Source organism: Arachis hypogaea, chromosome 19 (genome assembly GCF_003086295.3).
Source record: "Arachis hypogaea cultivar Tifrunner chromosome 19, arahy.Tifrunner.gnm2.J5K5, whole genome shotgun sequence".
Taxonomy (NCBI): Eukaryota; Viridiplantae; Streptophyta; class Magnoliopsida; order Fabales; family Fabaceae; genus Arachis; species Arachis hypogaea.
In genome coordinates, this window is record NC_092054.1 from 8803322 (window position 1) to 8873802 (window position 70481).

Here is a 70481-nt window from a genome sequence, read left to right on the forward strand (position 1 = left end):
CCTGTCATACAGTTGATTGGCCTGAGCCTGGCCTGCAGCCTGTTATAGGCTCTTTATAAAGTACTAGGCCTGGCCTGTTATTCAGTCGGGCCTGGCCTGAAGCCTGTTAAAAGGCCTGCTAATTTTTTTTCACAAAAATAAAAATATTATTTAAAAAAATTATTTTTTAATAAAAATAGTTATATGTAATATGTCATATATTTAATATTTGTAAAAAATTTTAAACTTTTAACATATTTAAAATATATAAAAATATTTATAATAAAATATAATAAATTTAAAATATCTCATAATTTTATTAATAATAAATAATTATTTATATATTTAATTATATTTTAACAGGCTCAGGCAGGCCTGACAGGCCTATAAGGCTAATTAGTGAGCCTGGGCCTGGCCTATTAATTTATTAAGACTTTTAAAAGAGCCTGTGCCTGTACCTATTTTATAACAGGCCAGGCCAGGCCAGGCCAAATACAGGCCAGGCTGCAGGCCCCTGCCAGGCCGCCTGGCCTTTTTCCACCCTTATATATAGGTTCTATTATACGCATTCTATTATTTATGGATGTCAAGTGATGAATCAATCCAAAAAAGAAAAGAAGAGTGTGATTCTTTTCAAACTTCAGATGAATTTAATTATGTGTATTTTGCAGGCTGACGTTGAAATTTCATTTGAGATAAATAAGACTGGCGATGCTGAAGTATTGAACTCTTGGGTAGACCCCCAAATTCTGTGTAGCCAGAAGGGTTCTTCTGTTAGAAGTGGATTGGGACCCTTTGGCCTAATAGTTTTGGCTTCAAAGGGATTGCAAGAGTACACTTCAGTGTTCTTCAGAATATTCAAATACCAAAACGAAAATTTGGTTCTCTTTTGCAGTGACCAAAGCAGGTTTGTAAATGATGTAACTAAATATGATCCACGGAGAAAATAATCTATTAAAGTTATACCATTAACATATTTTAGTGCATCAAACACCTAAGTTCAACCGTATCCATTATGTATTTCCCATATGAATCACTCTGATATTTATAATCATTGCTTTGATAGGTCTTCCTTGAACAAAGATAATGATCTCACCACTTACGGAACTTTTGTGGATGTGGATCCTCTTCATGAGAAGTTGTCATTGAGAAGCTTGGTAAGTTCCAATTTATGCACTCATAAGAACTTCAAAAGAAAATTAATCATACTTCTTCCATTCTCTTTTATTTGTGATAAATAAAAAGGAACTGAAGATATCATTATCCATACAAGTCATGGCTACAAAGAATTTCATCTTTATTTTATTTATTGTGAAGAAAAGGAGGTCACTCTTGCTCTTCCTATTAAAATGGTTAACACTTAACAACCATCAGTGTCATGATCATGATCTATCAGAAACCAATTGCAGCTACTTGACATGTATTATTCCTTAGATCTTTTACTTTTATGCTTCTAATATGAGTTTCTTTTTTCACTTTTTCAACAGATTGATCACTCTGTTGTGGAGAGTTTTGGAGGAGACGGAAAGGCTTGCATCACTGCCAGAGTTTATCCCACACTGGCAATAAATGATGAGGCACAACTATATGCCTTCAATAATGGAACTTCTAGTGTTAAAATCACAAGTTTGAGTGCTTGGAGCATGAAGAAAGCACAAATCAATGGAAACTAAACACAATTACTGGGGAATTGAATTCTGGATTCAGAAGATGAGCATTCATTATGACAATTCTTTTGTGTTCTAATACTTGTCTCCAATGTATCACTAATGTAACATTAATAAGCAAGTCATTCATCTTATGTAGTATTTGATGAAAATAAGACTCCTAAAATTGTTCACCGAGCAATAATAATATATTATTTGTATATCAGTCATTAGCAAACCTTATCATATGTCCTCTTCTAGAAAGCATATACATACCAACTTATTAGCACACCTGGGCTTCCAACACATCATTATATTTTATAAATCAATGACGCATCAGAAATTTGCCTAAGTTTATCATGTAAATACAAACAATTTTATGAAATACAGAATACGTATAGGGAAATACATGTAGATATGGCCATTATTTTTTTGTTCAAAAGATTATCACAGATAACCCAAAAAAAAACACAAAAAAACCCTCATGAAACACAGTTGGAAGCTATAACACATCTTGCAAAACATGGATATAAAGATAATACAGCGGTTGTTAGTTTGCATCCTGTGGACAGATAAAGGAGCTGTAGCCTATAATACATACTACTAATTTATTTTGAACCTTGGACAAGAAACAATACGGCTCCGTTTGTTTGCTGTCTTAACCAGCAATGGACAGAGACACAAAGACACAACAGCACATAGACATGAACATACACAAAATTTTTATCTTGTTTGGCAACATTATACATAACAGTACACTGGTATACACAAATTTATCAAAATGACAAATTTATCATCACCAATAACACCAATGTATCCACAACTACCACTATCCATAGCCACCATCACCATCTACTACCACCATCACTATCATTATCGGATTTATCATCTTCATCATCATCTAATTACCAAAAAATCACTGATAATTTTTTAATAATCACCATTTGTCTCAAAAAAATATAAAGAAAAAAAAAACAGAGAAGACAGAGGCAATAATCACAGTAACCATAACCAAAATTAAAAAAAATCGCAGGAGAATGAAAGAGATGAGGGAGACAGTGAGAGAAGGAGCAGAGGAAGGTGCTGCAATTTTCTGGGTCACGAGCGTTGGATGGCGACACTGACTTGCTGTGTCGAGAGGGTTGGACGATGCTGCGACTCGCTGTGGGTTGGACGGTGCTGTGACTCTGTGTCACGAGGAATGGACGGCGAGGACAACAGATCTGTACAAGTGGGGGCAGCGATGTAGAGGCAGCACAGATCCGAGAAAGGCAACGACAGAAGAGCGCGGAAGAGACACAAATTTAAGAAAGCAAGAAAGAAGAGTGCGGCGATGGAGAGAGAGGACCGTCGGAGGATGGAGGCATGGCGGCGGCGACAAGATCTATGGCAGAGGAGAAGAATCTGGAGAGAGGTAGAAGACTGACGGAGAAGGAAGAGGGAGTAGAGAAAGGGGTTAGGATAGGGTTGAGGTAGGGATAAGGTTGGAATTTTTGAAATTAACTAGGGATAAAAGTGAAAAAAGTTGTGTCTCATAAGTTGTGTCTCAGTGTCTCAGCTTTAAGGAGAGACACTAAAAACATGTATTCTGTGTGTATCTGTGTACCACCGTGCCCATTCAAAAATCGTGTCTCAGCAAACAAACAGTGGACGTGTACCACCGTGTCTATGTATTAGTGTCCATGTCTAAGCAAACAAACGCAGCCTACATGAAGTGTCAATAAATCCATTGCACATAAACATTACTCCTCCCATTCATATCTTCTCTAAATGTGATGCATTCTTCATGTGTTATAAATTGCTGGATTTCAACACTTTAATGGACACATGCATTTACTAACACCAAACAACTGTTTCATGAGATCTTGGGCGGGTACCAAAATTGCCAATATTTTACAAGGACCAAAAGCATAGTAAAGCTGGCATTAAAAAAAAAAAAAAACACATCCAACATTCATGTAGCTTGAAAAAGAATAGGAGGGGCGAAAAGTTCTATGCATCTTGATGTTGAAACTGTGCTTAACTGCTGAACATAACCAACCTTCTTTAATTATTCACAAAAACTAGCATACCTGATACCTCATTCTACTTTAACAATATGTTGCAGCAATCTACCTTTTCCTAGTCCAAAATATACTTAAATTATTCAAAAAACACATTCATCTATCATTGCTTTGAATAGCAAACCATGCATCTAATAAACCACAAAAGTCCCTTTCCTCATGGAAACTGGCACTCACTGATTCATTGACTAGGTTTGTGTCTTCTACCCATTTCTACTAGAAGCAAGGAAACCAAAACTCATAGCAACTACAAAAGAACGTACATCAATTTACCAACCAACAGGTGGTCAACTAAATTTACTTGTTTAACTACTATTGGCTTTACTATGGCCTTAGGATTTCATGAGCTTAACATCTAGAGCCATGATGCCTGTAATAATGGGTGCAATCCCTTATTCTTGGTGCAGTTCTAAAATCTATAAAGAATTAAAGTTGTACTCTCAGTAACAGCAATATTTTTCTCCTACGGAAAGCACTTGACCAAACAACTATTCAAATTAAACACAACACAAAGCACACATCTTGCGCATGTTCAAACCAAACCAAAACTGTGTAATACACCAAAAGAAAACTGATTATTCCAATACTCCTTCAAAAAGACATAACGAACATCATTCCGATGAATTCAGATTTGATAATTCTTGCCAAAAAAGCCCTCTAAATCTCTCTACGTTATTAATATTATTAGCAAAAACCAGCAAATGGATCCCTGAACTATATATTCGAACTATATATTCTACCGTGATCCTCATCCACTTAACAAAATCATCCAAAATCATTCCCAATCTCCAAGTAGCTTTATTCTTTCTATGATTGTTTTCTTTATAATTAAACAAAGTGACCTCACAAGATAACCCACAAAAATGAAACAATGCAGAGTTATCAACATTGCATCACAATACGCAATTGCAGCAGTACTTATGCATATAAAGGAGCGAATACCGGTTCATCGCAAGTCTAAAACAGTACAAATTACAAAATAACAATTCAACAAGTTTCCAATCTTTTCTCAAAGCCATTATTTTTTCACTTAACAAAAATCCCCCAATTCAAGGAAGATAAAAAAAAAAGGGAAAATTTTATATATTAGTTAGTGTCCCAGGGTTTGGGTTCCGGGACGGCGACGACCATACCTTGAAGGTCATGGTTAAGAGTGAGCTGGCAGGCGAGCCTGGAGTGCTTGTTGAGAACCCTAGCCCTCGAATTGCGCTTGAGAACGTACTCTTCTTCATAGGAACGTGGAGGGAGCTTGTCTAGCCATTCTTGGGCGATGTTAACCTCGCATTCGGCGGAGCAGGCGTCGATCTCTTCCAGACGGTGGGAGGCTGGGTCGATAAGGCCCGAGTTGGTTAGGGCTTTAAGGAGGGTGTGGCCTGAAAGGCCCAGAATTTCGTGCTTCTTGCCCTCGAAGTCGATTGCTGAGAGGCGCACGATGCGGTCGGAGACCTTCTTTGAGGAGGAAGTTGAGGAGGAGGTGGAGGTGGTGGCGGAGGATCGGGCGATTAGAGATTTGGCGAGGAAGGAGGAGAGAGATGGAAGACGGTGGGATTGGGAGGTAAGACGTTGGAGAGCGACTGCCATTGCTGAAAAGTGGAAGGAGTCTGTGAGATGACTGAGATCTAATTTGGGAGCAAAGGGAAACCAAGTAAAGTGACTCTTTTTAATTTAGGGATTTTCAATAAGGTGAATTACAGTGTATAGAGGGCGAAAGCTAGTGCACGATTTTTACACCAGAAAAGTATCGAGGAGAACTTGATGAAACTCCTCCATTATTCTATTATTGTCCATGTGATGTTTTTGAATACTTTTATTGTTTTATTTTTTTTACATATAATATAGAAATAAATGAATATAATATTATAAAAAAATAAATATAATATTTATTTAGTAGATTTAGTTATGTAAAATTTTTTGTTGTTATATTATTTGATGAATCAAAAAAAATATTATTTTAAAAAAACTAATAATATATTTTTAATAATATTATTAATACAAAATAATAAATTTTAAATATTTTTTAAATAATATATATCATTTAAAATAATATAAGTATTCAGTAACATATTTTAATAAAAAATTTGTTATTAAAAATTATATTAATATTTTTATATAAATTTTTTTATTAAACTTTTTTTTTTTGCAAGAACAATTATAATATTATAGAGATATGATAAAAGTAAATATAAATATTTGGCTTTATTTTCTATTTGATTGGAATTTGGTTAGTAATAAAATATGACATACATACACATATATACACATATATAGATTGTGGTCATAAAATATATATTATTTAATCCAACCTATCTTATCATACATTTGAGTATATGAATGATAAATACATAGAATATTTAAAATATAAATCTTGTGAAAAACGGTTTTGATAAACAAATGTGTTGTGTGAAAAAAAATCAATACTAATTATTCTATTTTTGTTATTAGCTTTTTTTTTTAAAAAATAAGTTAATTAGATATTTAACACATTTAATTGGCTTTATCTTTTTACTAGTGGTTTCTATTCTGTCGCTTTTTTATTGAATTTTAAAAATTAATTTTATATTTTTTATAAATTATAAAAAAATAAAATATTTTAAATTATTTAATATGTAAAATATATAAAATAAATAAATTTAAATTAAAAATAAGATTACAAAAATAAGTTGTTATTATGTGAACAAAATCAATATAAAAATTAACTAATATTATTTAAAGATTATTTATTTATAAATGTTATTAAATTTATTTATTTTCTCAATCTTATTTAATTAAAAATAATTTTAAAATTTTATATACAAAATTGATAAAAACACTATTTATATACGAAATACTTCTAAAATCTGTATAAAAATATTATTATTATTATTATTATTATTATTATTAATTGTGTATTTAAATTATTTTTTTATTAACAAAAAAGAAAAAGCGTATATTCACTAGCAAAATGTTAGTGTTAAAATAGTATTTATTTAATTTGCTTATCTGTGTTTCGAAAATAAACATTGAAATAAATCACTATTTCAATTTTTTTTAAGCCATTTTAATATATGTACTAACATAAAAATTAAATTATCAAACATACTATTAGAAATATTTAAAGTATCAATAGAAAAATATAGTTAAATTAAGTAAATAAATAATTAAACATATATTAAGTTCTAAGTATACTTCATAGCTGAATTAATAAAATATTATTTTTATTTTTATTATTATTATTGTTGTCAACAATATTAAACATTGTATACATATATGATGAATTATAAGATAAAGAGGTAAGTTTGTATAAATATATAGATATTCTCTTTTAGCTATTATTGTAATGTAAGATTTTGAAAATCAGTTTAAACCGATCGATCGAACCGTAAACAAGTGAAAACAATGAATCAATTAGATACTATAACCGAAAGATTCAGAAGCCACAGTCGACCGGTCAAACTGAACTAGTGGGACCCAGTCGGTTTTCTCCCAAAAGTCCAAAATCCTGCTGTTTGGTTTAGAGGAGAGAAATTCTAACCAAACTACCAAAGTCCAAAACCGTCAGCAGCACCCTCATGCCTCGTCTATCTCACAGTCTCATTCTCCATCTCCTTCTTTTCATTGATCTCCTCCCTCACTCCTTCACTTCCGTCCAGACATCACCTTGCTACGGTCGTCGTTGCAACTTCTGGAAGCTGCCTCCATCGCACAGCCATGGCCGCAGCTGCAACTGGTCTCGCCTCCTGCCTCCATCTGTTCCACCACGCTCCTCCCCTTCCGTCGCGTCATCCCCTCCGGTTGTGCCCTGTCCCCTTGTGTGCTCACTGCTCAGTCTGCTCTCTTCTAAGTACTTTTTAACTCTCATTGTTGTTAGCTAATACGTTAACTGTGATTTTTTATTACTGTGTGGTGTAAGATTGTGAATAATCTTAAATAGTTTATCATATGGCATTTTATGATTTTTTTTTTAATTTGACTTTTGAGTTTGTATTTGAAAGAGATCATAACATTGTGGTTTATGTAATATTTTTACTATGGATAATATTTTAAAATTTATATTAGACTATAATTATATTTTCCTGTGTGTATTTATATTTTATGTATTATTTTATTAAAAATGGGTTTTCGGTTAAACTACGATCGAATCGATTGAACCATAAATTAGTAGTTAGAGCGGCTAATTTGAACCAAGAATCGGCTTTGAAAGAATGGTTATGGCTAATTGGCTAATTTAGAGTAAATTGTGCAAATTTTTAGCAATAATTTTTATTATGGCTTTATACCTTTATGCGATGAAAATGGACATTATTGGATTTGTTTGAGAGGAAATTGAGTTGAAATTTTTTTTTTAAGTAAAAAATATTTACATGAATAAAACATAGGTTATCAAAAGGCATAAAAAAAATTACTTTAAAATATAAATTTTTTTAAACTAAAAATATATAAATTTGTTTATTAATCAATTTAAAGAAAATTTTAGATAATCAAAATACAGTATATAATATCTTCTTATAAAAAATTATAAATAAATTAGTCTATCTAATAAAAGCAAGTCACCCAGAAGTAGAAAAATAAAAATAAATTACTAAAAATATTTTTAAGAATCTAAGTGTCAACAAAAATAATTTTAAATGACAAAAATAATAAAAATATCACCAATAATTTTAAGATCATGATAAAAATAATCAAACGTGAATAAATATATCTCCAGTAAAAACATAATTGTAATGAAAAATAACAAAATACATATGTAATATATGAAGATAGTATATTATTTAAATTTAGGTAAAATTATATATTAATTTTTTAAAAGGGTTAAAGACATTTTTTAATATTCTTAAAAGTTAGTATTCTAGGATTAATATTAAACGGACTAAAATGCTCTTTTATGTTTAAGTATTTTAACTATATTACAAATTAAAATTTGAATTTAATTACAGAAAGACTAAAATACTCATCAAATTCATTTAAAAAATAATTAATTTTTAGCATTAATTTTAAAATTACTGAAATACGCTTTTAGAATAAAGTTTGTTTAATTATATTAGACATAGTAAATGTGAATTCTAAAAACTAAAATTCTTTCATAATAATTTTAGAAAGAATAAAGCAATTGTTCATACCTACACCCATTAAACATAGGTCTCGCCCACACTCTAAATAAAGAATGGATAAACCACAAATAAGCTACGTCTAAGTCGATTCAACAACGACAAGTCCAATCTACATGGCGTCACCTACACGAGTCGGAAATAACAACGAACAAATCAGAACCCTTAACCTTAAGTGTTTGGACCTCATGTTCAGGTTCAAAACTTGATTTCAGATAATAACTCGAAACAACAACCTCTTTCCATTAATTTTTTAAAAAATAAATCTAAAATGCCATTATAAAATTAATTCATCTTGTTTGATTATATTAGAAATTAAAAATTTAAATTTGATTTAAAAAAAACTTAATTACACTTTTAGTTCATTTGGAAAAGACCAAAATACCTTTTTATATAACTCAAACAAAGTTAAACTTTAAAGAAAATTAAAAATTTTTTTTTGTAGATTCTATTTTAAGAGACTAAAAGATCCTTATAGCATTAGTTTAAAAACAAAAAATTCCCTTGTAGTTCATATTTAAAGTATGATCAAATGATCAAATTAGTCCCTGAAAGATTATTCGATTTTTAAATTGGTCCTCGAAATTTTTTTTTAATCAAACTCGTCCTTTAAAGATTTTAAATTAGTCATGGTAGTCCTTTTATCACTTTCTTTGTTGATGGGTCAAAATTTGCTAATGTGACACCTTAAGTGACACCACAACACACACCTAAGGGTGCGTTTGTTTACAGGCACGAGATACTGAAACAGAAATACAGAGTCACAAAATCGTATTTGACAGATGAGACATGGACAAAGACATTGTGTCAAGAAATACTGAATTAATGTATTTTGTGTACATCTATCCAAGAAAGATACAGAGACACTAACAAAAGATACAACTTATTTTTTATTTTTTCTTTCATTATCCTTGTTAATTTTTTATAATTATAACTCTTATTATTATATTTATCTTCCTAAATTTTTTGAATAAAAAAATTGATAATAAATTAGACTTTTATAATTTGTTTTAGTTTATCACCAAACAAAATATAAGAACACTAATTTGTGTGCCTCTGTCCTCTCTGTCTAGTTTTCAATGTCTTGTCTTATTCTATTTTTAAAATAAAATGCAGCCTAAGAACCTTAATTGAATATTAACACTATAAATTTATGAAATTTGATCAAATTAAAGTCTAATTGAGAAGAGAACTTGAGGTATTGAAATTTCTCAAATTGGAATTCATTTGATGTAATTTCATTAACTAATAATATTAATAGTCAATTAGGACTATTAGGTGTGTGTTATGTTATTTAACGTACTACATCAACAAACTCTGATGCCGTTAACAAAGGAAGTGACAGAATGACCAATATGACTAATTTAAAATCTTTAAAAGACGAACTTGATTAAAAAAATCTTACGAAAACCAAATTAAAAAACGAATAATCTTTCAAAAATTAATTTGACCATTTACTCTTTAAAATACTAAAATATATTTTACGCATCAATTTTAAAATACTAAATTACACTTATAGGATTATTTAGAATTCTTTGATTGCATTAAAAATTAGAAATATTAATTTAATATTAAAATAGAATTAATCTAAAAAAAATTAAAATACCATTTTAGAATAAAGATTAAAATATTCTTTGAGAATAAATATTTTTAATTATATTAGAAATTATAAATTTAAACTTTAAATAAAAACTAAAATACCCTAATTAAATTTTATAAGAACACAACAACTTTTGAATGTTACCAAAAATACTAAAGTAATTTATAACAACCAATTTATATTATTTAATTGTATTAGGAATTAAAATTTTAAAATAATTTTAAAAACATTAAAATACTCTTATATTTAATTTTATGATATTAAAATAGCCTTTTAGGATTAATTTCGGAAATAATAAAACACCCCTTCAAAATTAAAGTTGTTTAATTATGTTTAAAATTTTATATTATAATTTTAAAATGTTAAAATATCCCTTTAGAAAAAAATATATTTAACTATTTTTTTTATTTCAGTCTTTATATTTATCTTAAATAAAAAAGATATTGAGACATAATTCAATCTTATACATAATACAGTACAGAGAATTATGTAATCTCTATCGTCTTTCAATTTTTATGTTGCAGTCTCTATCTCTCTCAGTATTAGTCTATCATCTAAATGTAACATAATAATTTCATTTATATTTGAGAAGCTACATTTAACTTTGGATAATTAACAAATGAGCTTATTATTATTATAATATGTTTGTTTACATTTTACATAACTATATATATATTTTTAATTAAATTTATATAATACAAAATTTTTTATCATTGTATTTATATTTAATTTTATAATTTTGTGTCATACAAGATAAAATTATTATATGTTTGTTTGATTTGACGTGAGTATATATATTTTTTTAATTAAATTTATATAATACAAAATCTTTTATCATTATGTTAATAAAATTATTATATATTTGTTTGCTTTTTACGTGAGCATACATATTTTTCTTAATTAAATTTATATAATACAAAATCTTTTATCATTGTGTTCATATTTAATATTATAATTTTGTTTCACACAAAATAAAATTATTATAAGTTTGTTTGCTTTTTATGTGAGTATATATATATAGTTTTGCATTCGAGACCCTGGCATTACTATGTGCACCAACTCCATACTCCTCTTACATCCCTGTTATCATATTTAGTACGGGGCCTCGCAGCTAAGACTATCCCTCACCTCGTGCCTTCAAAGTAAACCGGAACTCACTCTCTCACTACGAAGGATACGAACTCTTCAACCGTTTTCGTAGGGTTAGGACGCTGACTGATTGATTTCAGATAGCAACAATAATGAAATTGTTGTTGCTTTTACCGAATCGTTTTCGATGACCTGGTGGGGGTAGAGAAAAAGATTCACAAGTCAGAGACCGCGATCAGACGGCTTCAAGAGGCCTCAGCCTCGCAAGGCATGGGTTGTTGCTGGGCACTGTATTGCTACTCAGAGATGGAGTCCAAATTGGAATCCCTACAATTCTTACGGTAGTTGCCGTGTGATGGTTTGAAAGTAGTTTCAAATATTCTTCGGATCTTCTGTAACATGAAAACATTTCATTAACTAGCAGAAACGATCCACAATCCATTCGGGGCTTCGGGGAACCCAAAGAAGTCTTTCGACTTGATTCATAGATTGAATCAATGATAGATAGCTAATCCATCATCGTATATGAGACTGACTTTCTTGCTTCTTTATATATATATATATATATATATATATATATATATATATATATATATATATATATATATATATATTAATTAAATTTATATAATACAAAATTTTTTATTATTGTGTTCATATTTAATATTATAAGTTTGTTTCACACAAAATAAAACTTTTATATGTTTGTTTGCTTTTTACGTGAGTATGTATATATATTTTTTTTAATTAAATTTATATAACACAAAATTTTTTATCATTGTTTTATATTTAATATTATAATTTTATTTCACACAAAATAAAATTTATTTAAACTTTAATATTATATACATAATATATATTTAATATTTTTTTAAGATTCTAATATATCCTTTTTTTTCTGGATTTGGTGAATGAATTTTTAACTTATTTTTTATGTATTATTTATTTTAATTCTAAAGTTTAATTATTTTTTTATAGATATATTACTTTTAATATTCATATACTATTTTTTTTAGACTTCAACTCAATATCTAAAATTTATAAAAAAATAAAAAAAATTATAAAAAAATAGTTAACCTGATTAATAAATTATCTTTTTAAATCTAGACCATTCAAATAAAATATAATAAATGAAGAGTTCAGATTTAATGAATTAATAAGGTGTGTAGCACTCCATACTTAGTAAGGAGCATTTAAGTAAGGATGAGCCTGTACAGAGTAATAAAGGGTTTTTTTCAGAAATAAAAAAAAAATTAATATTTCCCCCAAAACCATTTTTAAACTTTAATTTCCCAAATACGATTTTTTTTTTTCGGTTTAGAGCAAGTTTGCCTAATCTCCTGCGAACTCCCTTTAATTTTTTTCAATCCCGCATTTTTAATCAATTATCATCATCTCCAAATAGTATATAGATCTACAAACAGTATATAAGAGTACACAAAAATACACAGATAACAAGCATGGCTTTTTCAAGGATTTTTTTAATTATAAATTAAAAAAATAAGCCATATTTAACAATGGCAACCATTATTATCGTTTCCAGAAATACACAGGTACACCGGAATAACCATATTTAACAAGGATTTTTTTAATTATAAATCGTATTCTATTTTAAAATAATTTATTTATATTTTTTAATTATCTATATACTATTTGTGCGGCGAACTTGCTCTAAAAAAATTCGTATTTGGGAAATTAAAGTTCAAAAATGGTTTTGGAGGAAACATGATCTTTTTTTTTATTTCTGAAAAAAATCCGAGTAATAAATCATACAGATTTAAATATATGCTTTTTTGTTCAATACACTGCATAACACACCAAAATTTTTAAGTGTATTGGTATATTGGTATTTTAATAATTTTTAATCATTGATCTTAATTAAAAAAATATATATATAATATATATAATTAAAAAAGTTTTCAAATGTATCTGAAACACCAATGTTCTAGTAATCTTAATGGTTGATTTTAATTAATATATATTATATATATTTTTTTATAATTAAAATTAATAACTAAAATTATTAGACTTCTAGTGGGTGATGGGGCTGCTATAATAAAATAGTTGATTGAATCATTAACTCCGTACCGAAGTTTACAGAAGATAAATAAGCTGCGGAATCATCTGTTCCTGAAGCAGGTGGGTAACACAGAGAGTTATTAAAATCCATCTTAGTTCCGTTGCTTGCCCCAACAATCAAACGGATGCGAGTTACTTGATGGCATTCCCCGGACTACCTTTACCGGGTGAACGAACAGAATTTCTATTTCATTCAGAGCCCGGCCCGTGTACTTAATACATTTAAAATTCTTTCTATATAATTAAAATTAATGATTAAAAATTATTGAAATACTGATACTTTGTAATTATTACACTGTAATTAAAGACTACTATTTTTATTACGAAATAGTAAAAACAGAACTTTTGATTTTTGAAAATTGAAGGATTACCGGTATGTGTTAAAGGGTACCCAATATGTGTTAAAGTTCTTTCTAGTATAGTATTAAAAGAAAATTATTACAAAAACATCGTTTATACTATATGTAGAATAAAATAATTTTACATATAAATTAAGAATAGTTTTTTAAAAATAACAGTCAAGACATTGCTTTTAATTTAAATTTGTTCGAACAACTTAAAAAGAATAATTGATAAAGATAATACTAATTTAATATTAACTGAATTTATTTTATTTTTAACAAGCAATTAACATGTAGAAATAATATTCTTAATTTTTTAGATAATTTTGCTTCAAACAAATTAGTACTTAATAAATAAATATTGAAATTTTATTTCATGACATTTTATTGAATAATTTAATTTTTAATAATATAAAAAAGACAAATTAATTTCTTCTATTTTCAATTTCTGTTAATTTGATTGTTTTATTAAATTATTTTTAGAAAAATAAATGAAACTTGTCATTTTATAAAACAGGGTTTAGCTATTTTGTTTTTTAAGAGTATATGTTAATATAATAAATTAATTTTTTATTAAAAATACAAAAATTTAAATTTTTAATATATTTATTTTATATTTATTAAATACAAATATTTAAAATATTTTACTAATAATAATTTTATTTTATGTCCAAAAGACACATATTATCTAATCTTATAAAAAATACTATAAACAGATTTATTCCATTTTTATTAGATGATAATATATTTAATATTCTAAAATATTAAAGATTAATTTGATAATTTTAAAAAATAGTTTGGAATATTACTTTCTTAGTCTCTTAGATAAATAAAATACACATTAAGATAAATTATATATAATAATAAATATTTGATTACACATTAAGATAAATTATATATAATAATAAATATTTGATTATTAACTATATATATATATATATATATATATATATATATATATTATTTGATTAAACTATCGAAATGGTTTAATCCGCTTCAAACCATAAGTAGAAGAAGTATATTTAATTATAATGAGTTTGACTTTGTCCATATTGGATATATCATTTTTGTGAATTATTAGATTTTATTAACTAAAAATCAAGTGATTTAATAAAATAAATGTACTGAATGATTTTAATAAATACAAACAAAAAATTATTGAAAACAAAATATCTTGTTATTAAAAAATAAAGAATATAAAAAATATTATACTGATTTTTCTTTGAGTAGGAAACCTCTCCTTTCTTAAATAAATTCATATTTACTCACTAAATTCAAAGACAAGTTGTTTTCAACCTTTATTCACTCTTTGAGTGGTCAACCTGTTTTTCTTTTTAATTAATTCACGTGCTTTCAAGTGCATTACTTTAACTTTTTCAGCTTTACCTTCTCAAGAGTAAATATCATAAGTCCAAAACAGTCCAAAAAGATTAAAATCATACACAAATTTAAAGGAGAAAAATATGTGAAAAAATGAATAGTCTTATTATAAACAAATTCAATAAAAGATAAACAATTTTCTCAATTTTTCAAATTCTTACTAACAATAGCACGTAATAAGGTCCCATTTGAAACCACTTGAGTTTGACCAGGATAGAGTATAATAATTTTGTACCCAACTTATCCCACAAGTCCACAGCACTTTTTAAAAATTATTCAAATATTTTATGACATCATCAAATATAATAGTTTGGTGAACATTACATAAGTACACAACCAAGTTAAACCCTAAAATGGTCCCTGAGATTCACAAAATGCACCAATTTAGCCCCTGACTTCCCAATTGCAATAATTAAGTCCTCCAGATTGAAAAAAAAAATACATCAACATGGTCCTCCTCATATTTTCCGGTGATATTCCTTGCCGGCGAGAGTGACGTAGCGAATGAGTGCCACGCTAGAGTGTGTAACATTTGGTTGATGTGGCAAATGAAAGTTTAAACCCCAATTTAGTACATGATCCCCTTTTTAAATCCTAACTCAAAAATAGCGCAGCACTTCTTCGTCCTCATAATCTTCTTCTTCTTCTTCCCTACTCATTCTCGTACCCATTGCTTCTTCTTCATCATCATGTGGTAAATAATAATTTCTTCACAGTTCTTTTTTTCCCTTTCGATTTCTTCGTTCCTTTTATTTTTTATTTTTCTCAGCTCAATTTTATGGTTTCGATTTTGGAAGCTTTCTTTTATTTAGCGTCAATTTTGTGTTTGTTATTTTGAGTGGTTGATAAATCTTGCATCTTTTTCTTTTTTTTTCTTTAATATATCATTCAAATGCTTATCGGTTTTCAGGTTTATTTTAATTTAGTCATTTTTAAAAAGAATTTATTAAATTTTAATGCTCGGCAGCTTGACAAAAGAGAAAAAAAAAGGCACAAAATTTGTGCATAAAATGCTTAATTTTTTAATTTGTGGTTATGAAAGTGAATTTTAGGAAGCATGAGTTTGCTGAGTCTGGATCTGTGTTTCTATGTTAAGAATTGAGATTTTGTGAATAGTTTTCATATAAGACCGTGTGTGGCAATAGAAATAAGCAATCAAGAAGCCTTTGATATTAATATAAGCTCATTCATGTATAAACCAAGTTTAATTTTCTGTTTGTAATATTTATTATGTTGTTATGAATTATGATAGAAAATATTGGTATTATTATCTGTAAATTTATTGTTCTTCCATGTGGGGATAATGATGATGGCTTCAATGTAGAAAACCAGCTAGAATCTATCTCCATTTTGTTCAACTCTGGATCTGTGCTGATATTTGGATCAAATTCCCTTCCAATTAATGATTGTTGGGAAACAAGAGATCGGTCCTCAAAATTGTCGTTGGCTTTGGAGTTCTTGGCAACTACTGCGAGAAAAGAAGCTTTCTTCCATCGCCGCCAGCTCTGTCGCCATCTGTGAAAATTGTCTGATCTCAGTCGTCAACCACGGTTCATGTCTAGTAAATTGGACAGCCCAATTCAAACCTAGATGGTTGTGGCAGTGACGAGGAGCCCTTTAAGCACGGAGTACCGTGGTGGGGGGGGGAGGGAATAAGAGCATTAAAGGAGAGAAGAAACCTGCTGGGAGGAGAAGGGTTTTTGTGCAAACCGATACCGGGTGTGTTCTGAGCATGGAATTGGATTGAGGTGACAATGCACATACTGTGAAGAGGAGGCTGCAGGTTGCCCTTAATGTGCCTACTGAACAGAGCTCACTAACATTTGGGGATTTAGTATTGAAGAACAACCTTAGTGCTGTACAGAAATATTTGTCCCTTCTTCTCACAAGGAATCTTATTCATAGGAGCTCATCCACACCGTGCTTGTCACCTACCGGACGCGATATGCAACAAAGGGACAAGAGTGGGATTATTGAGATATTAGGGCAGTCAAATCATCTTAATAGGATGAAAGATATGGTCAAAGACATTGTAAAGGCAATTAAGATGGGGCAGATCCAATTTCTATTCATAGTGGGTTTGGGGGTGCTTACTATTTCTTGAATAGCCGTGGTGAGAATGAAGCAATTGTGAAACAATCCGAAAGATTTTGTTGGTAAAGCTCTTGGACAACCAGGTCTGAAGTGCTCGGTTCGGGTGGGGGAAACAGGTTTAGGGAGGTTGCTGCTTATCTTCTTGACTATGAACATTTTGCAGATGTGCCTCCCACTGCCTTGGATGTGCAGATGAAGGAAAGTGAAGTTCTATGCAATCAACCACAAGGAGGCCAAGTCAGAGCAGAGGCACGTCCAACCATCATCCAACCAGCAAAGCAATGGGTACGAGAATGAGCAGAGAAAAAGATTATGAGGACGAAGAAGTGCTGCGCTACTTCTGAGTTAGGGTTTAAAAGGGGATCAGGGACCGAATTGGGGTTTAAACTTTCATTTGCCATATCAACCAACCGTTACATACTCCAGTGTGGCACTCATTCGCCATGTCACTCTCGTCGGTAAGAAATATGACCGGAAAATATGAGGGGGACCAAGTTGATGCATTTTTTCCAATCTGGAGGACTTAATTAGTGCAATTGAGAAGTCAGGGACTAAATCGGTGCATTTTGTGAATATCAGGGACCACTTTAGGGTTTAACTCGTACACAACCTCTTTAAAAACAGATAAAAAAGATTTGTTTCATCATCAGTTTTATGGTATGTAATGAAATGAGTCATTTTACTAAATTTGGACATGTGAGAAGAAGACCGATAGAACATCCAGTCAGGAGGGTGGATGAGATGGAAGATAGACAAGGGGCGAAAGGTAGAGGGAGACCTAAGAAGACCATCCATGAGGTGGTCAAACGAGATCTACAAGTAAACGGTCTCTCTGTAGACATGATACATGACAAAGCACAATGGCGTCGTTTGATTCATGTAGCCGACCCCATTTAGTGGGACAAGGCTTTGTTGTTGTTGTTGTTGTTGAATTATCGAAATATATAATTTGTAGCGTATTTACCAATTTACATCACATGGATTTATCTCGTTTACCATATACATTTATAATTATCTCGTTTACACTGAATAGGAAAGATGAACGGTTTTAAATAATAGAAAAGATTGACGGTTTTAAAATAATAGGGAGATATGTGGTTTTGACTAACTGATTAATGTCCGTATCATATAATTTGAAACTGTCCATTTAAAATCACCCATTATTTTTTTAGAAACCAATTTAAATTTAAACTCTTCAATGTTAACATTATTAACACGTTTACTTCTTTCTAAACCGTTAAAATAAGTGAAAACGCATGAGTGATATCAATCACTATTAACATGATTACTTTTTTCTAACTACTCACCATTAGCACTATTGTGTTTTCTAACTACCCGCTGTTAACACTGTTGTTTCTTCCACTCACTAACTTCTAACTTCCACCTATTGACGATTTTTTATTAGGATTTACACTAAATTAATTCAAAAAATACTTTAAATTTTTAATTGAGATGTAATTTAATTTATGAGAAAAATCCAAAATAACTCCTGACAATTACTTCAAAAGATAACGAGGCCCTTAACAAAAAAAAATTCAATCCGGCCCCCTGACAATTACCTCGAAAGGACAACGAGGCCCCTGTGCCAAAAAAATCAATGTTGTTTTTTTTTTTGACACAGGGGCTAATCAGTCCCAAAAAAAAAGTTCAGAGGCCGGATTGGGTGTTTTTTTTAGGGGACTCGTTGTCCTTTCGAGATAATTGTCAGGGGTCGGATGGGGTATTCACTCTTTATTTATTAAATTTTTAATTGAGATATAATTTTTAAATGACAATTTTTTTAAATTTTTTATGTACTCTCTTGAGCATTAATTTTTTAATTTAAGTTATATATATATATTTTAATTTCATTTGTTGCATGACCATTTATAATATTGAGAATGTCAAAAAAATAAAATATTTATAAGTTTGTATGAGTGATTAACCGTTTAAGAGAGATTAACCGTCTAATTTTACAAGGTTGGAAGATAGAAAAATTTAAAAATAGAATAAGAGAAGTAGCTATTAATAACTTTTCTCGTAAATTGCAATACTACCAATTTATCACTAATTTTTTAATTAAATTTATATTATATCCAAATTTTACTTGTAAATTTATCTAATTGAAATAAATTGTATCGTTTTTTTATTTTGTAAATCGATCTAAATCATGCTATAAATATTATTTTAATAGTTTTTTTAATAATACATATCTCGTTTACACTAAAAACAAAATATTTAAAGAAAATGAAAAATGGAAAATAACAAATATACTAAAAAAAAGTGCCTATATTTGTAAATAAAATATTTAAATTATTTATTTATAAAAAAATTCCAAACATGTTATCTCTATTTCTTAATTTTAGGCAAATCAAAAATAAAATTCATAGAAATATTAACCTAGAAATATACAGGAACAAATAAATTAAAAGAATATACAAATTATGTGGTAAAGACTTAAATTTAGTTTATTCACATATAAAATATTTTATCTTATAAATTTTGTACAATAAAAAATATTTAAAAAAAAAATTTGGGCTATATAATTTTATTAAGTTGTTTGAAATCTTGTATTAAATATTTAATTGCTAGATATATAAACTTAAAAAACTATTTGAAATAAAATTAAAACCATCTTTTATCATTGAAGACAATGTAATTTTAATGGAAAAAGAATACAGTTCATATACTTTGACTAAGTTATATATCATGTTAAAATAATTTCTGTTAATTAATAAAAATTAAACATAAATGTAATAATGTCTTAAGTTTGTTTAACATGTTTAATCATTCCCATGTAAAAATGAAAAGAAAGTAAAATAATAAAATATTAAAATGTTTATAACAAATTAACAATACACGTTATAATTAATTTTTTAATATATACTTATAAATGAATATTTAACAATTTTTTATATATCATACGAATACTATTTCTTTATAATTATCATTTAAATGGTTGTAAATAAAGACGTAAAGAAGAAAAAATAAAAAAAATGTGTTATTAATGTTTAAATGGTTATACATGTACTATTTTATCGTCATATAATTATAAATTATTTAATCTACTAGTATATTACATTAAGAAAAAAAAATAAAATAAACTTGAGTTAGGCTCAGTTTGGATAAATTAAATAAATTTTTAAAAAATAATTTAAATAATAAATAATTATATTATAAGCTCCTAAATAAGAATAACTTCTTAGAAAATCACAATTTGGTTTTGAAAATTGCACCAAACATTAATACTACTACTTTTTATAAGTCAAAAACTTAAAAAATTACTTTTAAAGCTTTCCAAACAAACCCTTAATACTATAAATAAAATATTTACAAATTTTCATAAAATTAAAATATATACTCAAAATAAATTTTTAATTGTCATCAATACTAAATATAAACTCAAGATTAAATTCTTGGGTAAAAAACTTAAATGAGCCAAGGCTAGCTCATATTTACCCAAATCCGCCAAATCAAATTTTGCTACAACAATTCAACAGATCAAATTTTTATGTAATTCGAATCGAAATGATTCGAAATAGCTTTGCAAGTAATTCGAATTGATTGAATTCGAATTACTCCCTATCACTATTACCACGTAATACGAATCAAGTTGTACCGAATTATGATGGAAAATTGTCACGTAATTCGAGTGGAGTTCATTTGATTATTAAGGAGAAGTTCGAATTATATTAATTCGAATTACATGGAGAGGGACACACGAGTATAGTTCGAATCATATTGATTCGAATTACTTGATTTTGGCTACACTTAGTAATTCGAGTCGACTTGTTTCGAATTACAATGGATTCGCCTATATAAGGAGTTCGAACCAAGTTCATTCGAATCACTATCTCATTCTCATACCTCACCAAATTCCAGAGAAAACGACCAACATTCGGGCCGAGTAAGATCGGAGCGGCATATTCAGGTGATGGGGGACGATCCGGGGAGGCTTTATCGTTTGGATGGAGTTGCTCATATCGCCGGGGTGATCAACGACGAGGTTAGTGGTCGCTGATGTTGCGCTGTTTATAGTGTTTTCTGTTAAGATAGCGGTTTTATGATAGTGGTTTTATGATAGTGGTTTTATGATATTGGTTTTATGATAGTGGTTTTATGATAGTGGTTTTTGTTAACGGTTTTTGATAGTGGTTTAGGATAGCGGTTTGAAAATAGTGGTTTAGGAAAGTGGTGTTGGCCAGTGGTTTTTGTTAATGGTTTTTGATAGTGGTTTATGTTATTGTTAGTGGTTTAGGATAGTGGTTTGAAAATAGTGGTTTAGGAAAGTGGTGTTGGCCAGTGGTTTTTGTTAATGGTTTTTGATAGTGGGTTATGTTAGTGTTAGCGGTTTAGGATAGTGGTATAGGCTAGTGGTTTTTGTCACCGGTTTTTGTTAGTTATTTTTGTTAATGATTTTTGATAGTGGTTTTAGTGTCTGTTAGCGGTTTGGGGAAGTGGTTTAGGGTAGAGGTATGGGCTAGCGGTTTTTGTTTACTTTTTTTAGGGTTTAATGTTTATTATTTTTTGCTAATGGTTTTTGCATCGAACGATTAATTTTTTATTTCTTTATGAAATGAATTGAATATGATAGTGGTTTGTGAAAATATTCTAATTATGCGGTTCATCTACTGTCCAGCCTCGGCGTTGCATATCCAGCGTTAGGCGGCAGCAGGGGATGCGTCTTGATGAGAGGTACGTTCCGTACCTGCAGATGGCCGTCTTGTACCATCTTGCGAGACTGAACGACAGATGGTTCCGACTAGACGAGCCGCTAGTCAGTGCATTCGTGGAGAGGTGGCGGCCTGAGACGCACACCTTTCACATGCCGTTCGGAGAGTGCACCATCACGCTTCAGGACGTCGCATACCAACTGGGGTTGCCGGTGGACGGTCATTACGTTAGTGGTTGCCTCACAGACTTCCACCTATACATTGAGGGTGGGAGGCTTGCTTGGACGTGGTTCCATGAGTTGCTTGGTGTCTTACCTCCTGAAAACCAAATTCAAAAATTCGCAGTCAACTGCACATGGTTCCAGGAGACATTTGGAGAGTGTCCCGTCGGGGCCGACGATGAGACAGTTAGGCGCTTTGCCCGTGCCTATATCATGATGTTGTTGGGGACGCAGCTGTTTGCCGACAAGTCCGGCAATCGTATACACATCAGATGGCTACCCTTTGTTGCTAGACTTGAGGAGATGGGTGGCTACAGTTGGGGGTCGGCGGCACTAGCATGGTTGTACCGATGCATGTGCCGAGTCGCCAACAGACATGTGGTGAAGTTAGCTGGGCCGTTACAGTTACTGCAGTCTTGGATCTTTTGGAGGTTTCCTTCTTTTAGGCCTCCTGGGTATGATGCGTTTAGCTGGCCCCTTGCCTCGAGGTACCTTTATTGTTTTGTATTATGTATCGTTATGGTATTCACTTTCAATTATGCAAGCAATTTGATGTCCGTTAGAATGACTCACGAATGCATTAACAAGTTTAACTTATTACGCAGGTGGTCTGGTTACAATCCTGGGATTAGCAACAAGGGACCTCGGGTGCAGATGGCTCGCCTGAAGATCGACTTGTTACAGCCTCGGAATGTAAGTACACTGAGTCCATATCTATATCTAGTCGTCTTTCAGTTTATGTTTTCTAAAAGAGACCTCTTATTGATTTTATATGGTTTTTTCAGTTCATATGGATGCCCTATAGCGCACTCGACGTCATCCAGGTTGTCCATCCGGAGGTCTTGGAGCCTCGGCATACGATGTTATGGCGGTGTGTGACGTCCCTAATATATTTTGCGGTTGTTGAGTGGCATCAGGTTGATAGAGTGTTACCCCAGTTTGGTGGCGTACAGCCCCCACCGCATCCCCCCTGAACATCGACTTCTTGATGTCGAAGGACGGGAGAGGAGGTGACCGTTGGTTCCCGGCGCACTTACCTGACTGGCATCTTCACTGGCAGCAGCGTGCGGAGCACATTTTACAGTTTGATATTGTGGCCGACCCTGGTCCTTCGCATGATTTCTTGGCATGGTGGCATCAGCATGGGAAGAGATTCCTATCGCCAGAGATGTACTTGGGAGATCCACGAGGTATTCCTATTCCGGAGGAGGCGACTCAGAGGGGTGTAGGCCGAGTTCCTGAGATGGACCGAGTCCACGATGTTCCTGATAGACGTCGTGTAGAGAGGAGAGCTCGAGTCGGGACACGTCGTAGCCAGCGTGAGAATGCCTGGCTCGATCATGCTATGGAGGAGGTTGAGGACGCAGGTAGGGGTCGCGGGAGACGACGTGGGCGTGGAGGCAGGAGGAGGGGGGCGATGGTAGAGATGATGCACATCAGGTTGGGAGGGTTGCAGTTGGAGGAGGTGAGGCAGTCGGGGTTGAAAGGCCCCATCAAGGGGGGCATGATGGTGAGTGGTATGGATCAGGTATGGGAGATCCCTCTACTCACACTGACGCTGGGCTTGGAGATTATTTCGCCGGTGTTCCCGGTGACGATCAGACACTTCAGGACAGTACTCCATAGGTTAGTCCGGGCTCCATGTTTCCAGACTTCCTTGGTAGTGACGGGATTGTGGCAGAGTTCCGTGGACCGCATTTCCTTGAGGATATCCGGACCATCATGCAGGAGGATGATGCTGCACGAGGACGTGCTCAGACGACAGCGACACAGGCACCGTTAGATGTAGATCTGAACGAGCCTGCCACGGTGCCTCCTGTGCAGACTTTTGCCCTGGGTGGGACGCCAGCATCCGCACATACTCTAGGGTCACATTCAGTTGCCGGCCCGTCATCATCCAGACCAGTACATGTCTCGCCCAGGACACCGACAGAGGATGCAGAGGATGACGACCACGACTCGATTGAGGATGAGGAGCCGATGATTCGGAGAGGTCATAGGACACGGGTTCCACGCCGTTGTTTCACGGGTTCTCACCTCCTTAGATGATTCGGGGTTCATCGTGTATTTGTTGTAGTCATGTTTTTATTTTGTGTCTTCTTAGTTGGTTATCGGTGTTATGTATGCGCTGCTTTATGTTTTTGTGCATCCAGCAGTTACTTTGATGTTATTCAGTGTTTTATCAGACACCTAGTTAGAAAGTGTATTTTGGTTATGTAACTTAACTGCATAATTAGAAAGACATTCAACAAACATATTTGGTACGAAATACAACTTTCATGACTTATAAAACAGAACTTAGTTTCACCTAGAACATTGGTTGCTAAGTTAAATAAAATACACTTGCTGAAGTTAATACAAATAAAAACAGATAAACCAACGTTCCTATTCATTCCCCCCGTGCCTGTGGGTCGTCCGGCCTGCGGACAACCATGATGAGTGTGTCCAGGTTGCCTGCAGAGGCCACATCTCTTTGGTCGGTTTGGATCTGCCTCATCCATGTTGGTGCGTATGCGAGTAGACCTCGGCCGACCCTCCCTCGCACGCCTCATGTTCGGATCAGGTATAACGGTGGGCCTGGCATATGGTGGCCAGAAACCCTCCGGAATGGGAGGTGTGAATCCCATCTGATAGACACCGAAAATAGAACTCAGGCGATAGACTTCGTGGACGTAAGGCTGCCAAGTTAGACGTGAATAAGCACAGCATGCAAGTGCGTGAGGACACGGGAAATGAAGTGCTTGGAAGTATCCACAATCACAAGTCTGAGACCCTAGTGAGACCCTGTAGGTACCAAGTGAGAAGGAACCTGTCGGAGTCGTTTCAGCCACGGTGTACTCCGAGTTATCCCTGTCATAAATAGTCACCGTGAAGCACCTGGCCGTCTTCAGGTTTGCCTCGATACACTTTACCAGGTATTGACTGAACTGTTGTCCGGTACCCATCTGAGCCTGGGCCTCCCTTCCCTTACGGACAAATAGTTCCGCAAGCCTTCCGTATGTGGCCTTCACCAGCGAGCACACAGGGAGGTTCCTTACCCCCTTCAGGATTGAATTCACACACTCAGATATAGTGGTCGTCATGTGCCCGAATCTCCGACCCTCATCACAGTACTGTGTCCACAACGAATACTCATCTCGGTTCGCCCACTCACACATTGCCGGATTCTCAGACCGCAGGATGTCAAACCAGTAGTCGAACTCCACCTCGGTCTTCGCATATGCCGCGTTCACAAGAAGGCTCCGGGCATCTTTGCCTTTGAAGGTGAGGGCAAAATTTACTGCAACGTGTCGAATGCAGAATGCCCGGTATGCAGCCGGAGGTAGCCATCCCCCATCAGGTGCCTCGAGTGCTGCCTTTATGCCGTTATGCCTATCTGAAATAACTAACAGACCTGGCTGAGGTGTCACGTGCTGACGGAGGTGGGAGAGAAAGAAGGACCATGACTCAGCATTCTCACCCTCAACTAGTGCGAATGCCACGGGGAGTATGTTGGAATTCCCGTCCTGTGCAATCGCCACAAGCAACGTTCCACCATACTTGCCATATAGATGGGTGCCGTCAATACTCACCAACGGCTTGCAGTGACGAAATGCCTCGATACAAGGGGGAAAAGTCCAAAACATCCTATGAAAATAAGCCTGGGACTCGTCCACCTGTCCCCCAACTCGAACAGGGCAAGTCCTGATGACAGCTACAGTACCAGGCATCGTCAACTGAACTCCTAACACCCACCGAGGGAGCTCGTTGTACGACTCATCCCAGTCCCTATAGATGATTGCAACCGCCTTCTGCTTCGCCATCCACACCCTCCTATATGTAGACCTAAAGCCAAACTGTGCAGCCGTGGCATTTAGAAGCACCTTGATGTTGACGGATGCGTCAGCCCTAACCATTGGCATAATGAATGTCGCTATCACATGGTAGTCCAAACTCCTATGGTCGCTGGAGATGGAGGTGGCGAGACAGGTATGCGGTCCGTTGTACCGCTTGACTTCCCAGATGCCCTTGCGTTGCCGGAGACTCAACCGAATCAACCATGTGCACCCATTCTCAAACTCAGAACACTTTCCCACGTACCTGCGATAGTCAGACTCAACTACCTTGTACTGTACCCCTCGGCGGATGCTGTACGTCTTCACACTCAACAGCGCCTCATCTTTATCCTTAAATTGTTGACCAACCTGGAACTCTGTCATACCGGCAGACCCTTCCGTATCTCTAGTGCCAAATCCAGCAAGCTGCCCAGGATATTCGTCCTGCCTCATGGCATCCAGGTCCAAAGATGAAAAATGGGGTGGGTACTGCTGTGTGCCAGAACTTGATCCACCAGTAGCCCTTATCGGATCACTCGCTCCAACATCATCGCCGCTTTCATCAGCGATCGTATCAGGCTCGACATCATCGTCATCTGGATCATCAAACAATCCCTCTCCAACACCAGCCGGTGTAGGACACTGTACTTCGGTCGGAAGATGTTCCCCATATCCAACCTCGTCTCCAACGTTGCCGCTGAGATCAACAGCAAACGATTGGGAGGCGGCAAGTTGGATCGCTGGCTCATACACTGGGACGGAGGATGAAGCAACCGCAGGTCTCGAGCTCGAACCGGCCACCGCGGCTATAGTGTTGGCATTCCGGTTCGACCCACCCGAGCTGGATACGACGTCAACCAACTTTACCAACATATCTGGTGTCCTGACCTCGGGAAACTGCCTATGAGAAATAAACATGACCTGCAAGTCCTCATCACTCCCGATCGTGAAACAATCATACTTCACCGTATCATGGAGCACCGTGATTGGAATGCGATAGAAAAACTTCTTAACCCTTTTCACTCCTCCCAGACCAAGCTTCACCAGCACGGAGCTAACGAGAGCATCGTAGCTGGTCGTAGGGCTCACGATAATACATAGAGGATCCTTATCAGTGAACTTCACGCCAGACCGAGTTTTTCTCTTAATCGATCCTCTGTGGTGTACTAGCACTAGAAAACTATCCTCACTAGCCATCTCACCTCTTTGATGAGAGCAACGTGAGTTCACAGCATATATATAGAGCTCCGGTTCACAGTAATTCGAATCAACTTCATTCGCACCATATATATATAATTCGAATCAATTCCATTCGAATTACCATGTATTAGTAATTCGAATCTATATGTCTCGAAATATGCAATTCGTCACCATTTCATACTAATTCGAATTACGTGACAATTTTCCATGCATAATTCGGTACAACTTGATTCGAATTACGTGGTAATAGTGATAGGGAGTAATTCGAATTCAATCAATTCGAATTACTTGCAAACCTATTTCGAATCATTTCGATTCGAATTACATAAAAATTTGATCTGGTGGATTGTTGTATCAAAATTTGATTTGGCGGATTTGGGTAAATATGAGCTAGCCTTGGCTCATTTAAGTTTTTTACCCTAAATTCTTACATGAATAATGAATTTATAGCCACCTTAAAATATTTACAAGAAAATATGTAAAACATATACAACCACAAATATACTATTTTGATAGTATCAAAATTTAAAACCCACTTAATTAAAATCCTACTATAAATAATCAATTAATTAAAAAATATCGTAGACATTATAATTAGATAAAAAAAATTATTATTCTTGAATCGTATATATTATCCAAATATGGTATATCTATTTGACAAAAAATTTCATCGGCCCATTAGAATCAATAAACTTAATACATTAGAGTCTAAAGCTACCACCATCGATTAATTTCAATCGTATAATAAACTTCCAACATGAATCCGGTAAGAGGGCCCTTCCCTCTAAAGCTGATAAACACTTCATGCTTCCAACGATTCGAAATTTCGAAGATAGCCTATTAGAGCCTGGCTTAACCGAATCGAGAGGTTTGTTAGGGTTTGGGAAGAGGAAGAGTCTCATGCGGGCGAATCTAGGGGAATCGCGGTAGAGTTGATCGAACACGAGCATCATGTTGTGGAGGTCTCTGTCGTTGGTGACGGAGACGAGAGCATTGAGGTCATCGCTGCCGGGGACTTGGTATTTGAAGAAGTAATCGCCGTTACAGGCGCCGTCAAAGAGGCTGGAGATTTCGGCAACCATGGCTGTGAAGTCAATTCCACGGTCGACATAAAGAAGCTTATTGGTGCCACCGACGTAGGCGAGCTTATTGATGCATCCGGAGGGCTTGATCTCGCCGCCATAGCTGCAGAGAAATTTTGCTTCGTGGATCTCCATGTAACTGAACTTATTATTTTGTATTCTGTGGTTTTGAGTTTGAAATTCGCATAGGCAGCATCAACTTTAATAGTTTAAATAGTCACCTAACAAATCATTTAAAAATAGAATAAGATAATTTAATTTTAATTTTAAAATTTCAAAGATATAATAACTAATTTAAATCAAATTTAATTTTATTAGATTAGATGAGATTTAATTTAAATTTAAAATTTTTAAAATATTACTAAACAAATCAGAACTAAATCAAATCTTCTATCAAATCTTAACAATAAAGCAAATTAAAATATAAACCTAATAATTTCGAAAATTAATATTAAAATTGTATCTTCCATTAGATTTGAAAAAGACAGATGGATCTCGTGGCTTAACCCAATAGGTCTTATGAGTTGTCACCATTTCAGTATCCTGTTTTTGAGATGAATTTTTGGTTTTTTTGATGTCCAAGACAGGTATAGTATAATTTTTCTAGTATTCAGATTCTTAAACATGACAAAATTACTATTTTGTCACTTATTTCTAAAATGACGAAAATATCCTCCTGAACATGTATTATCCTCTCCTTTTTCAAAAAGATTTATTCCCAAATTTGCATATATATCAAAAGGAGAAAAATTAGAGATAGTAAGCACAATTAGACTACTATACCTACCAAAAAAATTATTCTTGCTTAAATCGTCCTTGATAATCCCTATCACTTGGAATAGACCATCTTTTCTAGCAACTAGTGTTGTTTTTCTTTGAACGAGAATCTCTTCTTCTTTTCAAGAAATCCAATCCCAATCTTCGGGTTCAAAAATCACTATTTAATGACTCTTCTCTACCCACTGAATTGTGGTTATATCTCTTATGTGTGTAAGTTCAATCTTTTCAACTTGACTTTTTCCTTCTAAAGTAACACCATGTCTTAAGGACAAAAATAATAATTCTGATAAATGAATGTAAATTTTACCAAAATGAATTTTATGTGTAATTTTTTATATTTTTAAATCTCTAATTAAATAAGTTTAATTCTGATATAATAAAAAAATTTTACACTATCATCAAATTAAATTTATATATTTAGATGATTATATAAATCATTATTTTTGTTAATGTCATAACATATAATTAAATGTCTTGGTAAAACTTTATTACACATGTCCTCAGGTTTTAACAAAATATTCTCACAATGCGTTACTAATGTGATACTAATAATCAAGCCATCTCTTTTCTAAGACCTTAGTTTAAGTCAGGCTACATCACACACATTCTTCATAATATGACTCGAATGTCTATAGACTATAGTTCAATCAAGAAAAATAAAAGGGCAAGTCATACATCTTATAAAGCATTTGATTAAATATGATACCAAAAACTGTTCTGTGTGGAACAATGATACAATATCTATAAGTTTGCCATTTAGCAAATTTTATAATTTCAACTTCTAAAATGCACATAAACACTAAAAAATTGGCATGCTTGTTTACACATCCTTTCACAATCAATGGAAACATCAGAAAAGTAATTGAACAAACAATTTGCCAAGCTTCTTGTATTAGACTTGGAATGTAGCAGTAACACAGGGATAACTGGTGAATTTCCCTCGTAGTGTATACTTAAACAAACAAAATCCACAAAAAGAAAAATACAAAACATTCTTTGTAACTGAAGAAATTTCCAACCAATTCGGTTTAGTAATTTCACACATTCCAAATCAGGAAATAAAACTAAAAAGAACAAGGAAATGAACAATAAAACATTTAAGAAACGCCTATAACATTGAAACATGGAGCTTTACAGTAGTTAACTATCTGCATCCCAATGTCTCAAATCTGTGTTCCCTAATAATATATTTCATAATCTTCTATATGTTTTGGTAAAATGGTGTTGACCATTTGATTGTATAATGTATATCTTAGCTCCTTTTCTACCTCTAAGTTCTAAATATTAGCGACCAAAGTCAGAATTAGCTTCAGCAACTCCTCTATAATGGTTCTATTCATACTCCACACTCAGGTGGTCTTTTTGCCTCCGTTTTCGATTACCTTTCTTTGTCATTTTCTCCTTTGGTGTTTCGTCGATTTGCTCAGTTAAACATTTATGCACAATGTTCTTAACCTCATTAAGCAATTCTGTATTATAAGAATCCAATCCTTCTGTTGAGACTAAATCAGCAATGCTTGCAATTTCCCTCATTGCAGTAACCTGTAAAACATTTACTTATCGATACATAGCATATCTTCTTTTAAGGAGTAAAACCTTAAAATAAATGACTTGTTAGCCTATGAGGAAAACTAGAAAACCAAATTTCTTTTTTAAGGGGAAAAAAATAGAGCTTAATTTCTATACATTCTAAATGTAATATTTTTACATTGACATCTAATTAAGTCTAGTCATATAGACAAAAACAGTTTACTTCTCAAAAAGAAACCATTTTTATCATCTAAGAGACAGCAATTTCCGGATTAGATGTCAGTATAAAAGAGTTTTGCAGAGTGTGAGGAAATTAAACTTGTAAAAGTATCTTATAAGAACTTATGGGACTAATAATTTTTACTTAGTTTCACTTATCCAACACCACTTTTTTCCTGAAGATAAACTCTAGGGTTTAGTTTCATTCAAGTGAAAGATAAGTAATGATAAATAATTCAGCCAAGACTTACTGTTCTTTGATACTCTGACTCGAGAGATGATGTAACTCTTCCAATGAATTTACGAGTAATCTTCTGGTACCACTGCATATACCTGTCCTCGTCAACAATATCAACACCTTTGGCAATAGTATGCCAACGCTCTGACCATTGTTTGACAGCCAAGTCCATTTTTCCTATTAAATCGATCCCATGATCCACTATACGACTCTTCCTCTCCCACCGCTCTATATCTTTGGGGATTGTTTGATGCATGCCAAATTGCCTTAAGCATCGATCTGGAAGGTGTCTTTCTGCCTTATCAAAACACAACAGCATTGTCCTAGAAGCCCGTAAAATCAGACTAGATTTTATATCCTCTGGTATGGTCGTATAGTCCATATCCTTGTAAGGCAGCCAATGGACCTGTGCATTAAAACTAAAGCAGATTTACTATCGTCTTCTACACAATTTACGAAATAAGCCACGTTATTAAGGACTTACGTCGGAAGCATTAAGAGAATCTAAAGCCTTTCTGTAGGATAATACATTACATTTTGTCCGGGTACAACTTTTCCCTCTCCATTTAAGCACATATGGAAAGGAGTTAATATAAGGCTCTTGATTAAATTTTGGCTGTCCAACGTTGAGGCGAGAATAACTCCAACACTAACATGATTAGAAATCTAGTCAGTACTCAAACTGAACCAAAAATGTGGGAGGAAAATCTCAATAGTAATGGAAGTAATGTTTCTAACCTGTACAAGAGTTAAACAGCCACTAATGGTGCTTTGAGACTTAAGGGAGGCATTGCCAAGTGCTCTGTACAAAAATGCCAATGCTCCTGCACCCCATGCAACCTTCCCTGCCTTTTCAAAGTTTTCAAACAGAGGAAGATACATAACGGGGACTTTGTTCCCCGTCGTTGTAGAAAATATTGTACTGCCAACAAGGTATAGAAGGTAAGCACGAGTACAGCGCTCAATTTCTTCCGGTGGTGCATCTTCAGGACACTCTGAGAAGAACTCCTTCAGCCAGGTAAGCTTCACCATTCCACCATTCAGTTCGTCTGGTATTCTCCCTAATAACTTTTCACAAACTGAACTCGGTGCACTTATCGGGCCTATAACAGGTTCTCCATCGATAGCCAATCCAAGTAACAGCGCTACATCTTCAAGGGTTATGGTCATTTCCCCAACAGTCAAGTGGAAGGTATTTGTTTCTCGCCTCCACCGCTCAACCAAAGCAGTTATTAGTGCATTGTCAAGACTCATTGGAGGAAGTAGCCTCAGGTAGCCAAAGCCGGCCTTCTCAACCAACTTAATCTGTATAGGCGTAAGCTTCCACTGATCAAGCATTGAAGTGTGTTCATGACATCTAAGAACACCACGCTCCTGTGAATTTGGCATGAATAATATGATCATACTACTATACTAGCCAATAAAACGAAAATTTAAAAACAAAACAAAACATAACACTACAATTAAATCCATCATCCACCTGTCCATCCCATATTGCTGAAGAAACATGATTATCTTGATCATAAAGTACATGACTATCAATCGGCCCAGGATCTTCATTGACCTCCATTTAGAAAAGCAATAGAACCTGTCCATGATACAATAATAGCTATGGAATTAACTTGCTAGCATTAACCTTGACTTGAAGAATACCAAAGATATATGCACAAGGATCTATATCCATGCAACATTCATGAATCACAATGATAGTGCACTGCTACCTTATATTCCAAAACAACTTTCCTTTTAGTTTGACAAGCAATTTGTGATTGTAAATTTTGCCTAAGCCTCAGAGCATTAATCTATTTTATCTACTCAATTTGAATATTGACTATCACTCGGTAAAACGCATCCAGAATAATTCTCCTGAGACATGGCATGATCAATTCTTAACCTCCAAAACATTACTATCTCATGCCATAGAACATGTCCACTCCTTACTCCAAGAGCTTGCAAGTAGTTACAATGCTAAAACTCAGCCAACTCTATATTCACGATTCCCTCACAAGTAACAATGACCTCTTTCATAACCTTTTGTTTTTCCCCTTAACAAAAAGAAGCATGAAAATCCCCACATGTTGCTGGTAATGAACATGTTAAGCAAGCATAATCCCTCACACAGTTCTCTAAACTATACAGTAAATAGTTCTCATTGCCCATCAACAAAATCACTGCAAGTTTCAAATTCCATCGCATGCATTCCCTTTTAAAAACATTGAATCAGACATACCCAGAAAGCCACAACAGTAAATTATGGAGCTAAATTGTTAGCAGGCAATCTAGTTTCTATCAATAATCCAAACACCCTACAACAAAAAAGCCAATACTTTATCCAATACGAGAGAGAGAGAGAGAGATAGAGAGAGAGAGAGAGAGAACCTGAGGCGAGGGAAAGTGTAGGTGTTTGTAGTGAAAGTAAGTGTGAGAAAGAGTGAAAGACGGAGAGAAAGGAAGGAGAAAAGTAGAAGCGAAAGTTGAAAGCTGTGATATTCGTTGGAAATGGCAACTTGAAAGAAGAAAGTGGTGGGTGGTGCCAATACCAATAATACTCTTCGATTGAAGAATGAAGATGGTTGTTTATTCTTCCCAGCTGAACTATCATGGTTACTTTCGAAAATGGAGAAATAAAAATACAATAATAAATAAAAAATAATATTTAATATTTCTCAGGTAAAGGATTTCAATAAAATACATGAAATTTTAAATTAAATTTTTTTTTATATAAGATGATAAACATGAGTTTTTATAATTAAATTTTGTTGTCCTCAATTTTTCCAAAACAAGCTATAATCTTTTTCTTTTACTAAATATAACATCAATATTTCTTTAATCACACTATTCTGTTTTAAGCTTAACTAGAGAATAAATTATTTAACAATAAATTTTAGCTAATTTTTAAAGAATAAAATTTTATCTTTTACATTCACAATTTTCTTTTTTTGTTTTTCTTTGTTAAAATCACACACTATTAGTGACTTTAAAAAAACCAAAATAAAAAACTATCACATTAAAACGTTAGATACTTAATACATCATTAAAAATCTTCAAACTATCGAAATAAACATTTGAAATTAATATATATTAGAATATAAATATACATTAAAAATAAATTAAAATTATATTAATATGTATTTATATATAAATATAAATATATAAAAACTGATTTAGTAAGTCATTTTTGGTATGTATGAGTGAGAATGAAAGCATGGGAAAGAAAAATAAGGAAGTGAAAATTGGCTAAAATCGATTAAAAAAATTGTCTGCTCTAAAAACTTTTTCTTTGCAAAAGAAACCACAAAAACTGTAGAAGTCCAATCTTCCGCTTTGGACCATTCCGGTCCAAGACCACAGCCCGATTGGGCCCAATTGTTTTATCATCCAAAAAAAAAAAAGAGTTTCTTTGTTCTTCATCGTCTCCTTCGATGCAACACACACTAGGGTTTAGTTATCGCTGGTTCTCTGAAACTCCACGCACTAAAATATGGCGTCGAAAACCCTTCTCAGAAGCGGAGCTTCTCTCCTAAATCAGATGTCGAAATCGCTTCTCAATCAAACTCCACTACCGTATCTCAATTACCCTCAAATCTCGCCGCAGCTATTCCCTTCCCTCACTAGGATCCCGAGCTCTCCACAATTTCCCCAAAACGACGCCGAATCGCTCAAGAAGCTTTACACCGAAGGCTTCGTTTACCCCTGCGGCCTTCCTTCTCTCCGCTTCTTCTTACCTAATGGTACACTTCACTCTCTATTAACTGTTTCGGTTCGTTTATTTTATCGAAGGATGAAATCGGTTCTGCAACACATTTTGTTCATTTACAGTCTTTTTCATCGTTTAATTTGTTCATTTTGTACACATTTTGTTCTAATCGGTTCTGCTTGATTAGAATTAGAAGACTAGAAATATTTGACTCTGGTTTTTCCTGCTGTGGCTTGTGGTTGGTCGAAATGTCACTTGAAGATGAAAAGATATGATAAGAAGAGGATCACTTCAATTCTGGGTTTTATTTGTGCTTTTTAAGATAAAGTATATGAGAAAGGATCTTCAATGCTGAAGTTTTGGGGATTTTATCTTTGTTATGCAACAAATAAGCCTTGTCCCACATGGTGGGCTCTCGATTACATTGATCAAATGATGCCAACCGTACTACCATATATCATACCAATGTTTAAACCATTCATTTTTTAGATCTCTGTTAATAGTTTCTTTTGATGTTTTGTTCGGTCTCCCTCCTCCATGTATGTACCTCTAGCTATAAGACTATCATCCATCTGATCCAATTTCATAACTAGAGCCTTTACATGTCTTATCTGAAGATATTGTGGAAAATACGCTGCTGATAGTTTGGCTTTTTTGAATTTATGTTGACGGTATGTGCATCAAAGGAGTATCCATTTTGATAGAACAGAGAAAGGAAATCTATATGCACCTGGAGCTGGATTGTGTATCACTGGTTACTCAAATACAAATTTTATTTATTTATCCAAGATAAGAGGCATGCAGCTGTGCCATCTCTTCGACAACAATAGTTTTTGTGTAGCAAGCAGATGGGGTAATGCCTCCTTGGATGACAGTTACTTTGGCTTCAGTTGCATTTTGGGAAGAAAAGATTGACGCTTTTTCTCATTATCTTCATGTCAACGTAGTGTTTGTTATGAGGAAGCACTCGTGGAACTAAAGTCATTGAATTATTGTTAATTTGTTGGTTTAGGTTGCAAGCCTTGAGATAAGTGGGATTAAAGGAGTTCTTATCAAGGAAAAAGGGAATAATGTCACGTTGGTGATCAAATTAGCCTTTATCACGCACTCCAATTGTCATGTCATGCTTTGCATATCTATTCAGAAGTATATTTCCCACACTAGGTTGACATTAACACTTGTTTTCTGAAAATTTTAAAGCAGTTGGTTACACTTATTCCATCTTAAAAGATTTCTTTCTAATTAGTGTTTATTCTGTTCTGTAGGAGATGCTTCTTCAGACGATCCAATGATTTTATTCCCCAAAAGGACGTTTCAACCTAGCATCATTAGACGAAAGAGGAATCATGGTTTTTTTGCTCGGTAAATACTTTTGTGTATGTCTCCTTTAGAGATGGGAAAATATGACTATTTATCCTTTCTTCTTTCACATGAATGTCCATACTCTACGCTAAGGCTAATGATGCATACACAAAGAATTTGGATGAAGTAGATTGCCACTGAATTTTGATACATCATTCAATTTCATTCGATGACCTTTTGCTTATATCTGTTAGAATTCTTCAGTTGTATACAAATTGTTTTATGGAATATGACACCACATTGAGTAATATTTTTCCTTGTGTTGCTTGTGACTCTAGACTGTGATTGCTCTGTTTTTGGGCAAGCATAGGTAGATATTGGGGCCTTGGGGGGCATTTAATATCATCCCAATTGTTTTTCATAACTAAGAAAACAAAAGGCTAAATAAGTGTAACATTTTAGATTATGACCACATAAGGTGGCATACCTGGTTTATGTTACTATTCCCAACTGCCAAGTACTACCTCTTTTTATTGTGTTTGTCATTGGTATTTAGACCCTTCCGATAATCCATTCCATATGTGACTATATGTGTGGCTCAAACTTGAGACCATTAGTAAGTGGGCAAGCCTGTCTTCACCAATCTAGTGTTGGTCCAATGCTACTTTCTAAAATTTTCTTTATTAGAATTGTTACTGAAAATTCACTCGAGTAACCTCAACAGATCTGTGCCGTGTTGATGAAATAATTTTTCTTCTACATGATCAGGAAGGCAACCAAGGGTGGCAGAAGAGTAATTGCAAGAAGAATAGCTAAGGGTAGGTTTAGGATTACAGCTTAACGTCGTTGACTTGGAGCAAGACATCAAATTTAGAACTTAGTGCAGTTCATGGTATGATCCAGCAAAAGATGCTGAACTTTGTTATCTTCAGATCTCTTTTGAACAGGGATGGGGAACTGGGGATGTTTGTTGGTGCAGTATGCAAATGAGCAAAATATTGAGGCATCTAATATGTATGGATATTTTTATATTGTGGTTGTGATTCTCGAAAATAGATGCAATAATTTGCAAGCCTAGAATGGACAATTTCGATAGTGATTTCATTTTTCGGGTCTCCCTTTTCTTATTGAACTAGACTTGTATCAGATGAATGGACGATCATGGTGATGTATTGATGTGTGAACATTTTTCATTTCCAAATGAGTAGTTTGAAAGTTAAAATTGTACACGCTTTCTGATAAAATAGCCATTTTTCATCTGATAGTTTTTGGAAGAAGAATGGCTCAGCCATAGGAAAATAACAATAGTTATGAAACTTGCTTGTAGATGCTAATATCATGTTCTAGTAAACCCAAACAATTTAGCGAAGGGAAAAGACTCTGTTCTAAGTTCCAACTCTCCTTCAATAATCTATTTATAAGCTAAATGATCAAAGCTTGCTTGATATGGTGATATATATATATATATTCACTTAATTCGGTTACCGAACTGGCTGGGTGATAACAACGATGATATATGCTGAGCAGCTGAGGATGTTCTAAAGGCATTTTCTCTTTTTTTGGTGTCAAAAAAAAAAAAAAAAGATAAACAGAACAGAGATCTCTGGCAAGGAAGTGAAACAGGTGGGAAAGGCTTGGAAGTTGAAACACATCATGAAAAATGATACGGATGTTGAGTCTTTTGTGTCGCTGTGAGCATGTATTGGTATCACACTGCACCGAGTCCAGTGCATTCACATCATTGGCAAAATATTTCTTAGAAATAGAACTATAGAAGTAAGAAAGTGAACACTAGCAATGAAAACAGGGCTCCATTTCATTCAACATACACACAGTCATCCTTGCATCCAAACACAATTACACAAGCTCAAGTAAATCTTTTTTTTTTGGGGGGGGGGGGGGTGGGGGGCTATTTTTCAGTTTTTTTTTTTTCAAAAGAAAAAAGGGCAAACATAAGTTTTTTCCTAAAAAAGAAAACTTGAAACAAAATGCTAATTTTCACATGTGAACTTGTGCACACATTTAAAGGTGACAATGAACAACAAGCTGTTGGACTCATCAAAAGAACACACACTTCTAACAGACTTATGTCATGCTTGGTTTAGCTTTCAAAACTCCAGAATCGTTATTCAAGCAAACATTATCATCAAAGACAATCTTTTGCCTGAATCATGGTTCAAAGCATTCTGAATGCTAAACCAAACATCCTTTTATCACTAGCCACTGGAATGTCAATTTACTTATCATCCGAATTTAATCGTTTCTGATAACTTGCTCTTGAAGGTGTTGCGTATAGATCCCTCCACGAATTGACTGAAGGATAGGATCCACAACTGCTTCTATTGTCTCCATTTAGAAATTCTGATCTTGAGCCATGAGAATGACAGTCATCCATTAAGAGTCTCTTCGAATTCTGAGAGGAACACCTACAAGATTTCAGTTTAGCTTTGGTTGATTCTGTCAGATTCATGTAGGTTGGTTTATTAACACTTCTATCCTCTGCTGCTTCCTCCACAACATTGTTGATCGATGGCAGTGATCCAGATGTACATGAGGTTGAGGCAGGGCTATCATCATACATGCATTCGGAGCTAACACCCGAAGAAGATGGAGTTGATTGAGTAGTTGTGAGAGACTTGGAAGAAATTCTTGTTATTGCACCGCTGCTTCTTGCTTTGGATAAGCCTCTTTGTTGAAGTGAATTGAAGGGAGCAACAAGATCATCACATTTTCCAGACACTGGAGTCATGTCAAGCGAGCCGAAATTGTTCTCCTCCATTAGCCTGCTCTCCCATGGCTTTGTCGCCATCCAGCGCTCTAACATGCTCAATCGCGAGCTCTTATTGTCTAGGCTGCCTTGCTTGAGAGGTGTGACTGGCTTGGAAGCTCTCGAGCGTGGACTAGCACACACTGTTGATTGCTGAAAGCAAACAATTTTAATCAAATTAAGTAATGAACTGTATTTCGTTCACCATTTAATCGAATTAAGTAATAGAAATCTAGAACAATGGAAATTATAATGGATAGTTAGTAGTATGATTTGAAACTTTCTTGAATTCTGAAAGTAATTTGAATCTCATCACATGTATATTTGAATTCTTAGCTAGAATCCATTACCTTGGTATACATTGAGTATGCCATTGCTCTCTCCCTCTTAATTGCTCCTTCTTGCCTCATTTGAAGTTTTGCTTTAACTTCCTCTGCTGTTCCTGGAATGTCGCACCAGCCGTCCTGATAGCACAAGAAGGAACATTTTCATACATTTGAACATCTCAATAACAACTTGAATTGGAATCAAACATACAAGAACAAAAGTGATCCGCGAAAGATGTTAGTTTTTGAAAGAAATTTACATCAATTAGAACAAATATATGTCTAAGAGAACTAAAATTTATATCAATTTCAAGAAAGAGAGACTACAATGACATTTAAGATCAGTGCAGGACTAACTTGAGTGTTATGTATATATCTTTGGATGACATGAGTATTTTTCTTCATTAGAGAATCTTTTTTGGGGGGAGGAATTCAAAAAGCTTTTACACTACCTCAGCCTCCTTAATAGGATCAGCTTGGTTGCGGTACTGATCTAATAGTGTCTGCACGGCTTTCCCTTCTGGAGAGTTCCTCACATTCCTAGCGCGCACGCGAGCTTGAACTCGAACAAGAGCCTGCATGCACCTTAGAGTAACAGCAGCTTGCTTCCTCACTAGCCTTCCACGAAATATAGCCTGCAGCCTCACCACTGCCCTCAACGCCCTCAAAGCTCGTCTTGCCTGCAACATTCATCACATAATTAAGGTCAAAAACTCAAAATAAACAAGTAAGAGAAATACAAATACAATCACATGGAACACAAGTTTAACATACTGATCAAACTCTCTGAACACAAGGATCAAGCTTGCAACTATGAACTACCTCTCTCTGGTCAAATCGAAACCCACCAACATTGTGCTCAAGCATTCCTTAGGAACTAGAAAAAATTGTGGCTTGATGTCTTACCATGGACTAAGTTTCAATAGGTCAAAGTCTTACCATGGTTGAACTCATTCAAAATTAGGATCTAGTTAGTAATTCTTCTGCAAAAGATCATGCTATGATCTTAGGAATCCTGATCCTTACCTGACCCGGAATTTTAGTAATTTAACATCAACTAACTATTGCATGTTAAAGATACTAGAATTAGAAGTTGAGAGTTCAAACTTTCAATGCATTGATGGATTGGAAGATTTTGCCTTTTTTACCCAATAGTGCCCTAGGCTACAGTCTAAATAGATGTGAGGCCAAATCAATGATTTTCATATTAAACAAATCAAGATTAAACACACATAATAACTACCCTCGAAGAACAAGGAGCATCAGGATCACGATCATACAAAAAGTTTGAAATTGATCAAAAACATCGAAGTGTGTGGACACGGTGACTTACCAAGAAGCCTCGAAAAATGGCTTGAATGCGTATAGCAGCCCATTCCTGCTTGATCACCATGAAATTTTTGTGGGGCGCTCTCACCACTGTTGCCACCGCGGCATTAAAAGCTACTTCATCATCCACCAAAGAAGAAAAGGCCTTGTGAGAACCGTCACCCTTCTTCGTCGAGGATCCAAAACCAAACCCTTCTGAAGAACTTCTCCATAGCTTCCATTTCTTCTTGCTCTTATCACCACCACCACCACCCCTCTCCTGTAAAAAAATGATAAATAAGAATCACAAAAGCATAACTAAACACACACAAAGAAGAAGATTGTGATGAAGTTGCAAACTTGATCGCTGGTGGAGGGCTTTCTGTGAGATATGAGTGATTTAAACCATTTTCCTGAGCCACCCATTTGAGGAAAAACACTTGAGAGCAAAGGACAAAGATCAGATTTTTATTGATGGGGTTGTGAAAAATGTGAAGAATGCAAAATGTTGTTGAGTTTTGGTTGGTTTAATTAAGACTTAAGAGTGAAGAGGAGATGAGAAGAAGGAAAGAGAAGTTTTTTTGAAATTTGAAATGTGTGCGAAAAAGTGTCCAAAAGAAACAAAAACAGAACATAACGGATACGAGGACTTTTCTTTTTGTTTTCTGGTTTTCTCTGTCTTACACTCTTACGTGTACCGCTATGAGTTGACCTTTTCATGAATGCGACCTCTGAATGGTGAAAACGGTGCCGTATAACGCGAATATCTCGTACAAATACTCTCAGTTCAATGGGCTTCAAATTCCAAACTCAAAATCGAAAAACTCATCTCATAATTATCAAACACAAATGTTAAACAAATGTTAAACGGTCCATTTACCAGTTGTACGCTAATGGAGAATTATTAAATAATTTAATATATTTAAATAAATTATTATTTAATTTTTTTTATTATTAATTTTACATAAACATTTGCATATAAATATTTATTTTATTAAGTAATCGATAATTTCTTTCATTCATCTTATATTTGAGTTAAAATTAATTTATTTTATTTTATTTTTAACTCTAGTATTTTTAACAATAAACTCAATTAAGGTATTGAGCCATGTGTATAATAAGTTTTAAATTTGGCCCAATACAAAAAAAAAAAAAAATTTAACCATTATTTTAAAAAATTAACCATTCTAATCCTAATTTACCAATAGAAACATTCTCTCTAGTCTCCATCAACGTCTGCTACTCCATCCTCATCAATCATTCCACTTCTTCGGCATTAGAAACTCTTTCACCGGCCATCAAATAATCATATATATACCTAGTGAATTGAATTCTAGCATATAAATTCGTCCGTTGATGTTTATCCCTTGAAAACGCAAGCAAAATCCAAAAAAGCCAAATTGGCCGCGCAAGACAGGACATGTTTAAAGTGGGCTACGTTTACATGTACAAAAACGGGAACATCATGGACTTAACTAATTGTTTGCACAATTATTGTTGTGCACCTCGGCATAAACTATGGGCGACGGCGACTAGTGTCTGTGGCGACGCGGTACCCGTAAAAGAGGAAGAGATTGGACGAGAAGACAGTAACATCAAATGAGAGAGAAGGAGGCCGCTTTTGGAAGTTACGTAATTGTTATAAATTTTTATTTATTTTAAATTTTAAATTAGTAATTATTAAAAATTAATAATTTATTTATCTTAATTTTAATTTTATCTTATTATACATATTGTACACTAAATTTATTGACTCCTACTTTTTCAAAAAATTAATAGCTAACATTAACTAACATTTTTTAAAAGCGTTTTTTATTCTTATAATCCAATTAGGGAGTTAATAAAGAAAAACAAACAAACAAACAACAAGTCACCAAAAAAAAAAAACAAACAAACAACAAACATCAGCTAATAAATAGGCAAATCTAATGTAGTTTGCACTTTTTAAAATGTTTCAACAATCTACTCCGATCCTTGCAAGTCCCAAAATTTATTTCCTAAAAATAAAAACTAAAAATAGAAGTGTAAATAAATTTGTGAGTATAATTAAAAGGTTTTAGTTCTTGATTTAGATTTAATTATTAATCTCTATATTCATTTATCATTCTAAATTTTAATGTATGATGTTTTAATTTTTTTCAACAAAAAATTACTAAATTTTGATTGAAGTTAATAACAACTCTTTTATAGGTAAGAATCGTAATTTTATAAGTATATTAGGTAGGGTTTATTTTCGGAGACAAGACACAGAGATATAGACAACACATATTTAAAAAGAAGTAAAACCGTGTATGTTAGAAGTATGAGTGGGTTTTATTTACAGGAATAGAAGCCCAAATTTTCTACACTTTTTAATCATCCAATAATATTTAAACCAAAAATTTTATAAAGTAAAATGTTAATTATTATTAATTTTATAATTTTTATGAAATATATATTTTATTATCTTAGTTTACCAACTACTCACTTTATTATTTAATTAACTTTTTTACTTTAAAAGATTGTGTCTATAATACAACGTTTACATTTTTATCTGAATTCGCTGGTGCATTTGCATGTGAAATTTGTATCCCAATATTGGCTCCCCTTGATCTAACCAACCCAAGTAGTAGAGAGTTGCCACCAGCAATTCTTCCACTTGGACAGCAGCATACCTTCAAGAACGTTCAAGACACATGAATCAGGGAAAACATATACCACTTTAACAATGAAACATAGCTACTGATTCCAAATATGTAAGCTTATGAATCACACAAAATATGGAATTAAGGCCTAGGGAGTATATTTACGTCCAGTAGAGTATTATGGGTCAATACCGTTAACTATGGTTTTCAATTGTTTGATATCATATTTCAAGAATTTTAAATTTAGAGGATATCAAAACTCTTCACATGAACGTGAATTTATTGTATATCTTTCATAAAGAGGTTTTGTTTTGAAGACGGTGACAATTCATCAGATTGAAAGGAGACTTGGATAGGTGGCTCTGGTAGAAATAGAGGTTGGAGAATTAGAGACTCCAGAAAACTTAGTGTAGAATTTTTCTTATGTACTTATTTTACTTTTTGCACTTTTTTTTAGTTTATACTAAATTCAGTTTTACTTTGATGTAATTTTCAATTTCTTGCAGAGCAAAAAAATAAATAACAGAAACATAAATGACTGAATTGTAAATAAAAAATGGATTGATAGCAGAAATTAAAAAAAGTTATAAAAAATGGGGAAGATAAGTCACTGCGGTCTTCCCTTATTACCTCAACATTCAACCTTGGCATTTTCTTAGCCAACAATCTACACCCATTCATTGTCACTTTGCAATCTGACATCCACAGCGACCTCATCGACTCGTACTTTTCCAACCCCGAAAGAAGTGCAGCATTCCCAAATGGGCAGTCCCTTATCTCAAGTTTTCTCAGCTTAGGACACCCTTCTAGTACACATTGCATACCCCAATCACTACTTTTAACAAAGTGTAAATTTTAAATTTTTAAATAAAATTTTTTAATTAAACGTTCATTGGTCATCAGGAATATAGAAATTTGTCGATTTAAAAATAATTTTATTATTTTTGTTATAAATAATGATAAAAATAAATAAAATTAAATACAATCTAAAAATTAATAACCTTATAAATTTCGTAAATTTAAAAAAAAATATTTAAAAAGAGAGACAAAAATGAGAGTAACTTAACTGTTTAAGTTACTTAATTAATCAAAATTAACCTGCCTTGGGATTGCTAAGAATCATGCTTGCATCACTCTTCATATACAACTTATTCTTTACCTAATCTGTTTAGGTTTTTTTTATACGCCTTTTGTTTGTATTCTGAAATATCCTCTTATTTCTTTCCATTCAAATGTTCTAGAGAATCGCATAGAAGCACCTCAACTGCTGCTTTTGATTTTCTTTACTCCTCGGTTTCTCTGTCCAACTTAAAAAGAGCTCTTTCATCGAACCCGAATAAGACCATTTTCGGCCAAAAGCTGATGTCTAAGCACACCACACCTGCCAAGCAAAAGAACATCCTAGAAACAAGTGATAGTGTTTGGAAGCAGAGACATGAACACTGAACACATTGTCTCCGAGACAGTTTTTTATACTTTTGTATCCACTCTTTTACGAAGAACAATAATGGACACTGAATTTGGAAGAGTGGACACGGACTTTTTCTCTATCTCTTTCTTTTTGAGATACTCTCTCCTTTTTGTAGATTTTTTATTGGGGTGAAAAATTCTTTCCTTCTTATCGTTTTTATTTCAATACAATTTTAACCTTGTATTATATTATTTGATTTGTAATAAAAATAATTAGTCTTAAAATTTTTGAAAGATAAATATTATCAAAAGTAAAATTGATCTTTTAAAATACTAAAAAATAATTTATAAGTTGTAATTGATTTTATATAATTTAAAGAAAAATCAATTTTTTGAAAAGAAAAATCAGTTTTTAGATAAAAAAAAATTGGTTTTCTAAATAAAAATAGATTTTTATGTGCAAAAATTAATTTTTTTCATGTAAAAATGGATTCTTTTTTAAAACTAATTTTTTATTTAAAATTAATTTGGCTTATTAACCTAAACAAAATTTTTTATTAATAAAATTCAGATTTATTTTTTTGTTAATTTTAACCATATGTATTCCTACATATTAATAATAAATTTAAAAATAAAATAATTATATTTATAAATTTTATTTTAATATAAATACTATTATATATTTTTTTATTAAAATTTTTGGCCTCTTCAAATATTTTTTTCAAGTTCCGTCTGTACTCCTACGTACTCTCATTCTTTATTAAATTAGTTTGTACTTGATGTAGAAAATTTGGAATCACATTGCTATTTTAGTCATTACATATATAATATTTTAGTCTTGTTCATGTGTATCAAAACATAATACTGGACATTACATTAGTGTCTTGTACATCGTATCTAAACACAATACACAAAGGATAATTTTTAGTGTCTCCGTCCTATTGTCTCTGTCTTAGTGTCATATTCTGTCCTGTCTCTAAAAATAAACGCAGCCTTAGAGACTAAAATTCTATGTTATTGTATTTATGGTAGACTATTAATTCTTATTAAATTTTGAATGCCCAAATAAAATAGAATAATATTGATTTTATTTTTATTAAGCTCCAACTAACAAATAATATTGACTTATTTCTTTCCTTTTTTTCTGTAATTGAAAAATTAAAACAATTAAGCAGAAAAGAAAAACAAAGTCCTAAGGAACTAAGAAGGTGTAGAGTGATGCCTTTGAATATTCATTTCAAACTCTTTCAAGGCACTGGAAACTCTACATACTACGAATGTGATCTTAACGCCGTCTTTGCTATGCTGTCCGCTACTGTGTTTGCATCTCGCAGGATCAAACAAAAATCAACGCACTACATCCAAGTCATAATATTTCTGACTTTAAACACCAAAAGATTTACACATCTAGCATTATCATGAGAATTGTTAACAAGAATGAAAATCTTCAGACAATCCATTTCGCAAATTACGTCTCTTTGCCACAAGTTTTAGACTAAAAGAAATCCTCTCCGAATAACAAATAACTCTCCTTAAAAAACATTACAGTTCTTTATTGTTTCTAAACAGTTTCGTTGTCAATTTTTGTTTCAGTCTCTGTTAACACAGACAAAACCAATATGATTCTTAGTCTTTTATTATTTGAATCAATATTAATATTACTTTATATAAGTCAAAATATAAAATAGATAATCAGACTTGCGAAATCCAATCAGGCACTGGGCATTGAGGTTGATTCCAGACCTGGTGCACAGATAGAAGGAGAAGTCGACCTAACGTGTATAGTTGGAAGAAGAAATCGAGAGAGAGAGGAGAAAGAAGAGATGGAGAGAAAAAGGGAACATAGATATGAGTGAAATGTGAATAGCAAGAATCATAGTTTAAAAAAAATAATGTTAACAAAAAAGAGATGAGTTAGTTAAGTCAAAACTAGTTAAATGTTTTTTTCCTCTCTCTTTGTCGTTCTGTTAGAGCACAAAGAGAGTAGCGAACAATATCGTTTCCTTAGCAAATCGTGAATAGATTCACCATACGTGCTGAGACAGCGGTACAATCTTAAAATATGGAAGCTGCAACGTCAGAACCAATAAAGGAACATGTGCAAACAACTGAAGTAGAAGAAGAAATAGAGGAATACATTGAATATGAAGAAAAAGACGTAAAGAAAGGAGTACAAAAATGCAAGCACAATGTGGTAGGTAAGTTGATAACTACAAAAATCATTAATCCTATATGGGTCCATACAGCCATGAACAACATCTGGAGGAAGCCTGTGGGTTTTAATATGATAGAGATCAGACCCAAACTATATCAGTTCTTTTTTGAAAGAGAGGCTGACATGAGGAGAGTACTCAAAGGCAATCCTTGGACATTCCAAAATGCATGGTTGCTGGTCAAGAAATGGGAAAAAAGCATAAACCCCATGGACATGGATTTCTCAACTGCTGAAATACAGATTCAGATATGAAACATGCCCGAGCATTGCAAAACAAAACTCTGAGAAGGAAGATAGTGAACATAAGGGGAAGAGTAAAGGAATGCAACCTCTATTCAGCAGGCCCAGGGAAAGGTAGCTTCATCAAAGAAAACATTCAGATGAACTTGGCTGAACCAGTGAGAAAAGGAATCCATATGGGATCTAAGGAGGACGAGCAAACTTGGGTGGATTTTAGGTTTGAAAGGCTTCCAACCTTTTGTTACTATTGTGGCTTAATAGGACATGATGAGGTAAGTTGTGAAAAGCATGAAGCTGAAGAGGACGGTGGTAGAGCGAAGTCAAATGAGCTAGGGACATGGCTAAGGGCAGACAACAGGAACAAAAATGGAGCAGCTAGGACCACAAAAGCAAATGGAAGAAAGAGGACTAGTAGCTGGAGCAAAAGGAATAAAACAAGCTAGGAAAGGAGATGTCATAGAGAAAATGGCTGAACTAACAGTGAAAGAACCCAATACCAGCACTGAGAAGAAAGTAGAGCAAAACCAAGGAGGGAAAGAGCATGGAAAAGCCCTAGAAGAGACTGAACAGAACCAAAAGACAGAAGAGGAAGGGAAGATAAAGGATCCAAAGGAAAAATATATAGACAGTTCCAAGAAGGTAGACAATACAGAAATAACCAAAGATAGCAACAACAAATAGGAGAAGCAACCAGGAAAAATTAAAAGCCAAGGAAACAACAGCAAGAAATGAAAAAGGATGGCAAGGGAAAACTCAAATAGAACATCCACAGGGGAGAGAAAGGCAAAAGAACTAGGAAAGAGGAAGATGGATGAGGTCAGGAACGTAGGGATTAAAGAAGAGGAGATGTCTACTAAAAAACAACAACGAGACACACTACAAAACATGGCAGAGGTTGTTTTGCAACCCTGCCCCCATCAATGAGGCTTATAAGTTGGAACCGTCATGGGCTTGGGAACCCATGGACAGTTAGAGCTTTGAATAAGCTCTTGAAACAACAAGCTCCCAACCTTGTGTTCCTAATAGAAACAAGGAGAAAAGTAACGGAAATAGGAAGGATAAAGAACAAAGGAGGCTTACAGAATGTGGTGGGAGTGGACTGCGAAGGGGAAGCGAGACATAGAGCAGGAGGACTAGCAGTTTTATGGGACGATAGCATAGACATGAGTGTTAACTATATGTCTTTAAACCACATAGACATGGTGATTCAGGCAAAGACCGGAAGCCAGCCGTGGAGGGTTACCAGTTTTTACGACTGTCCAGATTCAACAAATAAGCAAAAATTCCAGGAGCTACTGAACACCCTAGGCCAAGCGCAAAGTATGCCATGGATGGTGTTTGGGGACTTTAACCAAGTTCTAGAACAAAAGGAGAAAAAAGGAGGGCTGTCCGTGACTTTCACCCAAACAAGAGGTTTCCAAGAAGCATTATAACTAAACCAGCTCCTTGATTTGGGGTTTGTAGGGCATTACTTCACCTGGACAAATAACCAACCAGGTGGCTTCAATATCCAAGAGAGGCTAGATCGGGCTGTAGCAACTATAGATTGGCAAGAGATCTTTTTGGAGGCATTGGTACAACATTTATAAAGGTATAGGTCTTATCATTGTCCTATATTAGTTGATGTTGCAGGGACAAAGTTAAGAAGAAGGAAGACGCCACATCTCTTCAGGTTCGAAGAAATGTGGTTGCAACGTGCAGAATGTAAAGAAATAGTGAACAGGGCATGGACAAACCGACAGAACCAGATTTGGAGGAAGCTAAAAAACTGCGAAAATGTGCTAGATGAATGGGTGCAGGAGAATTTTGGAAAAATACCAAAGGAAATAAAAGAATAGCAGAGAAAATTAGACCAGTTAATAAAAATGGTGCAATATGAAGAAACAATCAGGAAAACAAAAAAGGTCCAAGGAAAATTGGATGAATTGCTCAAGCTTGAGGAAATCTGGTGGGCTCAAAGGTCAAGGACAAATTGGTTAAAATTTGGAGACAAGAACACAAGATATTTTCACCAAAAAGCATCCCAAAAGAGCAAGAGGAACCGGATAGAGAGAATCAGTGATGATGCTGGGATCTTATATGAAGAAGAGGGAAAAATTGAAGAGACTATTGTCAGTTTCTATGAAGAGCTGTTTAAATTTGAAGAAACAATGGATATAGAGCAAGCAATAGAGGTAGTTAAATGAAGAATTACACAAGAGGAGTACAGTTTTTTGGAAGAAGAATTTACAAGAGATGAAGTTAAGAAGGCCCTCGATCAAATGCACCCCACAAAGGCCCCCGAACCGGATGGCATGCCAGCCCTTTTTTATCAGAAAATGTGGGACATTGTTGAAGAAGATACCTCTAGTTGGGTGTTGAATTTCCTGAATGGTGAAGGTGACCCAACTGAGATGAACGAAACCTACATTTGCCTAATCCCCAAAACAAAAAATCCCAAGCATACAAAAGAGTTCAGACCAATATCCCTTTGCAATGTGATTTACAAGACAGAAACCAAAACTATTGCAAATAGGATGAAACAAATTTTACCAAAGATAGTGGGTGAATATCAGAGTACCTTCGTTCCCGGGAGACTGATCACGGATAATGGTTTAGTGGCTTTTGACATCTTCCACTATATGAGAAAAAGAAAAACATGGGCAAGGGGATTCATTGGTATAAAGTTAGATATGGCAAAGGCGTACGACATAATTGAATGGCCTTTTCTTTTAGAAGTTCTCAAACCTATGGGGTTTCTCCAAAAATGGATAAACCTGATTGGCAAGTGTGTTAGCATCGTTTCTTTTTCGGTTCTCATTAATGATATCCTCTCCATGAAATTCAAGCCATCAAGAGGAATAAGGCAAAGGGATCCATTATCCCCTTACTTTTTTATTCTTTGCACAGAGGTGTTGTTCGGACTGCTTATCAGAGCTTAGGAAAGGAAGTTGATTCACGGGATCAGAATATCTAGAGAAGCATCGGAGGTTTCTCACATTTTTTTGTAGACGACAGCATTATTTTCACAAGAACATCAGACCGAGACATTCAAGAAGTCAAAGACATTATTCAAATCTACCAACAAGCATCTGGCCAAAGAGTCAACTTGGACTAATTAGAGCTCTCCTTTAGCCAAAACGTGCCTCTTATCAAACAGATGCTCATCGAAGATTGGATCAAAATTAAGGCTGTGGAGAATCACTCAAAATATTTGGGAATTTCAACTTTTGTTAGAAGATCCAAGAAACAAATATTTGAGTGTGTTCAAGATCGAATTTGGAAGAAGCTTAAAGGGTGGAAGAAAAAATATCTCTCAAAGGTTGGTAAAAAAATGTTAATTAAATCCATCATCCAATCCATACCTTCTTATATTATGGGGTGTTTTCAAATTCCTAAGAGTCTTTTCCAACATATAGAAGGAATGGTCAGCAGGTTCTACTGGAGAAGCAAAAATGGGGAGAGAATAATTCATTGGATAAAGTGATTAAAGCTATACAGATTGAAAGAAAAAGGCAGTAGGGGTTCTAGTAGTTTCGAGGCGTTTAATCAAGCAATCTTGACGAAGCAAGGATGGAGGCTTATTCAAAATCCTGACTCTCTGGTAGCCAAGATGCTCAAAGCTAGATATTACAACAGAAAGAACTTTTTGAGATCAGATTTAGGATACAATCTAAGCTACACTTAGAGAGGTACATGGGGAGCAAAGTGGGTGATAGAAATGGGGGGTTTATGGAGAATAGGAACATGCAAGTCAGTTAGAATTTTGGGGATTCGTGGCTTCCTAATCAAAATGGGTTTAAAAGCTGGAGCTCATGCCCAAGCTTTGATCAGAAAACCACAGTAGATAACTTAATTAACCAAGAAACTCTGCAATGGAAAGAACAACTCATAAGGCAAAATTTTCTCTTTGAGATAGACCAAATTCTCAAAATTTTCATAGACATCAACCAACAAGAAGACTGATTTTTTTTTTTTGGAAAAATTCAGCAAACAGAAAGGATGAAGTGAAGAAGGCATACCATATGATTATGTCACAAAACATAAATCAAGCACAGGCAAGCGTCCAAAACCATTGTCGCATCTTTCCCTGGAAAGCGTTCTGGGCGATCAAAGCTCCCAAATAAACATTGAATTTTGTCTTGTGTCTTATCTCCAAAGGTCTCCCCACAAAAACAAATCTGCAAAAAAGAGGGATAAATGGCTCAATGCTATGCCCACGGTGTTGGCAACGAGAAAAAACTGAAACTCACCTCTTCAAAGATTGTCCTTGGTCACAAAGGCTCTGGTTTGAATCTCATTTTACCCTTTGGATTGCCTTTACAGAGGAGCAAGTGTTGGAGGAGTGGATTGAAAAGCTCCTGGATCAAATCGAAAAAAAGAAGAGGGGTTTCTTTTTGGAGTGCCTCTATGGACTTTGGTAGGAGAGGAACAGGTTGATCTTCGATGGAATCTCCTCCAATCCAGAGGAAGTCATCGAGCGCGCTGCCACCAGGTTCTGCGAATTTGAAGACGCAGAGGATCATCGCTTTTCACCCGCTGCAGCACCTCTACCGGGGAGTCTCAGTCACAATGCATGGGATGCGCCACCATCAGGAATGTACAAGCTCAATTTTGATGCATCTTGTTCCAGCGATGGGGAGAGGGGAGTAGGAGCATTAATTAGAGATGGTGAGGGAGTTATTATGGTAGCTGGCATATGGAAGCTCTCAACTGAATTATCAATCGCTGAAGCAAGGCAACCGCGTGCCTTCTTGGCCTCAATATGGCGTTAGATGGGTGTTTTTTTTATATAATCATAGAGGGAGATAATATAAATGTTATTAGGGGGCTTAGGAATGCTCAGTCTTACAAGAATAGTTTGGGCTTAATTCTTTCAAACTGCAATTATTTTTTGAATAGGTTTAGAACCTTTCAGATTTCTCATGTAAAGAGAAATGAAAATCTTGTTGCACATAGTTTAGCAAAACTGGCCCTAACCAATTTAAATTCTATATGGGTGGAGGAAGCTCCTCTTAAAATTTGTAACTTGGCCTATTCGGACTTGCTGGGCCCGCTTTAATCTAATACATTCTTCTTGTTTAAAAAAAAAAGAAAAAAGCCAAGTCAAAACTTAATTTTCTATATTTTTAATACGAAATATTAAAAAAAAGGACGATTGACTAATTAAAAATTAAATAACTATTAGGGTTAAGTACGAATTTGGTCCCTAACGTTGGGGCCAAAAATTTATTTGGTCCCCGGCCTTTTTTTCGCAACAAAATGGTCCCCAAGGTTCCAGTTTATTTTAAAATCGTCTTTTGCGCCAAAAAATAAATTTTAAAGACAAAGTTGCCCCTGATGGTTGTTATCCCATTCATTACATTCCCGCGAAATTATTTCGCCTTTCCCAAGCAAGCCATTGTTTGGGAAAAAGGATTGGTGAGTGAAACGTCTGTGTAAAATCCTACGAACACATTCCTGCGAGGACTGTCTAGTCGAGTGGGTGAAGGGCGTCCAGTCCGGTGTTGATAGCTCGAGCGAGGTTGCCAAAAAACTTCCTGCATTGGTGACTTGGCTTCGTTCCTAAAGATAGCCCTTGTCGAGGTAAGCTTTTTTTCCATGCAATTTCGCCTTTGTTAATGGACGTAACGGGTGTAAGGTTTAATCTAGGCCATGCAAACCGGTATGTAAGCCTAGGGTTTCCGCTGGTTGCTTTTGTTGTTGTTGTTAGTTGGTTTAGTAACGCCCTGCCTTGATTAATAGGGTTGTTCGGGAAGAAGATGGCGCTCTTTAACATGAGGGTGCACCATGAGTGTGCATTTGGATATGAGAACGGTGTGTTCAAGTACTTGAAGGGTCAAGCTACAGTCGTGGAAGATATTGACGGTGATTGGTGAAGTGTGTTCGAGGTGTATGAGGAGCTGAGGCAACTTGGATACTTGAAGTCTACCATCGCCGCGTTATGGTACAAAGACCCAAATGCGGATGATTCTGAGAGTCACTTGAAGCTGTTAAAAGGTGACAAAGAGGCAATTGAAATGTGTAGCATAGCATAGAAGAGGGGCTTTGTTGATCTGTTTGTGGTGCATGAGGTTGGGATGCCGAGGGGTTTCCAGAAGTTGGATATCTTGACGTGGGGGGAGATACTAGAGGCGTCGACAGTGAGGAACCTATAGGTGGTGGTCTAGAAGTAGTGGTGTTTGAAGGGGACCAAGAAAACACTCATGGAGATGGGGATGCGGCTGAAGCCAAATGTCAGCAGAAGGAGGGTGGAGTAGAATTAGGCCAGGAGGGATAGAATGTGGATGGTGACCATGATAAGGATCAAGGTAAAGGAGCTGGTAGCAAGGGCACACAAAAAATGGAACCTGACAGTTACTAAGGCAATGACAGCTAAAACTAAACAAGAGGGTTTGAGTCAGATCCAAGGAGCATTTAGGGAGCAGTACAAAAGGATTAACGATTACTGCAGTGAACTTTTAAGAACAAATCCAGGATCAACAGTGATTCTAAAAGTGATTCGATCACTAGATTTTGCTCAAGAGATACAGAATCCGAACATGATGAACTATTGTGTTTTTCAAAGACTATATGTATGCTTTGATGCATGCAAAAAAAGTTTCCAGTACTGCAGAAGGTTTATTGGGTTGGACGGATGCTTCCTGAAAATCCCTCAAGGAGGACAACTGTTGACTGCAATTAGAAAAGACCCAAATGACCAGATTCTTCCAATTGCATATACGTACTAGTCAGCTGCTAGTACGTACGAGGTTATGTGTGGACTAGATAAATATATTGTGGATCTGGTTACTGGTGAGTGTTCTTGCAGGAAGTGGCAACTGATTGGGATTCCTTGTTCTCATGCTATCAGCTGCATCACCTTCAAAGGCCTTGATTTGGAGTCCTATGTGGATGATTGCTACAAGAAAGAAGCCTACCTGAAGTGCTACCGGGAGGTCATACATCCTGTTAATGGTCCAGACCTATGGGAGAGGAGTCAGTATGATGATGTCATGCCACCTCCATACAGGAAGCCAAGCCACAGACCTGTGAAGAAGAGAAAGCGAAGGCCTGCAGATGAAGAGAACAGAAGCCAGAATCATCTGTCACGGAGGGGTCAAGTCCAAAGGTGCTCCAACTGTGGTGTAGTTGGACATAAGAAGAGTGGCTACACCAAGCCTAAGAAGAGGGTATATAACATCATGTTCTAGGGTTACTTACTATGATACTTGCTATAAATTTAACTACTTGAATATATTTATAAGAGTGAATACCCCATCCGGCCCTTGACAATTATCTCGAAAGGACAACGAGGCCCCCAAGAAAAAAAAATCCAATCCGGCCCCTGATAATTTTTTTTGAGACTGATTAGCCCCTGTGCCAAAAAAAATAACATTGATTTTTTTTTTTGCACAGGGGCCTCGTTGTCCTTTCGAAGTAATTGTCAGGGGCTGGGTTGGGTTTTTTTTTTGTCAGGGGCCGGGTTGGGATTTTTTTTTTTGTCAGGGGCCTCGTTGTCTTTCGAGGTAATTGTCAGGGGCTGATTTGGGTTTTTCTCTATTTATAACTATCTCATTAATTTACATTTTCTTGATAGGCCCAAGCCTTAACCAAAAGAGGAAAGAATGATGCACCTAAGCTGGCCCCTGGTCAAACAGTTCGGACAGGAAGAAAGAGAAAGACTGCACCATCACTACCTAACTTGCCAGCAACTCAGCCTAGGAAATCAAACCCAAGGCCTAAGAAACCAGCAGTTCGGCCCACTAAACCAGCACCTCAGCCCAACAAACCTTCCACTCAGTCTAGGGGTGTCAAAAATTCCCAGGCAGTGGGGATCCCCGCGGGGACCGCCCCGAACGGGGCCCCGATGGCGGGAAATTTTTCCTGCGGGGACGGGGATGGGGGACAAAATTCCCCCGAAGCAGATTCGGGGACCCGAGCGGGGATCCCCGTCCCCGTCCCCGTATTCCCCACAATCCCCGAATATATTAAATTACTTAAATACTCTTAAGAATTTAGTTTTTATTTTGGTTTTTTAGTCATTTCACTTTGCATATATATATATATTGAAAAGTGAAACCCTAATTTCTTCTCTTCCCAAAATCCCAAATCGCACAGAGGCATAGAGGAGCGCCGCGCATCGCGAAACCCTTCTTCACCACAGAGGCATCCACCCTGCTCCAGTGCTCCTCGCGAAACCCATCTTCCCAGAGGCATAGAGCGCCGCGCATTGCAACTCCCTCACCCTGCTCCAGTGCTCTTCGCGAAACCCTTCCTCTCTGCGCCCTTCCTCTGCGTTCTCTCCCTCGTCCCAGCCAGCCACCTCCGACCACCATCGTCACGACCTCCGACCACCATCGTCACCGCACCGCCCCGTGCGCCATCTTCCGTTCGCCCTCTTCCGCATCGGTCGGCGCTCTTCTCTTCACCAGCGTCTCTACCTCTTCGGCCAATTCTGTGATTCTGTCTTATCCCTGGTAAGAGTCATTACTCCCATTTTCTTCTTATATTTTGGCATTTCACTTTAGGTTTTATGTTTTTTTTATCTGCTGTTGGAACAAACCATTTTTCTGCAACAAATGGAGAAACTCTTTTTAAATGCAGTGTTTGCTTGCTTAAGTATTTTCCTTTCATTGTAAGTTAAATATTATTAACAAAAGAATATTTCTAATAATTTTAATTCTCAGTTTTTATTCATAGGTATGTACAATGAACTAATGCTGATACAATGAACGTGTCGTTTTATTACTCTGAAACAAATCGCACTGAATTAGTATACTACAATGAACTAATAATTCTACTACCCCTTTTCATGATGTGGTCATGTGGTACGATTATTCATTATTCTAGAAACAATAATTTTTGTACAGAGTATACTGGCATATATAATTCAAATTAAACATATGTACAAAATTCATTAGTTAGAAATGGTCAGAATTGAGTCTGTTGATTGTGGTTAAATAAATCAGGAATTCTGTGGTAACTTTTAGCACTGATGGTAGGAGCTGAAGTAAAGTATGCAGCTAGCATTTCATTATCCATTCCCTAAACACATTCATGCACGGTTATATATATATATATGGTGATCCAATGCATTATTCAATATTCCCAATCCAGTTATATATATAAAACCTACTTTCCCTCAAATCAAGTTCTGTAGTCCACTATTGTATGTAGTCCAATTTCATTAACTAATCCATCAACTAGAATTCTTGACCAGTTAATGATTTTGTTAATTTATTTTGACTATGCCACTTGTTTAGTTATTATTTCATCATCATCATCACAAGCTTCATTCTACTATGCTACTTGTTTAGTTATTATTTCATCTATTTTCTTATTAGATTCTATCTATTAGTCTTTAGTTATGTTGTACAAATTATTATTATGTATAAAATTTTAATTTGATACTGTTTTGCTAGTTTTGGTTTTCTAGTCATTTTACTTGAGTCTTGTCTTCTTCAATTGTTCTTTTGCTATTTCTATTTTTTATATATCTTTGTTTCTTGTTAATTTATTTCTAATTCTATAATTTAATTTATTAATAATTCTGAGTTAATTTTCAGCTGCTGGATTTAATTTATTTTGGCTTGTTTTAATTTATTGTTTATGTATTTATTTTTAATTTAATATTTCTGTATTAAAAATTACTGTATAGGATGGATAGCTTTAGCTCAACTCCTATTGAAAATAATAATGAGATAGAACCAACTCAAGATGATGAGGGTCAAGCAATTGAAGCACATATTCAAGGAACACAAGAGGAAGGACAAGAAGAAACACAAGAGGGAGGACAAGAAGTTAGCCAAGAAGTGCAAAACAGTCCTAACAAAAAAGAATTAACATCTGAGGCTTGGAAACATTTTAGGAGGGAGAAAATAGATGGAAAGTGGAAGGCAATATGTAAATATTGCGAAAGAAAGATTGGAGGTGACACGAAGCAAGGAACTAAGCACTTGCATGATCACATTAGAATTTGCCCGATTCGTACTGTTAGGGGACCAAAGCAGTCAATATTAAAAACAGTGCAACAATCATCAGGTTCTATAGGAACGGGAAGACCAACGGATTCACTTTTGGTTGGAAACTTCACATTTAGTCAAGAGGCAGCACGACGAGCACTCACAAAATGGGTTATTAGGGATGAACACCCTATGTCATTTGTTGAGCAAGTGGGTTTTCATGAGTTTATGGCTGAGACTCAACCTTTGTTCAAATTTTATACAAGAAATACATTGAGAAGTGATGTTGAGAAGATGTATGAAGCTGAAAAGGCAAAGCTTTTAAAATTGTTGGGAAAAATTCAAGCCGCATTGCTATAACTACTGACATGTGGAGTGCTGATTGTCAAAACAAAGGTTATATGGCGATTACGGCCCACTTTATTGATGATGATTGGAACTTGCAATGTCGACTTATAAGGTATTATTTATGCTTTTATCATCTTTTAAATATTTGATTTTTTAATGTCATGATTGTTTATTATATTTACATTATTCTAGGTTTGCATATGTGCCTGCACCTCATACTGCTGAAGTTCTTTGTGATGCTTTGGTGAATTCCTTGTATGATTGGAACATAGATAGAAAATTATCAACTTTAACGGTTGATAATTGTAGTACAAATGATGCCATGATTCATCTTTTGCTTGATAAGATTTCACCATCTAACTTTGTTAAGAGAGGGGCATTTTTTCACATGCGTTGTTGTGCTCACATTGTTAATCTGATTGTGAAAGATGGCATGAATGCAATATATGGTTCTATTGAAAAAATCAGAGATAGTGTCTCTTTTTGGGTTGCAACACAGAAGAGGGAAGAAAAATTTGTAGAGACTTGTAGGCAATTGAATATCAATTATAGGAGAAAGCTTGCACTTGATTGTAGAACTAGATGGAATTCAACTTATCTAATGCTTGCTTCTGCTTTGCCATATAGAGAAGTTTTTTAGCGTTTAAGACACCGTGAATCTCTGTATAAAGTTGTACCATCTGATGATGAGTGGGAAATGGCAAATGAACTTGTTGATAAATTAGAAGTCTTTTATAGTGTGACTGAATTGTTCTCTGGCACTTTATATCCAACAACAAATCTGTACTTTCCCAAGGTGTGTGAAATGAGATTGACATTGAATGAGTGGTTGTGTAGTTCAAATGAGATAGTTCATAGAATGGCAACAAATATGATTAGTAAGTTTGAAAAGTATTGGGATCAAATTAATGAAGTCATGGCTGTGGGAGCTATCTTAGACCCTAGGTATAAGATGAAGTTATTGAAATTTTTTTCCCTAAAATATATGGATCTCAAAGTGAGAATTATCTGAGCAAGGTGAAGAAAATGATGGAAGAATTAGTATGTGAATATCAACTTAAGGCTAGGGTTAAAAGAAGAGCAACAAATGATGATAATTCAGCTTCTACTTTGGATATTGGACATGATGAAGGATCTTCAAAGAGAAAATTTAACTCTATCTACTTGCAATTTGTGGAAGATACATCTGAAGACTGCGCCGCAAAAACTGAGTTGGATTTCTATTTGGAAGAGAGTGTTATGGTAGATAAAACAAATTTGGAAAAATTTGACATTTTGGGCTACTGGAAAAATATTGGAGTGAAATATCCAACTTTACAAAAGATTGCAAGAGATTTTTTAGCCATTCCTATTTCTACTGTTGTCTCAGAGTCTGCTTTTAGCACCGGTGGTCGAGTTATACATCCACATCGCAATAAATTGGATTGTGAACTTGTTGAGGCGTTAATTTGCACTCAGCACTGGATACACTCTTCAGGTAAAAGTACTAATAACTCAAATTTTATTTCGTTTTAAATTTCAATTTCATGTTAAATTTAACTCTTGTAAATTGTTGGTTGATATAATATAGATAAATCAGGGTCGAAAATTCCAATTCCTTGGGACTATGTGATGGATATGGGGATTTAGGAGTTTAGGTAATTATTTTCTTATTATGTCAAATTCATATTAAATATATGATATTCTTGTTTATGATGTATGTTAACATATTCATATTTGTGTTGTATTTTAACAGAGAACATGGAGTTGTTTGTTGGAAGTTGAAGACTTTATTTTATGACTTTTTTTAAGAATGGAAGTTGTATTTTAAAATTTCATTTTATGGATTATGATTTCTTATTTTATATTTCTTGATTTGTAAGTTGTAATTTTGGATAAGATATGTATGTTTGTGTGTTGTAATAATGTTTTGTCGTTTTTTTTTATATTTTTTAAATTTTTTATTGTAATTTTCATATAAATATTCAACATAAAGAGATGGGGAATGGGGACCCGCGGAGAACACGGGGAACGCGGGGAATGGGGATGGGGGCAATTATCTCCCCACGGCGGGGATCGGGGCGGGGACGGGGACAAAATTTGAGGGCGGGGACGGGGAGCAGGGAGGCATCCCCCGCCCCGGCCCCGCCCCATTGACATCCCTGTCTCAGTCCAACAGCCAAGCCCAATCCAAGAACAAAGCTGCAGCATCTGCAACCTCTACCAGCAACAAACAGTCCCTCAGCCAGCCATCTGAGAGGAAGAGACATTTTTTTGTCATACAAAGTAGTGCACCTCATGTCCCTCTGCAAAAGCGGAAGCTGATGGCCAAATTACCTCCATCTCAGTGGGGAAAGCATTAGGAGTTGCATGTCATCTCTTTTGTTATCTATGTCTTAGTAGTATGGATACAATGTTTGTAGTTCGATATTATCTCTTTAGTTCCAGAACATTGCTTTATAGACAATGATTTCATGACTGTATTTTGGTATTAAATGTTTCAACACACTTTTTTTGAGTGTTGCATCTCTGTGTTTTGTTACACTGTCAGGACATCCACTGTATTTTGGTATCAGGCCTGTGGAGGCCAATGGTTAATTTGTGTTTGTTTTCACTTCTCATCATATGAAATCTGCCATTAGTTAATTACTGCATTTTTAGGTACTGTGATCCATGCTTTTGTGCTTTACTCAAGAACAATATTTAGGCAACATTAAACACCACTTTACTTCATCAATTCAAACAAAATCAGACATGCTACACCCCTAAACCATTGTAACATCACAAATTACCCACAGACTCTACCCCCTACATTACAACAAATCTCATAAAATTCCCACCCTAATCATCTATAACCTAAGTGCATTCTATTTGGGTGCTTTAAGTTATATTGATTCTGCAGCAATAAGAACAAAAATCCAACCCAGCCAGCAATACATAAGGCAGCAACAACCCTAAGCTTTGTTTCCACCTCCTTCAATCTTGCCTTCAACTTGGTTATCTTCCTCCTGGTCCTTGCAATTTCAACCTCCTGTTGAGCACCTCCAGTTTCTAGATCTGCCCATCGGAAGAAATCATAGCCATCCTGAACCCGATAGAAGCCACATAGACATCAAAAAATCCCAAATTCTCATACCCATAATCGCAAAGAGGAACAACACCGTACCTTATAGTATACGCAACTCCAAAATCTTCGTCCTGGGTTATCTTTCATGGATGAAGTTCGCAGAATCGGCCTCTCACCATGTCCGCAGAGCAACTCCTTCGCAGGTGAACGAAATCGTGAAGCTTTTGAACTCTGGGTTGCCATGGACGCTGTCTACTGAACCCTAACGCTGCTACTCTCCGTCGAGCTTCAGCAGAAGACATTGCAGTTGAACACCCCAGGCACTGCACTTTTATTCACTTTCATTATTTATATATTTATTCTTTTCTTTAATTTTTTTATTATTATTGATATTAATTAATATTATCATTATCTATTAAAACGGTTGTAACGGAGGCTAACAACCGCAGGGGTAAATTCGTCCGAGGGACGATTTTAATACAAACTAGAATCTTGGGGATTATTTTATTGCGAAAAAAAGGCCAAAAATAAAATAAACTTTTGGCTCCAATATTAAGGACCAAAATCGTACTTAACCCTAACTATTATCTAAAATGAATATAAAAACATAATTCATTCTTGCACCCTAAGATTTCCGTTGTTAAAAGATTGGACTATTCTCTTAGCAGGATGAGCAAGAAACATTAGTCAGGTCGCATGTTCTCCATCTAATCTGATTACCAGCTTTGACAATGGGAGAGGCCAAAGTCAGTGCATCTAATCTATTAATCAGCTTCAAACACGTAGCTAATAATTGAAGTTATGTAATTGTTCTACAATTCTAATCTAAACTCCTATTAACTTATCACTAAATTGGTAGTTAAATAAATAATTCAATGCATGCTTTCATATATACACAATTGTAGAGTTGAATGGGACTCCTGAAATCCATAATGATGGGTCTAATTTAATTTGGTGTAAGACAACTCATTCCTTGTGAATGTAAAAATTTTCTTTATTAAGTAAAATTCCCATGAATTAGGCACTAACAAGGGAAAATTACTATTTAACATGTGAAAAAGAAGATTAAAAATAATATTGTGTCTAGAATCATTGGCAGCACAATGAGAATTTGCCAATTTGGTCAATTCAGCTCATGACTATGAAGGGGGGTTTTATGTCATTATTGAACCAAGCAAAATGTTGATCCACTTTTAAAAAAAAAAGGTTTCTTTTTGGTTTGTCTTTTGGAAACATGAGCCAAATCTTGACTTTGATATGACTCAGTGAATTGAATGCAAATAAATAAGTCACATGTAACAGAGGCAGATGCAGGGTTCCAAGTTCCTTGTTGGTCTATGTTATTCGAATGTAGAATGTGAGACCAATTATGCGCATCACTGACGCAATCCCTAACTGCATGCGTGCTTAATGGCTACAATACTTACCTTCATGACAAAGAAAAGAATGGATAACTCCATTATTCTACTAAAAAAATGTGAATTATAAGGTAAAGTTGTAAAGATATAAATTTATAGATTTTTTTTTATGAGATGAGATAGTATTCGAGAAACTAGGGCCTATACTTTGAATAATAATATAATAAAAAATAATTACAAAAAATTTATATTTTTCTCTATACAACTTTAATCTGTATAGTAGAGTGCTCCCTACTAAAATCGGATGAATTCATTTTTTTGTATCCACGGTCTTTTTCAACTCAACAACTAATGACTATTCTGTCGTATATCTGAAGTTTATTTAAAGGTCTGTTGCTGTTTAATGAATTGTTGCATGCATAAAATAGAATTTAAATTTTCGACACTTACTTAAACAGACGACTAAGACGAGTGAGATGGCCACACGAGGAACTCAAATTGGTTGGATGAATTCAATTTAATCGATTTTAGTATTTCACACATAATCTTGTAAAAATCGATTGAATTCGTTCTTATTTAGATTGGATATTATTAGGTTTCATCTTACAAATTAATTTTAAACGGATTAGATAAGTTTAAATCTGAGTTAAAAAAAAAAGGTTTTTTTTGGTGACTAAAAAAAAAAACTTGATCCAAAACTCACCTAATTAAATTTTAATTAGTTTAATATATTTTTTATTTAAATCCAAACCAAGTAACTAACCTCTTAGGAGTTCTCTATTTGGCTAAGAATTGCATAAACAAAAGATATCTGTAAATATTTATGTATTATTTTATTTGTTTATTTAAAAATTTTTAAAAAATAGAAAAGATATTTTTTCACTAATTTGCATGTGCCATAATATAAAAATTTTTGCATAGTCAATTAATTAAATTTAAACTTTGAAATGCCTATGCAAGTAATGAGAAAGAAAATAAAATAAATTATATTTACTAAAAAAAAAGGATATTATCAACCCCTTTCATTAATTTATGCACCTATTTAAAACTAACCATTTATTTGGATTTGAATGGAGTACTTTGAGGCACAAATTAGAAAAACCAAAGGAATAGTAATGAGAGAAAAGTAATTTACATATATTAAATTATTAATTGGCTTACAAGTATGGAAGATTAACCCACCTCCTACAATACAATTTGGGGAGAAGGGGAAAAATGATACAGTAGAAGCCGAATGACCAAAACAACTGGCCAAGAAAAAACCAAATAAAAAAATCTTGGACCATCAAAATAAAAATAAATAAATAAAGGAAAAAATAAATCTTGTGTGGTTAGATCCTGTGTTGTATAAGATTTATGATCCTATTTTTCTGTACTAAATCTTATGGTCCAAATTAGAAGATGGTTATTGATCACATTATGCCTCAAAAATGATGAATCACATAATGTGAAATCCTAACATATATAGAAGTTAGGAACTAATTTTTTTGGTTTTCTACAATATTTTTCAATCCGACAAATTAAGAACTAATCTGTCGCGAATCGAAATTAATTTATGGGAGTAGCATTTACCCTTGGGCTTGGAAGACCCATTTGTGCAAGTCTAGGGGATAGATGAACTTTTGGACTTGGTCTTGGAGATGGAATTGGAGCTTTAAGGTCAAACTTTCCATGGTTGACTCTTGGTGAAAAATTGAGTTGTTCAAGTGCCCTAACTTGGAGATTAGGAGGGTATTCTCTCACACAACCAATTCTAGGACCAACTCCTGTGGTCCATTTATTACCCAATAAATTCTTGCTATCTTTGGGTTTTGAATCTTCAACATTGGTACCAAAATGACCCACATTTTCTTGATTATTACAATTATTGTTGCCATTGGATGAGTCATCACTTGAATCAACATTTCCTTCTTTGGACTTAAATTGAGGTGTAGAAGGTGGGACATCATCATCAATTGCATATTTCTACAAAAACCCATCAAATTAACATTAAAAGGTTATGTTTAATTAAATTCAACAATATTGTGCTTGGTGACCTCAAATCAAAAGACCAAAATGAAACCAATGTCTATATACAAACAAAGGAATTTGTCTCAATATGTGATTTATTATTCACCTTTACATTTGTCATGTCCACATTATGTTCCATCAAGAATCCTATGAATTCCTTGAAATTCTTCTCTGTAGGGCGGTAATGACCACTATAGGGCCAAATAGCCTGCATAAATATATAAGAATTATCATCAATTATACTTTTATATCATCATAACATTTATTAAAAAAATTAGAGTTAATTTAAATGTATACAAATAAGTTAGATGTATATCATACATGGAGAACTCCATTGTGGACAACCATTCTTCCAGATGCAATTGTTGCACCACCAGCTAGAAAACTTGAATGCTGAAATTGACCTTTTTTCTTCTCACCAACATACAAAATTCTTGATGAACTAAGAACAAATATCCACTTTGATCCCTCAGCAGTGTGAACAAGCTCTTGGCTTTTTCTATAAATAAGCTTCCCTCTATTCAGAGTTACTTCATATGCCTCCCTCTCTTTCTGCAATTATAAGCAAGAAAGTTATTATATTAAATCTCTTAAATAAATAAATGAATTCAGCTAACATGTGTTTTTATATTAAAATTATTATTAGCAAAAAATTTAAATATTTTATTTTAATAAATAAATAAGATATACATTAAAAATTTAAATATTATTTCTTGCTAACAAAAAAATTCATTAGTAATCTTAACATATATTTTAAAAACACACCTTAATTAAATCCTTAAAAATTACTACTAAAATTAAAAAAGAATTTATTTGCAACTAAAATGCATAACAAAATCATTTGTTTCCTTGAAGCACTCAATACAAATGTCATCATGTTGTTATTAATTAGCTACTCTTAAGTTTTTGTACCTAAATTAATTGAATAGTCAACAAAGCTAGTCTTCTGACTCTTTTCCCAAGCACCAAATAGCACTCTAGAATTGACCAAGCATTGCTTAGTAAACGCACTCAGCTTCATCAATATAAAAAAGTGACATAATAATAATACTTAATTGCTTTGATTTGATAAATTACTAATTAATGCAAAAGTTTTATATATCACTCAATTATATACTACTTTCATTAAATTAATTAAAAGTTACTGAAATCAGACTTGTGGTTACACGTGATTAGTATGTAATATATATATATATATATATATATATATATATATTTGTGGCATTGAGAATTTCATGAGGTCAAATAAGTGATGAACAACTTACTGGTCCAAGGTACTTTATGCATTGCTTATGTAGTTTACTTCTTGGGCACTCCTCAACATTTACTTCTTTTCCATCCCCAATATCCAACCTTCATTTCACCAATATACAATTATGAATTAAATTACAAAGTTAATTAACTTATCACATAATAATAATAATAATAATAATAATAATAATAATAATAATAATAATAATAATAATAATTTACCAGTAGAAAAACGGTTGTGAACTCTGGCTGTGAAACCAGATGTCATAATATAAGTGTAAGTTGTGGCCATAACGATGACGAGGATCAATCTGCAAAAACAACATCAACATCATATTAATGAGACAAAATAGTTAAAAAATAAATAAATTACTTTTTTATTTTTATAATTTTATTAAATTTGTAATTAAAATTTTATATATTTTTAATTAAATTGTATATTATTTCTAATTTTGTAATTAATTTTGTATATTATTAATTTTTTAAAAATGTTTTTAAACTAGTTTTTTAATAGTTTCCACTTAATAAAATATACTTGTTTTAATTTGTAGTCAAATCTTAATGCTTAAGCTAATAAGTAATAAGCATTGACCAATACCAAAATAGAATAATATAGTATTAGACTATTAGTATATATGGTAAAGTGAATTAAAAAGTCATATATAAGTAAAAGTTTGGACGTATGAGCTTACAGCTTCAAGCCAGTGCCTTAGAGCCAATTTTTGCGCCTTATCATCTTTGCATAAACCCTTTCCCACCTACCAAAAATGGAGCATAAATTTATATTATTCATAACTACATTAACAAAAGAGAAATTATGTCGGAAGAGAATGAAAACTTTGAATTCTTTTCTGTGGTCCCAGTCAAATATATAATTGGGATTTTATAGAAAAATTCCGGACCCACATTTTTTAAAAATAAAATAAATAATATATTCTCTTAATAATTTTTTTAATTATATTTTAAGTTTCTAAACATTGAAAAATTTTTATTTATTTATCGTCATAAAAATAGAAAAAAATAAATAAATAATTGTTTATCTTAAATATGATGATAATTTAAAATATATAAAAATTCCTCATGAAAAAAGAAAGATATTATTATAGTCATGTGACAAATTTATTCAAAGATTCTTAGGGGTTATAATATATACCTTAGCAGCCATGGTCCTAGCCCTTGCCCATTTTGAAACAGCTGTTTCCGATTTATCAGAGTCAAAGTGTGAGATTGAGCATCGATTCAGAGCAGCAAAGTCCAAAGCTTTCCACCTACAATTTTTTTAAACAAAGTAATATTAATAATATGTTCTATATTCTTCATTAAATAGTAGTAATTAATCATGGTTCTATATATATGTCTCTCCTATCAAAATATATATAAAAATCGAATTAATAAGTTTTTATTCACTTAATTATTTTTTGTCAGACTGTGGTCTAATAATATAATATTTAATATATATCATATCATTATTATAAATCTAAATGAATATATTTATTAGAATATGCAAGGCTTTCATGAATTTTAATATCCTATATATTTATATCATTAAAAAGTAAAAACATTTGGCTCTTATTTTAAAAACCATCACATACTCCTTTTGCTTTTATATATAATTGTTTATTTGTATAGAATAGTATATTAAAAAATTAAAAAATAAATATATTTAGACACAAAATATTTAGGGTGGAATCATATTTTTTAATATAGCACTGTGTCTAAGCAGACAATTAGTTAGAAATAGGAAGAAGATAAAGAGTATATATTAATATATGTTATAAAACACTTAAAATATTGAAACTTTACCAAAATCAAGATTAAAATATTGAAACTTTACCATAGCTCTTCACAAATAACAGCACAATCTGCAAGATTTCTTCTGGTTCTGTAACTCTTATAAACTTTCTGAAGCTTTATTGCAGCAACATCAAGCTCCCTAATTGGCCTTGGTGATGATGAGAACCAAAATTCTGATTTTGGGACCAAAATTGTTGGTTTTTGCTCATTATTATTTACAATAATGCCACCACCACCACCTCCAACTCTATTCTCATTTTTTGAATCATCACAATGATTCTCTGATGGGAGTAATAAGTACTTGAATGAGAATGTGGTTTGAAGTTTCAAGTTCCCAACTTTTCTTCTCTTCAAGCATGTTGTAGATTCTTCAGAATTAACAACTTCATCTTCATCCAAATCATTCCTTTGGGGTTCATAAAACTCATCAAAGTTTCTTCCTTTCTTGAAGCTCATTGTTCTTTCCATTGGTCTCAAAGTAACCATTTCCATTTTCCTCTGCAGAAACATTTAAACACAAGACACTTAGAAAATTTTCAAGCAATGTTAGTTTGCAATTTAATGAGAAGAGTTGTGAAGTACTAACTACTAACTAAACACATTGAATGCACCAAATTGAAGAAGGAAAACTTAGAATATATAGTAGCATTATTGTTTACATGGAATACAATTCTTTTCCAGAATTTGTCAAATTATGAAATATATACAATACAATAATTCTCAGAAAATTCAATAAAAGAACCATTCACTACCCCGTAAGATAAGTAAATCAAGAAGAAGAGGAAAAATCAAACATGACCAAGTCAATCATTAGAATGAATAAAAAAATAAATAAACATTAATGGCATTCGACCAACATCTTAATTAAATTGACAGCAACTCCTACCTCTAATCTTCATCACCCCATGATTTAATTCTCTATTAAATAATTACTCATTCTTTGATCATACCATAATGTTGAAGCTTTAGGTGACACGTATTATAATAAGTCATGTGAGGTTTTCAAATTAAAAGAAAAAAGACGAAGTGGCAGAAAGAGAGGATAATCACCTTAGAAATTATACCAAGTCAGAATATTGTTCTGTATGTATGATTCACTTTTAGAATACAAATTAAATGGGGATTGGTTCTATGTTTTATAATGCACGAGTTTGGAATTGGAAGACATATAAAAAGGGTTGGAATAGAAGTTCACTTTCTTGAGTTTGTAGTTTCAAATACGCAAGAGAACAAGACATTGCAGAAAATTGGTTCCCTCTTTGGAATTTTGTGGCACCAATGAACAGGTTTTTGTTTGAATGGAAATTTGTGTAAAGTTCTTAATTAGTCCCACTAAATGGGCTGTTTTGAATATAGGGAAAATTGAAAAATGAAAAAGAAATTATAGTGTGACTTAGCTTGTAGAGCAAGTATTACACATAATATAATATATAATATAGAATTTAATTTTGATGTACGGTCATATGTGCAGCTAATTACGTAATACTATATCAGTCAAAATAACTATTTTTCACATTGACTGCATGAATAATCATTCATAAGAACATATGTGATTGTACGACTGTATAAAATACTTTATATTATTAGTGCATCAAAATTAAACTCTATAATATAATATAAAATAAATAATTAAATTAGTTCTCGATAAATTTTAAATAAAATATTTGGTTTCTATAAATTTTTATTCTTTACAAGTTTTCGAAAACTATTTTTATTAGATAAATTGATCCTTTTTGTCGTTTTGAATAGACATTAATCAATAATTATATTTTTTAGACATAACTGTCTTATAATAAATTTATCAGAGACTTATTTATAAAATTATATATTAAAAATTTGATTAAAGCGACTAAAAACTAATTTATATGACGAGAATAATTATTAAAAAATTTTATTAAATAGAAATTTATTAAAAATTAAAATATCTTATCTAAATTATTTTTAGGATTAATTTGAATATTTAGTTTATAATATAATATGGTTTCGGTAATAGTGTTTTTATGAGTATGTGAAAAGCTTATGGTGTACGCGGAGATGTGAAATAATCACACAATCAGTCAAACTTAAAAGCTTAGAAAATAAAGAGTTAAAATGAAGACTTTGTTTGTTCATGATGGCATTTTCTTTTCACAGTTACTAGTGTAAGAGTGATGGAGAAAGATGTTGATTGAATTGAACTGTGTGTGTGTGTGCGCTTTTGGGAAGTTAAGTTGGTGAAAGATGCTGATTAAATAATTGAACATTAGTAATAATTAATATTTGTGTGTTTGCTTAATTTAATTTTGGGTTAAGTTGGAGAGAGATGTTAGTAGTTGAATTGAACACTAGTAATTAATGTGGAGTGTGTTTGCTTAATTTAATTTTGGAAGGTTAATAAGTTGGAGAAAATATATTGATTGAATTGAACACTAGTAATTAATGTATTTGCTTAATTTAATTTTGGAAAACTAGAATATAGTTGGTTTGTATTTGTATTTTTTATATTTTATAAAAAACTAAAAAATAAAAATAAAGAATATTATAAATAAAAAATTAAAATATAAACCAAACTCACCTTTAAATTTGGAGTCAATGAACAATGTTGTATTGCAATATATATTAGTATTACTATGCATGATAGGAATTTTGTAACTAATATTTTTAGATATTAACCAAATTTTAGTGTAACATTTAATTATTAGAATTCATGGTATTTTTTAAACTTTTAAAAACAGGAAAATTCGCAAAAAATATATTATATTTTTAATATTTAAAATATATAATGCGCAAGAGATGTATTGTATATATTATTATATTAATATTAAATATACAATATACAGAAAGCATATTAATAATATATATAGTGAGACATTTTTAAAAATTTAAAAAATCTCATAAAATTTAATAATAAATTAGTCCATTAATAAAAATAATCAACATCCAAATCATTTAACAAACCAAGTCCAATCAAATTGTTATAAACTAATTCACCTCCATACGATACTATTTTTAACAAATTTTTTATTTAACGTGCGACTATATATAAAATTATAAATACATGCTCTTCGTTCTCTATGTTCCTTTCGTTCTTTGCATTCTCTTCGTCGTCGTCTTCTTCATCTCCATCTTTTTCCTTATCTTTCTCTTTTATTATTGTTATCATCACTACCACCACCTTTATCTCATTCTCCTCTTTATTTTTTCATTTGAATTTTTTCTATCTCTTCTTTTTTTTTTCTCCCTCCTCCTGCTCCTCCTCCATCATTATTGTTATCATCATCGTTATTTTCTTCTTATATGTATAACAAAAAGAAAGAAAGAAAGAAATAAGAAAAAAATGTAGCATTAAAGAGTATATTTTTGTGCTTTTATAGCAAAATTTTGGTATAAAAACTAAGAAACTTATGTGCTATTGTTAAGAAATTTCGGTGTATTTATATTCTGATAAGTTCTACATAATTCAAAACTCTTCCTCTCTCTCCTCATCTTCTACTGATTCTTCTTCTTCTTTTTTAACATCATCTTTTTTTTTATTCATTTTTTTCTTGTTTTACCTTCTCAAGTTTCTTCTTGTTTTACTCTCTTAAAAAGAATAAAAATAAAAAAACCAAACAAAGAAGAAGAAAAAACACATAATATTACAAAATTACTAGAAAAATGATGAATCTACATTCACTCAACTAAAAGAAAGAAAGAAATAAGAAAAAAATGCAGCATCAAAGAAACATTTTTGTGCATTTGTAGTAAAATTTCGGTGTAAAAACTAAAAGCTTTATATGTTATTAAGAAGT

At 33.6% G+C, this 70481-nt stretch overlaps 10 protein-coding genes across 12 annotated transcripts in view; 4 read left to right on the forward strand and 6 right to left on the reverse strand.

The window, feature by feature from the left end:
- LOC112776149 (beta-fructofuranosidase, cell wall isozyme) overlaps positions 1-1851 on the forward strand; it is a 7249-nt gene extending 5398 nt beyond the window's left edge. The window contains exons 4-6 of the mRNA XM_025820177.3: positions 651-886; positions 1046-1136; positions 1467-1851. Coding sequence (XP_025675962.2) covers positions 651-886; positions 1046-1136; positions 1467-1652 — 513 coding nt within the window. The 3' untranslated portion in view covers positions 1653-1851. The remainder of the gene's footprint in view (positions 1-650; positions 887-1045; positions 1137-1466) is intronic.
- Positions 1852-4576: 2725 nt separating this feature from the next.
- Positions 4577-5415, reverse strand: LOC112776150 (uncharacterized). Its single transcript, XM_025820178.3, has one exon. The coding sequence runs from the start codon at positions 5267-5269 to the stop codon at positions 4775-4777; it is 495 nt and encodes a 164-aa protein (XP_025675963.1). The 5' UTR covers positions 5270-5415; the 3' UTR covers positions 4577-4774.
- A 16597-nt stretch (positions 5416-22012) lies between these two features.
- Positions 22013-23202, forward strand: LOC112777826 (protein MAIN-LIKE 1-like). Its single transcript, XM_025822214.1, has 4 exons — positions 22013-22414; positions 22463-22716; positions 22834-22921; positions 23014-23202. Exons 1-4 carry the CDS (start codon positions 22013-22015, stop codon positions 23200-23202), a joined length of 933 nt encoding a protein of 310 aa, XP_025677999.1.
- Positions 23203-24361: 1159 nt separating this feature from the next.
- On the reverse strand, positions 24362-26961 carry LOC112777827 (uncharacterized). The gene is made up of 4 exons (XM_025822215.1): positions 26534-26961; positions 25982-26491; positions 24610-25912; positions 24362-24418 (listed from the first exon to the last, which is right to left on the reverse strand). The coding sequence occupies exons 1-4, from the start codon at positions 26959-26961 to the stop codon at positions 24362-24364; spliced, it is 2298 nt and encodes a 765-aa protein (XP_025678000.1).
- A 983-nt stretch (positions 26962-27944) lies between these two features.
- On the reverse strand, positions 27945-28460 carry LOC112777828 (RAF-like serine/threonine-protein kinase PRAF). The gene has a single exon (XM_025822216.1). The coding sequence runs from the start codon at positions 28458-28460 to the stop codon at positions 27945-27947; it is 516 nt and encodes a 171-aa protein (XP_025678001.1).
- Positions 28461-29967: 1507 nt separating this feature from the next.
- LOC112779368 (protein MAIN-LIKE 2) lies at positions 29968-33723 on the reverse strand. The gene is made up of 6 exons (XM_025823607.3): positions 33472-33723; positions 32573-32680; positions 31831-32466; positions 31577-31741; positions 31106-31498; positions 29968-30647 (listed from the first exon to the last, which is right to left on the reverse strand). The coding sequence occupies exons 2-6, from the start codon at positions 32660-32662 to the stop codon at positions 30438-30440; spliced, it is 1494 nt and encodes a 497-aa protein (XP_025679392.1). The 5' UTR covers positions 32663-32680; positions 33472-33723; the 3' UTR covers positions 29968-30437.
- A 695-nt stretch (positions 33724-34418) lies between these two features.
- On the forward strand, positions 34419-37318 carry LOC112776085 (uncharacterized). The gene is made up of 3 exons (XM_025820062.3): positions 34419-34823; positions 36055-36151; positions 36860-37318. The coding sequence occupies exons 1-3, from the start codon at positions 34574-34576 to the stop codon at positions 36930-36932; spliced, it is 420 nt and encodes a 139-aa protein (XP_025675847.1). The 5' UTR covers positions 34419-34573; the 3' UTR covers positions 36933-37318.
- A 566-nt stretch (positions 37319-37884) lies between these two features.
- LOC112776084 (protein IQ-DOMAIN 6) lies at positions 37885-41062 on the reverse strand. Its single transcript, XM_025820060.3, has 5 exons — positions 40853-41062; positions 40518-40772; positions 39637-39864; positions 39209-39322; positions 37885-39011 (listed from the first exon to the last, which is right to left on the reverse strand). The coding sequence occupies exons 1-5, from the start codon at positions 40916-40918 to the stop codon at positions 38328-38330; spliced, it is 1347 nt and encodes a 448-aa protein (XP_025675845.1). The 5' UTR covers positions 40919-41062; the 3' UTR covers positions 37885-38327.
- Positions 41063-53256: 12194 nt separating this feature from the next.
- Positions 53257-54153, forward strand: LOC140182114 (uncharacterized). The gene is made up of 2 exons (XM_072228225.1): positions 53257-53684; positions 53772-54153. The coding sequence occupies exons 1-2, from the start codon at positions 53257-53259 to the stop codon at positions 54151-54153; spliced, it is 810 nt and encodes a 269-aa protein (XP_072084326.1).
- Positions 54154-62772: 8619 nt separating this feature from the next.
- Positions 62773-68059, reverse strand: LOC112779716 (IQ domain-containing protein IQM1). 3 transcript variants are annotated; one of them, XM_025824053.2, is made up of 9 exons: positions 67762-68059; positions 66752-67209; positions 66071-66185; positions 65610-65675; positions 65140-65228; positions 64932-65019; positions 63988-64218; positions 63773-63874; positions 62773-63621 (listed from the first exon to the last, which is right to left on the reverse strand). In XM_025824053.2, the coding sequence occupies exons 2-9, from the start codon at positions 67201-67203 to the stop codon at positions 63205-63207; spliced, it is 1560 nt and encodes a 519-aa protein (XP_025679838.1). In that variant the 5' UTR covers positions 67204-67209; positions 67762-68059; the 3' UTR covers positions 62773-63204. The 3 variants fall into 3 exon arrangements, with proteins under 3 accessions (XP_025679838.1, XP_072084001.1, XP_025679840.1); XM_072227900.1 differs by lacking the exon at positions 67762-68059 and adding an exon at positions 67598-67689; XM_025824055.2 differs by lacking the exon at positions 67762-68059 and adding an exon at positions 67298-67456.
- Between the last annotated feature and the right edge of the window lie 2422 nt (positions 68060-70481).

Excerpts from the sequence above, each read along its gene's own strand:
- LOC112776150 (XM_025820178.3), bottom strand. The coding sequence starts at position 5,269 with ATGGCAGTCGCTCTCCAACGTCTTACCTCCCAATCCCACCGTCTTCCA.
- LOC140182114 (XM_072228225.1), top strand. The coding sequence starts at position 53,257 with ATGATAAGGATCAAGGTAAAGGAGCTGGTAGCAAGGGCACACAAAAAA. Across the intron at positions 53,685-53,771 it reads ATTCTTCCAATTGCATATAC|GAAGTGGCAACTGATTGGGA; the intron begins GTACTAGTCAGC and ends GTGTTCTTGCAG.
- LOC112777827 (XM_025822215.1), bottom strand. The coding sequence starts at position 26,961 with ATGTTTATTTCTCATAGGCAGTTTCCCGAGGTCAGGACACCAGATATG. Across the intron at positions 26,492-26,533 it reads TCAAGTTCTGGCACACAGCA|GCAGGACGAATATCCTGGGC; the intron begins GTACCCACCCCA and ends GGATGCCATGAG. Across the intron at positions 24,419-24,609 it reads CGGGGGGAATGAATAGGAAC|GTGTCTGATAAAACACTGAA; the intron begins GTTGGTTTATCT and ends CTTTCTAACTAG.
- LOC112776085 (XM_025820062.3), top strand. The coding sequence starts at position 34,574 with ATGGCGTCGAAAACCCTTCTCAGAAGCGGAGCTTCTCTCCTAAATCAG. Across the intron at positions 34,824-36,054 it reads CCGCTTCTTCTTACCTAATG|GAGATGCTTCTTCAGACGAT; the intron begins GTACACTTCACT and ends TCTGTTCTGTAG. Across the intron at positions 36,152-36,859 it reads AATCATGGTTTTTTTGCTCG|GAAGGCAACCAAGGGTGGCA; the intron begins GTAAATACTTTT and ends CTACATGATCAG.
- LOC112776084 (XM_025820060.3), bottom strand. The coding sequence starts at position 40,918 with ATGGGTGGCTCAGGAAAATGGTTTAAATCACTCATATCTCACAGAAAG. Across the intron at positions 40,773-40,852 it reads AGCCCTCCACCAGCGATCAA|GAGAGGGGTGGTGGTGGTGG; the intron begins GTTTGCAACTTC and ends ATTTTTTTACAG. Across the intron at positions 39,012-39,208 it reads CATACTCAATGTATACCAAG|CAATCAACAGTGTGTGCTAG; the intron begins GTAATGGATTCT and ends GTTTGCTTTCAG.
- LOC112777828 (XM_025822216.1), bottom strand. The coding sequence starts at position 28,460 with ATGGAGATCCACGAAGCAAAATTTCTCTGCAGCTATGGCGGCGAGATC.
- LOC112779716 (XM_025824053.2), bottom strand. The coding sequence starts at position 67,203 with ATGGAAATGGTTACTTTGAGACCAATGGAAAGAACAATGAGCTTCAAG. Across the intron at positions 63,875-63,987 it reads TCCACAATGGAGTTCTCCAT|GCTATTTGGCCCTATAGTGG; the intron begins GTATGATATACA and ends ATATTTATGCAG. Across the intron at positions 63,622-63,772 it reads TGGACATGACAAATGTAAAG|AAATATGCAATTGATGATGA; the intron begins GTGAATAATAAA and ends GGGTTTTTGTAG.
- LOC112779368 (XM_025823607.3), bottom strand. The coding sequence starts at position 32,662 with ATGGAGGTCAATGAAGATCCTGGGCCGATTGATAGTCATGTACTTTAT. Across the intron at positions 31,499-31,576 it reads ATTCTCTTAATGCTTCCGAC|GTCCATTGGCTGCCTTACAA; the intron begins GTAAGTCCTTAA and ends TTTAATGCACAG. Across the intron at positions 30,648-31,105 it reads AGTCAGAGTATCAAAGAACA|GTTACTGCAATGAGGGAAAT; the intron begins GTAAGTCTTGGC and ends AATGTTTTACAG.
- LOC112777826 (XM_025822214.1), top strand. The coding sequence starts at position 22,013 with ATGCGTCTTGATGAGAGGTACGTTCCGTACCTGCAGATGGCCGTCTTG. Across the intron at positions 22,415-22,462 it reads TCGGGGCCGACGATGAGACA|CTGTTTGCCGACAAGTCCGG; the intron begins GTTAGGCGCTTT and ends TTGGGGACGCAG. Across the intron at positions 22,922-23,013 it reads ACTTGTTACAGCCTCGGAAT|TTCATATGGATGCCCTATAG; the intron begins GTAAGTACACTG and ends TGGTTTTTTCAG.